Genomic DNA, 72,089 nt, shown 5'->3' with positions numbered 1-72,089 from the left:
GAGAGCCCTAATTTCTTCATCAAAATTGATACCCACAGAAGATAATTGACTAGTAATAGTATTAAACTCATTTAAATGATCTGCAACAGATCCAGCTTCTTCCATTTTCATATTAAATAAACGCTTCATGAGAAATACCTTATTTGAAGCGGAGGGCTTTTCATACAGTGTCGCTAGGGTTTTCATCAAATCTTCTATCGTCTTTGCTTTTGTAATATTAAATGCCATCGATGGTGCCAAGCATAACCGAACGCTTCCGAGTGCCTTTCTGTCCAAAAGATCCCATTCAGCCTCTGACATAGTTCCCTGATTCTTGGCTTTTCCTTCCAACGGCTTCCATAAATCCTTCTGATATAAATAGTCTTCCATTTGCATCTTCCATAACTGGAAGTTCTACCCATTAAACCTGTCAACCCTCAACTTACCCTCATCTGCCATCGCTCCCACTCAACTGTGAGACTCCCACTTAACCATGAGACTTTCCTGCAGAGGATAACTGAAAGACAACCTTGCTCTGATACCACTTGTTAGGATAAACCACAGACATAAATAAAAAATACATGCAAATATAACCAATAACAGAAAATAATAGAACACACAAAAATGAACACAAGGCACCAAGATTTAACTTGGTTCACCCAATCCCTGGGCTACGTCCACCAAACAGCAAGTCCGATCTTATTACAATCCAGTGATTACAACCTGATTACAATCCGTAATCCCTTACAGCTCAATACCGCCACAAGAACCAATTTCGTATCACAACATTATGAAAAATACCCAACCCTAAGCCCTTTTATACAAGTATTAGACCGCTTTAGGGTTATAACATGTTGGCCATATGTTGGCCATAATATGTCGGCTACCATGTCGGCTACCATGTACAGTACTTTCTTGATCAGTCATGACAATCTAATAAAAAGACATCTAGCTAATTCAAGGGGTTTAAAGATTTAGTGCAAAACTTTCATCAAAATAGTCCTACCATGAAATTTAGGGTCAAAGAGGAACATGGAATGTAGTGAGTGGAGGCCTTTTTCCTAGGGCAATTAACAATATCCTCACCCATAGGCAACTATTGAACCATCATACAGAACATCGACAAAGAAAATTGTTTCATACTTATATAGGTCTCGCTTCAAAGATAGGAGGTGAATTCTGATATAATAACATTTCCTAGCTAGTATGTGGTACCCATGTATTCAGATAATGATTGACCTCCCATGAGAACTTGAATGTACATGAATTCAAATGAAGCCAAATATCATTCCACCATTTAACCTTATCACCTCACAACATAATGATCGAATTGGTACTTTTTAACTTGAGTTGTTGTCCTCACTCTCCATTGTTTGATAGAGTGTTCATCACAAGTATAGTTCTATAAACGTTAACCTTAATTTCCTTCCAAAAAAAAAAGTAGTTGTGTTTTGCCTAGGAAACTTGGGCATGTCACCCTGCTCAGGTTCATTGACCAATCCTTCAACTTCATTCACAATAGAAGATCTCCTATCACCAACCTTCTATGAACAATCAAAAGATCTATGACCTTCTTCATCACATCTATAGCAAGTACACTTAAATTCACCTTTTACCCTCCTCTTCCTCTTTCAATAGGTTTTGGTTCACCTTTTGCACTTGGTTTTTCCTTTGCCAAGTGATCTTGCTTCTCTTTCCCACACAACTACCTTGATTTCTTCTCTTCAACTTATCTTCTGCCCTCAAAGCATACTGATAAGAATCCTCAATAGAAGCAATATTCATTATACCAATCTCATCATGAATATTGAATATCAAAACATTAATGTACTAAGCCACCTTCTCCTTAGAAAGTTCTCTATGTATAAATCAAATAATCAACTTGTAAAATTCTTTAGTATAATCCTTCATATACATATCATTTGGTTTTAGATTTCACAACCTCTTAAACAACTCAAGTTCATAATTAGCAAGACCGAACTTAGGCTTCAACTTAGTTACCACCAATCTCCACCTATTGATCTTCATTTCACCTTCCTCTTCTCAATCTCTTTGCATTTTTTTCCACCATAAAGTAGCATGCCGTTTCAGCTTGGTCTATGCAAACCTCACTTTGAGTAGATCTCCAATATCCTCTAACTAAAAGTAGTCTTCTAATCTGCCAATCCAATCAATTAGGTCTTTAGGATTCAAAGTACCTGAGAAACTAGAAACATTCATCTTGTTCTTCTTCAACTAAATGTTAGATATATCTGACCGACAAATTCTATCTTCCGTACATCTCTCCACATGATCGGTTCTATCTTCACTACTTGATCCAACCACCTTGAAGTCTTCAACCACTTCCTCATAACCATCTTCAACAACCACATGCCAAGGTACACCAACAATAGTTCTCGTGATCTCATCCTTCTTCAACTCCATCTTAGATATGCAATCTATTTTAACCTTCTCTAAGATCCTTGCTTCCACAACATCATAGAGATCTTCAATTTCCCTAGGGTCCAATATTATCAGAGGTATCTTCCAAGATCTTCACAAATCCTATGCAATAAATCTCCACCCATATTAAACCTTTTCTTTGAGAATATTCACCCTAGCTCCTGGTGCAAACTACCTGAACTTTGACGATCTATCTACACACTAAGGGAAAATTTATTTGATACCACTTGATGTTGTACAAGGTAGGAGAATCCCAAAAGGGGATTTTCTATCCCCCAGAGATTAACCACAAAACAAAAAAACAATAACACAGAGATTGAGATCCAAAACAATGTTTTCATACAAGGTAGGAGAATCCCAAAAGGGGATTTTCTATCCCCCAGAGATTAACCACAAAACAAAAAAACAATAACACAGAGATTGAGATCCAAAACAATGTTTTCATTCAATATTCCCAATTGTAAGGCCTTTCAAGTTACGACCAAATACATAAGCAATTACAATAGTAATTCTGCAAGACATCACAAGATCCAATTTCTAGCTAGTTCATATCCATGATCTAATTAAAAAACCCCAAGAATAATCTAAACTTGTGCTCACGAGCCACCAAGAAACCTTCTTATTTTCCCAAGCCCACACTTAGCTACTAGCTCTGCTCAAACTTCGCTCCTCTTAGCTAGTCCATCTCCATGTTGAATGATGATGATACAAGACTCCCCAAGACCCTCTACTTATACCCAACTAAGCCGAAAGTTGGCCTAGCAAATAAAAAATTAAATAAACCCTTATATTAAATACATGTTGAACCACAGGTCGCCCTACAAAAAATCTTAAATACCAAATGCAAAAGGCTTACAGAACTCATTAAAAATACATAAGACAAATAACCAAGACCCAAATAGGTCCACACAAACTCCCATGATCGCTTCATGCCACAATCACAATCCTTATGCAATAAATGCACCAAGTTAGTTGAGAAAATCCACAAGAACTCCATCACACAAGCCAAACTGTTGAGCGTCAAAAAAAAAATCACAAGCATCACTGAGCTCTACAAGTGTTGAACAATGAACACACATCGAGCACTGCATTGACTGATGACCAATAGTGTATCTCGATCTCTTTCAATGATCGAGCTCATTAGCCAGCACTACACCTAGTAACAACTGAGCAGCACTCATTTGGTGATCAAGTCCACAACTCCAAAGCTAAAATCCCTCCAACATACAGGATTGCCAACTACCCTAGGATGCTCCTGCATCAAACCCTATCTAGATCTTCAATATCCTCATACTCAAAGTATTCTTCTAATTCATTGACCCAATCAATCAATTACTCCAGGTTAAGATTTCCCAAAAATATGGGAACCTTAAATTTTGGTCTTTTTCCAAGCTTAGAAATGGTCCTAAAAAGCTTTTCTTCTTCTAGGTTGAAAAATTTATCTTCACCCTAATCATTTTTTCCTTCTCCTTCTCTTTCATCCTCACTCTTATCTCTTATGATGAGATTCATCCCTCTACACATATGTTCTTGCAATTCTTGCATTTTCTTTTGGAGGACACAAACCTTAAGTGTAACACCTTTGATACCACACTCTTATTGTGGAGGCATTTTTTTTACTTCCATTAAACCCTAGTGTAAACTACCTCACACTTGACAATCTATCCACACACTCAACCCAAACCACGGTTCTAATGCAAATTGCCTCCCAATCAACAATCTATTCATGCACGTAGGAATCTCATTCTGATACTACTTAATGAAGGGTGCTCCCCTTAATACCACAACACACAATAGAAAAAGAGAAACAACACAAATAGAGAGAACAAAGTATGGGCATTTTATTATTGTTGCAAAATGTGGAATTACATTATTACAATATGCAAACCCACATGGGAACCTTCATTACAATAGTCTACAAGACAGATCTGCGACTATCACCTAGAACTACCCTAGATAACCTATGGGCCTTCCTTATATAGGGATTTTTCACCACTAGAGAAGGTTCTAGACAGGGTAAAAGCACAAAGCTATGTCACTTTGAGGATATTTGGCATGGTTATGGTCAAGATGGTTATGGTCAAAAGGGTTACGACCAAAAGTGTTACGACCAAACCCATGTGGCGCCAAAAGGTGTGAAGGTGGCAAAATAGTTATGGTCAAAACCATTAAGCCCATAACTCTTTCGGTCTAAAGTGCTATTTGAAAATTAATGAAGAAAAATGTTTCTCTTATACGAGGTCATGTAAGTGGGTATAAAAGTTGCTTTGGGTTCCAGCCAAAACTATCTATGTGGCATCCAATGTGGTAGCCACACATGCAAAAAACAACGTTTTTAAAAACTTCTCATTTTAAGGCTAATTTCTCCATAATAGAATGAAGTTTTTTCAAAAACTAAAAATACCTTTTTGTAGATCTTGGAGTTAAGATTATAGTCATATAAATTTTATATTGTTTTGAGTAGTTATGATATGTTATAATTTTAAAATATTACAAGTAGGTATTTTAAGATTCAAGAAGATGTCACTTCAAAAACCAAAAAAAATAGTAAATCATGTTAAAAAAATTAAATCTTTATATTTACCTCTAGAAGAGAGAGTCCTCTTCAAGAATATGTAACTTGTTTTCAAAAATATGTAGATTTGATAGGAAAAGTTTGGCAGGTAAAAATAGTTATCAATTTATGATAAGTTCAACTTTGAACATTTATAACTTAAAAACCATACATTGAAAATAAAATTTTCTTTTTTTTGTCCACTATATATACATGTCAACTATGACATATTACAAAATTAGAAAAAAATATGATCATTTGTGTATATTTGTTTGGTTGGAATGAAACTCTATATTTTAGGCTTTTTAAAAAAAATTAAAAAATGACTTTAAAATTTAACAAAATGCAAAAAGTATTTTTCAAATTAAAAAATAATAATTATAGACATAAACCTCATCCAATTTTAGACATTTCATCAATTTACATCATCTTCAAGTTCTAAACACAAATACCACTTTTATGTCATTGATGTTGAACAGTTAAAGTTTTGAGATACTTTTTCTTTATAAAAGGTCATACATGTTTGTGATAAAGGTGACAAAACAACATTGGATTTAAATAGGTATTCAAGAAAAAGATTGGTTCAAATAGAGACATTGAAGTTTTCTTGCAAACGACTACTCTCAAGTTTAGGATGTTGATTAAATGGCAAGATATTATCTCCTGTTGTAAAAATGACACCCATTAGATTTTTAAATTTTTTTTTTTGGTTGCTTATGATTTAGAGGCTGAGTAATGGCTATGGAGATGAGTTTTCTTTATGTTGATGTGGTAAAGAGTATTTACATTCAATAGAAATTGAATATCCTAAAAGGTACAAGTAATTTGGTTTGCAAATTGAATAAATCTCTATTTGGCCTCAAGTATATTCCTAGGATGTTGTACTAGAAATTTGGTACATATGTTTTGAGTTTTGGACATGAACATTCTAAACCAAATCACTATATATTTTATTAAATTTATGGTGTCATTTCCTATATATTGCATTATATAATGATGAGACATTTTTAATTGGTAAAGATAAAGGTGTGGTTGTAGTAACAAATTCTCAACTTTCTACTAAATTTGAAATAAGATATCTGGGTCTAGCTAAAGACATCCTTGGGACATAAATTGAATAGAAAGTCATAGATTAGTAAGTATGGGAACTAACTTTATAAAGGTTAAACATGTGAAATTGTAGACTAGTGCAATTTTCTTTTATATATGGAATACATTTAGGTACTCCTATATCACAATTAGAGATGAAAAAAATGAGGAGAGTACCTATAATGTACCCTTTCTAGTGTTTACAATACAATGTTGTTATTAGCTTATTTCCCTATGGTCCCATAGGGTAACCAAAACACAAAATGGACTTGGACAATATTTGGCCTACAAAATTTTGGTTCTAATTGCACAATAACTACATGCCTTCCAATTCAGGCTAATCTATTTACAACATTAATAGAGGTTGGGATTTGCATGGGTCCAAGTCATTTGGGTTTGAAAGCTTTCTCATTGGAAGTCATATAGGTTGGAGTGTTGTTAGAAGGAGTTTTCAATAATAAAGTAAAGTCATTTCAATGCAAAAAATGTGAAGGCAAGGGTTTATTAGTTCTATCATAAATTCAAAATATTCTCTTATTCTGGGCATTATTTTGGTATGTTTAGTATTGATCATTAGTTGTAATCATTTGAATATAGATTGACATTGCTATATATAAAGTAGTATTGATAGCAGAATGTACTCACATTATAATTCTTGAACTATGAGTTCAGATGTTTGTTGAAGCCTCCTGTACTTACACATTGAATAGAAGTTCAAAATATATGCCATATTGTTGAAGTTATCACTTAGTTTCTATTGTTTATTTTATGTCTTTTCCTTGGAATTGGATAATACTACATGCACTTGCAAACCGAACATAAATTTAAAAAATAAAAATCAATCTACAAATTGCAAGCTAATAGTTTGATAAAATTCTTGTGAGATGAAAGCGTAAAACACTCTAGAACAATATTTGTCTTTACATTGATATCAAAGCAATGCGTCTTACCATCCTAGTGGGTACAATACAAAATGATTACACATTGACATGGGTGATTGGAGTGTACAACCATTATCACATCATTTATTACACAGAGAAACATGACATTATATAATACATGGAAAGTACTAAGAAAACTAAAAGAACACTTAAGCATCTAGTTGATGAAGTTACATATGCTATGGGTGAATAAGATCAAAATCAACAAATGCACTTACTGATTCAAATGATGGCTAGACGAATGTGTATTGATGTCAATAATTTTTTATTAGTCTCCTAAACGTTATATGTATCTTGGCCAATGTTAATCTTTAGAGACTTTGCTCTTGGTGAGGATAAATGAAGTTAGCACTTTTTTAATGGGATTGTCTCTAAAGGCAGTAATGTTCTATTTCTAGAATCTCTTGATTTTTATAGAAAAGACTTAGAAACACCTCATTTAGAATTGAGTCTTAGTAACAAAAACATGATTAAATCTCTTCATTTATTTGTTTCTCGTTCCACTCGTAAGGACAAATCAAGTCTCTATTTAGCCATTAGAAAAGATTCTATTATGAATTATTTCACATGGGTAGAACTAGAAATAGTATAAGAACACTTTGGTTTGAAGTCACCACATTCTAGATGACATATTGTTGGATTCTATTGCTTATAGCTATTTTTCATTATTATCATAACATTTTGTAGGTGATGTTTGTTTTTGAATTAAAAAGCAGCCAAAACAAAAGGACTGACCCATAAGACAAACTGGTCATGTTTGTTATTTGTTACTAGACCTTTTTAAATAGAGATACATACACTTCAAATCTCAAATCAAAATGATAAAAAGACAAACATTCTCTGGAAGATCAAGATGTTCTATCCGTGATGCAAAATCATCCAATTCTCTGAAACATGGAAGAAAAAAACTGTGTTTTTTTTTTCGAATAATTTTTCCTATCAAAACGGAATGTTGTTGAGAAAAGAACTATTGCTTGATTATGACAATTCAGAGAGAAAGTACAGTTGAACAATAAGCCAGAGCTAAAGCATCACATAACAAGGACAATATTAAAACCAAGCAAAACAACATGAAAAAGAAGAGAGTGATCATTGTTACGAAACTGATGAGTCAAATCAGTGCCAGGTTGATGTGCCAAGTGACATGACAAATTCCCTTGTGAATAGCAAGAAGCCTCTAGTTCATGGAAGTTTTTATTATTTAAGTAGGCAAGCTCCAAGCTATTCCATAGTCTTGGAGGATTCATTTCAACATGATGTGAAGTTGAGTTTGCACGAGGAAAAATGCAGAGTCCCAGATAATCTAGAAATCAATGCCAAAAATGGCTGTTTCCGTGCAAATGATATACATAATGAATTTTCATCTACCACCTCGGAGACAACGATCGCAATGAAGATAGAATGTCAAAGCTATCATGACTTGAATCAGAAGTACAGTGGTGCTTTAGATGGGACAGATTGAAAAACAATGTCATAAATAAACTTGTTGTTCATAATCATTTAGCTCCCTGTTGTTTGGCAAACAAACATCATTGTGCTGCAATTAAGAACAACGTAAGACCATTGTAATTACGTAAGATGATTGGGAATGAGGATATATGACATAAGCATTCATAATGTCCAAAGAAAGTAAGCAAAGCGCACCAAAACTATCTTTTGGGATCCAATAGATATATGTGTTCCAATACTTGTTATAATGTCTCGCTTGTTTTGGATTCTTATCTAATATTGTGAAGCAATGTCTCTCTTGTTCTTGACTTTCAGTTTTAATTTTTTTTTAAGACAAGTTGGTGTCGGTTAAACTTACTACAAAATGATCCCTAAAAAAAATTCAAATATGTAAAATATATTGCTTTTTGTCTAGGTTTTTGTGGTTTAACAATAATGGAGATATAATGCTAAGTTTCTGGAGATGGAGATTATACAAATCAATTGTTGTTTAAAAAACAAATTTTGCACAATCTCAAAACAAATTGTCAAATTATTTTGTGGCGAGCTTAGGGCATTCTATACAATTGTTATATTTGTATTTTAATTAAAAAAAAAGTATTATTTCTATAAATTATGTTAAAGAATAATCAATTAAATAAAGGAAAGGACTTAGTCGTTGAGCGTATTGTGATAGTGCATGTTGATAAAATGTCTAATAATTTATACAATTTTAATAAGAGCTAGCAATTATTTTTCATGCATATCATTTGTTATAAATTTTAAATTTTAATTCTTCAATAGATTTTAGTTAAACAACTATTTTGTTAATATGATTTCTATATTTGTATTGTTTTAATAAAAACAAAGAAAATTTTATTTCTACAAATCATGTTTAAACATAATCAATTGAATAGAGGAAAGGACTTACTCATCGAGTGTATTATGATAGTCGGAGTAGTACTTGTTGATAAAATGTCTAATAATTTAACCAATATTAAAAAGAGCTAGCGAGCATTTTTCTTGTATATGATTTGTGATATATATATATATATATATATATATATATATATATATATATATATATATATATATATATATTTGATTGGTAAATGGCCAAGGCCTTGATAGTTTTTATTAATAAAAATGATAATTACAACAAAGTATCTCTGTTCAAACAGGCACTGGTAGGAAAGAATAGAGAAGAAAATCTCCAATCTAGCTCGGGACAGACGTTCTTTATTATTACAATATAAAAGGGGCATACACCAGTAAAATTAACTCATAAATGTTATTACAAAGAAAAGATTGTAATACAAATTAATACAATAGTAAAAAATTCTTCAATGCCATTGAGACCAATTGTTGTTGGACCATTCCAACCATTGCATTTTACATCCTTCTATTATTAAACAATGTGTTCAACCCTGTCTAACTACTTAACCATCAAAATTGTTAGTGATATGGCTACATAATCTTTTTAAATGTGATAGATGCCTTTGAGAAAATAATTATTCCTTTCTTTCAATTCATTTGTGATATCTCCTATAAGACTCGAAATAAGGCATTCATAAAAAATTCTTGTTATTCCTTTTATAAGCAAAATCCTTAAATTATCTAAATAATTAATATTCGATGCCTTCTTGACAGTACCTTTGGCCCTGTATTTGAAATAATATGCCTTGTCTATTTTATGCTTTTCTAAGTAAAACAGATCAATGAACTTATTAAAATACCTATAATCTTCTAATGCCAAAAGTACATCTACATATCCTTAAAAGATTCTTGTCAATTAGTCTCAAGCAACCAACATCTTAATTAGTCTTATAGACCTAATAGTAGAGCTTAAATATTATAAATTGAAGATTTCTGCTTAATATTAGTCAACACTTCTGGGTTTTCACCTCCAACCCAAATCAGTCTCTGTCATCTGATAGTTAGGCTAACAAGGGCTTTGACTCTTAATCCATAATACCCAGCGATGAGGGTGTTATGAAAACAAAGTACCTTTCTTATTGCAAATACAACCATAAAGATATTAATTTTAATATTAAATTTAGGAGACTAATCATCAGAAGTTAAACTACCCACTCAAAATTTCCAGACCAATTCTCAATAAGTATAATGCTACATTACTCACATAACTAAATGGAAATCTAAATAAGCTTCACAGAAAGAGAGAAACCCTACATAGTAGAATTAAAACATATTTTTCTATTATTCTATATTCATTTGAGTTCAGAAAACTACCATAGAGCACTGACATGTATTTGCGATAAATTCTAAATTATAATTCTTCATTATATTTTAGTTAAACAAACTATTATGTTTTTGAATTAAAAGCAGCCAAAACTAGGGGGCTAGCCCATTAACAATCAAACTGGTCAACAACCAACAGATAACCATTAACCAAAACTACCCCCTACCACTTAAGAAAACAAAAACAAGGTTCATAACCATAATTAAAAAAGTATCAGTAGGCCTAACATACATACTGCTTGTATTAAAACTAGTAAAGCTACAATAATATATAAACAAAGGCATGACAACCTTAAACCCCTTCAAGTTCAATAACCAACAGATTAACAACATAAAAACAAAAAAAAAGAGAGAACCATTAAGGCTTCTTAGCCTCTTTCCTCCCCAAGAGGATGTTAACCTAGTCTTCCACAAAGAAGTCAAACAACATTTTTGTATCCTCCTTTGGCAGGTCCCCCTCCGAGTCCTTAAGCAGGTTTGTGTGGTGGTAGCTGCATGTGTCACTTTGACAGTGAACTTTGTCAGTAGGCACATTCTCTCCTCCAGCGCATGAATTCTTTCCCACACCTCATTGTTAGCCTTCTTCGTGATCTCCACATTGATCTCCTGCATGTTGCCAAGAAAACCATCTGCCTGCATCATAGTAACTTCTTGCACAATTGGGGGGTTAACATTGCCCTTGGAAAAGACCTTAACATGAGAGGAAATCATTATGGGGGAGGGAACTCTATCCACCATATTAGGGAATTGGTCCCTCATTAAGCTCACACACCCCAACCCGATGGTTACCAAAACATGTGACACCTCCTTTCTCTCCTTTAACCCCTCATCCGAGCCAGACAAAGAAGAGTCTGAGATCTCCTCTTCCTCCTCCTCTATTCTCCCTTCTCCAAAAGTCGATGCCTTCTCTTTCATCCTTTGTTTGGGGCTGGCCGTGTCTTTAGAATCTGTCTTCTCCTCTTGCGAGGCCCCCTCTTTCAGTTTCCTTTTAGCATTAGACTTAGCTAACCTCCTTGACCTCCTCCTCCCCCCTCCTTTGACTCCACCAGTCCCTTCTCTTTCTCTTTTTCCTATCTCCATTTTTTCCCAAGAGGAGTGGGCTTTAAATCCATAGGGGACCCGCTAGGTGAAGGTTGTGGGGTAGGGGCTTTGGGACCCACAATCCTAAGGGGAACCAGTTGGAGTTAGGGGTTGGGATGAGCCAGAATATTAACCTCCACAATTCTGGGAGGACCAGGGCAAGGTGGAACTAATACAGTCGAAAAATTAACCCTTGATGTAAAATGGTAAAATTAACCCCTTTTCTCATTTTTTCTTTTACATCAATAATTGTGTCCTCTAAATCATGCAACAAAAAGAACAAAATGGAAATTAAATCATGGTGGCAAAAATGATTTAGGAGGGAAAAGTGGTAAAAATAACAGACACCGTACCTCCCTTCCAGCGTTAGGTACTTCATCAACATCAAACATACCTCATTCCATGGCTCAGGGAGCTTCTCCCACATAAAACCACCTCTATGCCGAATAGGTTCCTCCCCATCCAAGAAGAAGTGTTGCAGACTCACTTCATTGGCCACCCTTATCACCTTCTACCACTTCCCACCCTTCATGGCAAAACCTGTCGCTAGAGCAATGGCTTCCTCAAAGATATGGAACGATATGCCATTTATTGTAACTCTGCAATCCTCCTAGGAAATAAAAAATTGCATGGAACAATTTTCATCATGCCCATTAAGCACCTCCATAAATGGCACAAAACCACCTTCCTTCAGCATATACCACACTAGCGGCTTCCTCGTAGTCTCCTCAATCATGGATGACTCAATGCGCATAAGGTCGCCACCCATCTGAACAAATTTCCCAAATCCTTTTTTCTTCAAGACCCAGAAACACTTGCTAGGAATGACTCCACAATTAAGTTGAAAATTCGTTAGGTGATAATAATGGCCATTATTATTAGTAATTATATTAGTGTCCTTAGTAGAAATTAATGTCACGTGGCAAATGCCTCTATCTTCCTCCCAATCTCTTCCATCATTCCCAATACACACTGACCATTTAAAATTTGAACTTTTTTTCTGCCCTGCATACAAGTACACACATAGGAAAATCATTAAAAAAGCTTTCCTCTCAAACTTAAAAAAACTTTCTTTTTTGGGATGCGAATTTATTATTACCAGTACCATCTCCTTCACTCCTAGCCATCTGTCCTTCCTGGCTTTGTCTTTTCTACCAACTTAGCAGCATGATACAAAATTTAAAATATCTCTCCAGTGAGGATTCATCATTCTTTATTTCTTGACTCACTAAATCTCTTACCAAATTTGGCAAGACATTAAATTCCCTCCAACATCTTAGTCCTTTCGCCTTTAGGCCTAACGCTGCCATACCATCTGCCACACTATTTCCCTCTCGAAATATATGATTCAAATCAAACCTATTAAAATTGCCAAATAGGCATCTGATATCTTCTATCACACGTTTTATGGGCCATCCTTCTCTCATATTACTTTTAACAGTTTCTATGATGATTTTGGAATCATCTTCAATTTCCACATTTCTCCATCCCATGCTCATCACCAATTTTAAAACCCAATACAGAGCCATCACCTTTGCAGTATTGTTAGAAACTTTCCCTATCTATTTGAAATACGCCAATAGAATTCTTCCCTTGCTTTCGCTGACCATTCCTCCTCCTGTTGAGCCTTCCTTCTTGGTAGTACCATCAAAATTAAGCTTTACCCAATTCGTAGGTGGAGGTTTCCATCCAGTCCTTTTCCTAGCCAACAGGTCGGAGTTATCAATCTCTAATATTCCCTCCTCCAGTTTCTAGCCCTTGGCCACTTTGACCTCCAGCACTCCCAGGGGGAATGCCAGTTTTATCCCCTTGCTACAACTCATATTCTCTACCTTAAGTTTGTATATCTTTTCAACCACAACTTCCTCCTCTCTCTCTCTTCATTCCTGAACACCTTATTATTTCTCTCCTTTCAGATACCCCAACATACATGGGGGTGATAACCTTCCATAACTTGACAAGAAGGGGATGAGTAAAGGGGCCTTGCCAATTCTCCACAAATTGCTTCAGATCCTTATTAAACACTCAATCCACTGCTAGCTTCTGTAAAAGCCTCCCCCAAACATTGGTAGCATACCTACAATGCAAGAACAAGTGGGAAATATTCTCTTCCTCCATCTTACACAAGTAGCATCTATTTGGTAATTGGAACCCCCGTTTCATAAGGTTGTCTATAGTAAGTATTTTCCCATGGATAGTAGTCCACAAAAATATATTAATCTTAGGTATTAGATAATTAAACCATATATTCCCCCAATGATTGTGTTCCAAAATTTTATCAAACATTAATATATAGGTAGACTTAACAGAGAACTCCCCTGTTAGAGTGGCCTTCCAAATGAATTCATCATTTTGATCCCTTCCCAGGATCATGTACCCTTCTAGTAGAATATTTAGCTCTTCTATCAAGTCCCCTCCAACTATAGCATTTTTTTGCAGCTCGACCTTCTTCCACTTCCTCCCTGGGCAAATAAAATCAGCTACCATTCCTCCCCCCTAGTCTTGAAGGTGGTTTTGGAGAGGTTCAATTTTTTTTTTGTTAATGGTTTATCTATAAGCCATGGATCCTCCCAGAAGTTAATCTAATTTCCATTTCCTACCAGCCACCTTACACCTTCTTTCAAAAAGGTTTTTTTCTTCACAATATTTCCCCAGATCTTAGATCCCTTAGGTAGATCATTTCTCCAGGTGCAGTGAGAGAACATCATATTCTCAAGATACTTAGCCTTTATAATAATGCACCAATTGGATTCCTCCTTCATTAGGTTCCACCCCATCTTGGTGAGAAGCACATTATTCAAATTAGTTATCTTTCTCACTCCCAAACCTCCTCTGCTTCTTGGTTTACAAATCGTATCCCAATTAACCAAAGTTACCCTTACCTTCTCACTTCCTCTCGACTAGAGGAAATTATGTTGTATTTCCTCCAATTTATTGGCCATACTCTAAGTAATTTTGAATGACAAGAAGTACTTAGGTAACCCTTGGAGGGAGGAAATAAAAAGTTGAAGCTTTCCTGCACTGCTCAGAGTTTTACCTTTCCATCCAATCAACTTTTTTCCATCCTTTCTAGAATGCAATTCCAAAAGTTGTTACTTACATCCTTTAGAGTCAAGGGGAGGCCTAGATATGTGTCAGGTAAATTTGCAGTATTACACCCTAAAATATTTACAATCCTATGCTATATATTGGAGGGGTGTTAAAAAAGAACATTTTACTTTTATCCAAGTTAATTTTCTATCCTGCATTAGCCGCATATATCTCCAGCATTGATTTCCAATCTCTAGCTTCTCCCATTGAGGACTCCCCACTTAGGAAGGAGTCGTTTACAAACTGTTGTATTACCTTGGGTGGAAGCGTGGATGCAGGTCTAATGCCTTTAATCACCCCCCCTTCCATCTTTCTCAAGAACGCCCTACCCAGAACTTCAACAACCATGATAAAAAAATAGGGAGAGATAGGGTCACCCTATCTTAGTCCCGTTTCCCTGCCAAAATCCCCCCAAGATGAACCATTCACCATCACCAAGTAGTTGACAATTTCCACCAACGATTTCACCATCCTTATAATTCTTTGACTAAAACCAATTTTATCCATAACTTCATATAGGAAAAACCAATTAATCCTATCATATGCTTTAGAGATGTCAAGTTTCAGAGCTATACCTGGATTACCACTTTTCTCCATTGAGTGCAAAACTTCATGAGTAGTTATGGTGGCATCAAGGATTTGACAACTTGGGAAAAACCCATTCTGGGTTTTCCCAATGAATTTATGTAGCATCAGTTTTAATCTGTTCACCAAGATTTTTGTGAAAATATTATAAGTAGTGTTGTAGAGACTGATCGGCCTAGAATCATACAAGACTTCTGGGTCTTTAACCTTTGGGATCGAGGTAATGAATGTTTTATTAAGCTGTTTGAGAAGTTTCCTAGTTCTAAATAAGTCACAAGTCACTTGAAGGAGATCCAATTTAATAACATCCCAAAAGTGCTAGAAGGATGCCAGGGGAAAACCAATAGGTCCTGAGGACTTATAGGCTTTCATAGAGAAGACAACTCTACGAACTTCCTCCTCAGTGACCATTCATGCAAGTTTCCCATTTTCTTTAGCCAAGATCACCGTGGGCATGGAATTAATCAACCATCGCCTATCCTCTTCCCTAATATTTCTTTGCTCTTCCAAATAAGAGTTCTTGAAATAAACAGTTGCTCAATTTCCTATTTCTTCAATTTTTGTAAGTTTCACATTATTTTCATCCTTGATATTATCAACAGTATTCCTCCTTTTATGAATTGAGGCCGATCTATGAAAAAATATAGTATTCCTATCTCCCACCTTGAGCCATAATACCCTGAATCTCTACTTCCAGAATGTCTCCTCTCTGATCATCGTATCTTTCCAAAATTTTCTGCATTTGTCCTCTTCCTAAATCATATTTTTCGTGGCAAGACCCTCTCCCATTGCTTTCTGAAGAACTTTTAACTTTTCTTCCACCTCCACCTCAGTCTTAAAGATATCACCAAAATATCTCTTCTTTCAGGGCCGCACATTCCTTCTAACATTCTCTAGCTTAGCATAAAGTCTATACATAACAATCCCTTCCACACAAATCCCCCACCACTCTGCCACCCTAGCACTAAAATTAGGATGGGATTGCCACATAATTTCATATCTAAAAGGTCTTGGTCCCCCTCGGGACTCTTCTTTCTAATTAAAAAAAAGGAGCATGATTCGAGACAGTCTTGGGTAATCCTGTGAGAGAAGAGGAAGTTAGGCCCTCCCAACTAGCTGGAACCAAAAGTCTATCAAGTTTGACATGGATAAGGTCAGCTCCCTTCCTATTGTTCGACTATGTAAACTTCATTGCACACACCTCCATTTCCATTAAATCATTTTTATAATGAATTCGGCCAAATCCTTCATGCTGTCATTAAAATCTACCATTCCTCCAACCTTCTTCCAAGGGTACAAATTTAGGTTGAAATCTCCCATACAAAAAGTATTTTTATTTCGAGAGAGAAACACAGACAACTCCTCCCAAAGATAAACTCTTCCTTTCCTAGTATTACGAGGATACACATTGAAGATATTCCATATCTTATCACCCTTCTTATGTTTAGTAATAAGATAATATCTAGAATGGTGAAATAAATTTCCTTTATCAACACTTGAGTTCCAGAATGTGGCCACACCTCCTGAAACCCCCTCCACTTCACTAAAATAGAAACTAACCCTTGGCCAAAGATAACTAGCAATACTTTTCAAATTAGACATTGTCATTTTAACTTCCTAGATCAAAAAGATATCAATATTCAGATTAGACAACTGTTGCTTGAGAGAAAACTACTTTTGAGGGCTATTCAACCCCCTCATATTCCATGATAGAATAATCATTTTCTACCCTTTGTTAGGGAATCCAAGGTGGGATGCTTGCCACTTGCCACCTCCCTTTCCATTTTCTTTGTTCTTCTACTTCGTTTCCCAAACTTTTCTACATCTATCTTTAACTCCACTACCACCTTGGATTTCTTTGAGACTCTAGTCTGCCTTCTCTAAGTTTTCCACTTCCCTTCCACATCCTCCAACGAGGCCAAACAATGCACCCTTTTGGCACATGGAAGATCCTCTTCACTCCAACAAAGAACTCTAGCCACCTCCCCCCCTTCCGCCAAGTCTTTTGCCTTTCCTTTATCTCTCTCCTCCCCAAACACCTCCTCCAACACCAAGTTTCTCAAAGGAGTACTTAGGAGCTCTTCAATACCTTATAGAAAGGGTAGGGTCTCTTCTTTTAAGGAAATTTTCCCTTCCTCTAACCCACCCAACTGTCTTCTAGTACACAAGGCTTCTCAAAGACCTTTATCCTATAAGACTCCCCCTTACTCTAGTGGGACTCCAAAGCTTCTATCCTAACCTTCACCATCTTTGCTTCAAGGTTAATGTTCTTATCTTCTAGAACCTTCCTAGGTACAAAAGTCTCTCCCTTCTCTTCTAGCTCTCTATCTCCTTTAACTAGAAGCACATGTCTCTCTTCCTCTATGTCCAAAGGAGCCACCTCCACTTCCTTTTCCCTTGCTATCACTTCCTCTACCAACTTATTGATCTTTTTGTAGTCCACAATCAAATGCCCACATAACGAGCATTTTTGGTAGAATAGTGCTACATTTTCGTAAATGATTGGTTGTACATTTTCCCTCACTTGGAGCTTAGAGTAATAGAATCAGGTAAGTAAGTACCTATAGCTACATTCATAGTGAATCTTGCATATACCAACCTAGACCTTTGTATAGTGACTATATCTGTAGCAACAAGATGTCTGAAGGAGTTTCCAATTGATTTCAAGATCCTCTCATCCTAGAAATCGAGTGGGAGTTGTTGAAGCCTGACCCAGACCAGTGCTATCCTGCTTAGCTCTTTTTCTAGGTCCAATGCTGGGCACCACTTAGTTACCACCAGGCTATGTTTTCTATATGACCAAGACCTAACCATTACCATTGTCATATCTTTAACATCTTTGAATTTAAAGTAGAACATACCCCCTACCATGGATGAAACCATCACACTCTCCTTCAACTTCCATCTCTAACTAACCCACTTCCTGACCATCTCAATGAATGGTTGAAAGGAAAAAAACTTGCCAATTAGGTAGAACTTTAGGTTGGCTAACACACTATCAACCAAGCTGTCCAGATGAACAATTTCCATCCCCTCATCACCGTTGATCACCTTGGGTGCTTCCAATGGGTAATGAGTCACCTTCTCTCCAAGGACTGCTTCCTTCCATCCTAGAGCCACTTATGACTCATTGAATCCTTTTAGCCCACCACTGGTACCACCATTGACTCCACTGACATCCCATCATTAGGGTGAATGACTTCTACATTATCTTGGGTCACCCCAAATGCAGTAGGGACAAGTTGCAGGTTTGAGAAGGAAACTGAGACCAGGCCTGGCCCCTAGGGGCCAACCTCACACATCAAAATTCAAATTACCAATCAAGTAATAATGCATAAAGAAGTTACAGAGCGCAAGCACAATCAAGTGTTGTTCAAGGTAAATGGTAATTATGTTAATTGGGAGTGAAAGTACAATAGCCTATCACATTTTAAGCTAAATACAAAATTTCAGTCAAGTAGTACTCGATCCAAGACATGGATGCACCATGTAGTGCCTACATAGCATCGGTCACACACATATGTATATATATGCATATGTATATGTATATATGTATATATAGACATGTATATAGATAGAGATATGTAAATGTATAAGTATATATATTTCTATGTATATATAAATATGTGTGTGTATGTATATATGTGTGCACGTGTGTGTCACCAACTCTATTTAAGCCTTTCATTTGCACAATGAGAGGCTAGTGGAATACAAAGAGGGGCTAAAGGGGTACTTGATTAAGTCTTAGATAGGGATCCCACTTTTTTTTTAGTAATGAAGTGTATAAAACATTTTTTTAATGTTGTATTACTAAAAAACTATTTTTTGTAATTAAATGTATACATTTTTTAAATATTTGGTTATGGAAAAAAAACTTTTAAATGATTTTTTGGTAAATTTGATACCATTAAACTAGATTAAACCTCTAATATGTAACTCAAACTATTAAGAAAACTTGTATTGATCATGTATAATTCCTAAAGGGCTAACTCAACCCTTATAATCCCTATTTTTCTGGCTATTCTTAAGGCCTCATGTGTGATTTCAATGATGAATAAACTATTGACAACTATCACACCTAGACCTAAAATAATTATAGTTAGACAACTAGAGCTCTAACCCATATAATAGCCACACCCATATCCGAATTGGGTTCCCACAAACACTACTCCTTATGAGTCTATGTGGAAATATATTTATCTCCAAGGACATCTCATGTATATGCTCCCAAAATGGCTCAACATTATTCCTAATAGATATATAGATCTATCATATAGGTCATATAACCAATAGTTAAAATGTTGAGCTTAAAATACGTATAATAGACCCCCATCATTATCCTCCCAAACCTTATAGTCAAGGAACACTTTAAACATATGATTATTTTTGGAAACTATAAACAACTTTCTATTAGTATTGTAGCTTGCACAATTTCAGTTGGATCATATTATCATTCATTATAAGTATCTATAACACCTATAAACTTTATGCACATTAACTTGTGATTATTACATTTTCTCATGCACATATGTGTAATAGAGTTACCCTTGTAGTACCGACCTTTCCCCATTATGAAATTTGAATTAAGTTGATGAAGGGTGATCCCCTTAATACCACAAACACATAATATAAATAGTGAAACAACAAAAAAAATTAGGAATAAAATATTAGCTTCTTATTATCTCCACAAGTGTGGAATTACATAATTCATAAATACAATATAAAAATTCACATGGGTGCCTTCCTTACAATATTCAACAAGGCAAAGATGTGAACCACCACTCAGAACTATCATAGGCGACCTGTGGGCCCTCCTTATATAGATATTTTTTGCCACCTGCAAACTTTCATAGGCAAACTATCAGATGACCCAACTTACAAACCATTGACCTAATTGACTATCATAACCCTTCTTTCAAAAATTTCAACTCATGCTCTACGATAGTTCATCATGTAAAAATCCATTAGTTGAGGTTTGACATCATTTTAAAACCATTTAGGCCTTCATCTGTAATAACTTCACCAATATATATATATGCTATGACAATGTTCAACTCATTTGGCAAGTTGATATAACTAAGATGAACCTCCACCTATGGAATTGGAACATTATGAGCTCACATGACCAACTCACTAAAAATAACAAGCTTCCACAAATAACAACTCTGCACTGAAATAATCCTTATTGAAAACATAGAAATAGAAATATAAATATTTTTGGGTGATGCAAGATTGTCCTTACACCCAAGATCCTCTTGCATCATAAGTTCTATTCATTATCCTAAACTCACCCCTAGCTAGCATATAGTCCATGTAACATTTAATATTGATTACACACCTCATGTACATTTCTCTTAAGCTATTCATACTCTTTAAGCCATTTCTTCATCTTTATTCTATTTACATAAATTTTAAATTTTCTAGTTTTTAATATTTACATAATATTTTTAATGTTTAAACATAATGGTTTTGCATTGTTTATATATAGATAATATTTATGTAACATATTTTTAATATTGATAATTTATGTTCTTAAAGGTTAGTTTTTAATTTGTCTATCTCTAACGTTTAATGTTTATGTAATATTTTTAATATAAATAATTTATTTATGCAATATATTTAAAAATGTTTAAATATAGACAATGTTTATATGTAATATTTGTAATGTTGATCTAGATAATTCTTAACACATTTTTAATGTCAATATTTTTGAACAATGTAACTTCCTATTTTTATATAACATAAAACTCATCTTGTTTACATGTACACATATGGACTTGTTTTTAATTTCTATTTAATGTATGTACACATACATATTCATATATGTCTCCTCATGGAATCCAGTAGATCTTAGCAGAGTATTTGTCCTAAGGGTGAGGATGCCTCACATGGATATTTTCTCACAATACTCTTGAGGAAAGATAAATGATTCATTAGTGTACTATCTAGAGATAACATGTTGCTCTACCTATACTAGAGAAGACATTGCAAAATACTATTATTCTTTATAATAGGGACAACTTGACTTCCAATTGGCATGAGATAATGAGTATGATTGACCTGAATCAATTATACATTATAAATGATGACTCTCATAGTGATACATTTTATGCATTTTTATCCTGCATTTTCATTGAGTCTATTAGGGGGAGACAAGTTGACAAGGATGTTTAGTAGCTAATGCTAAATCTATGTTACCTTGGAACATGGATAAAATAATGGTTATAGTAGTGTGCGAATAACTTCAAGGATGACAATGTTGCACCATTCATATACCCAAGATGGTTGGCCACCCATCATATGTAGTCACGAAAGAACGAGCTTCCACTACATTTCTATAAATAATTATTCATAAAATTCTATTTGGGTTATAATATTAATTATACATACATTCAATGATATTGTGATTAGGGGAGGGGGGGATTTGTAGATAAGTTTAGATGTTTGAATCTCCCAAGTAAGAGGGCATAGGTGGCTCTAAACCTTTTTGTTTTTCCAAAAAGGTTTGGAAACTACCATTGGAGCACAAGATCCTACAGTTGTGGAGGAATAACTTAGATTATACTCTAGCATTGCCACTATAATGACTTAGGTTGATTATATGCCATCTGATTATGTGAGAAGTATATGTTATGACCCCCTCCAAGCCTACTATTGATCCTTCGAATCCATTTTATGATCCATACATTAGTTATGACCTATCAACCCCTAATGACATTACTTGACTACTTGAGGATCATTTATGTGCATGAGCTTCTAGTTAGTAAGTAATCTCCAAGATTTTTATCAGATTATTTCTATATTGCATGAGGTCACTCTATAGAACATGCATGATTTCATTAGACATGTCATTTTGAGACCCTCCACTAGAACCAATAGTGGATTTGGAGATGCAGATCTTGGTAAATAGAGGCTAGAGGATATTTTGATACATCATAAAACTCTACAATAAATTGTTCTTGATCCCACATTTAGTGCTTGTCGTGTTTGTAGTCTGTACCTTGTCTACTTCCATTTGAGGGATACTTGATACTCTTATTGTTATTTCTTCTTTGAGATGACCTAAGGGTCAAATGTTATACTTTGATTTAGTACCATAGACGCTTACTGCTATACTATTCATTTTATCATATTTGCATGTTGATGGTATTTTGAGATGATGGTAGATCTATGATGATATCTAGTTATATGATTTATTGGACATATTTGTTGATTATGTTATGAGCTAGATTTTATGCTATGGTTATTTACTTCATTCTTGTTCTTTTTGCTTTATGTGAACATGAGTGATGTAAATGGATTAATTAGTTATCTAATGCATTTTGCTTCAACTATGATATTATTATGCAATTGCATTTGATCATTTGTTTTAGTGTGCAAGAATTATATCCCTAGTAGTGGTACATGGAGTTAGTGATTCAACCATTCATATTTTACCAATGTTGTTCCTGTATGGTCGATGTATTCTTATTTAATTGTTTTAAATTAAAACCTTTCGGTGATTAGTACATCTGAACTCATTTGCCTTATGTGATTAGACTAGTGAGCATGTCTGTGCATTTAGAGGTTCACATTGTCACGAAAATTGTTTAGTGATTTTCTATGATTTTGGGTTTTCAGGCTTTGAATCTTCTCAGATTTAATTTCTAGTAGCTTTGCCTTAGGTTAATTCTCATTATGAGTAATAACTTATTTCATTTGGGTCGATTTAGAGTCTAGCTAGTCTAATTGGCTATGTGCCCTAATTGACTATTCACTCAAAAAGTGAATATGTATTGAAAAAGTGATTTTATTATTCACTTCTCACCTTTTGAAAAAGAAAATTTCGAGCTTTTGGAGAATCCTCTTTTGTAGGATTCAAATTTTGTTTGTTCTGGGGGCTGTGAGCATGGGTTTTTTGTGAGATCAATCTTGTTGGATCCGGCTTAGGGAGTTCTTGCTTTGCCATCACTTTCAGCGGGTTATTTATTTTATTCTATGGGTTTTGGTTTTTGCCCATTTTGTGGTTAGGTAGGGCCTTCCCATTTTTTTTTTTTTTTCTTTGTTTCAGCTTCTGTCTCTTGTAGTAGTATGTTAGGAGGCTGAGAACTAGTTTTCCCCTCCATTTCTATTTGTTGGTTCTGCCTGGTTGGTCAGGTATGAACATTTTCCCTATTTTTGGGATGGGGGTTTGGGGTTTTGAGCTATTATGCTGGTCATTTTTGCATACGATATCTGAATTCTTTTATTATTGGATTTTTTGGGGTTTTATACCCAAAAGTAAAATGGGTTTTAATTTCAAAATTTTCCAATTTTTAGGGTTTTTACCTCATTTTGTGTGCCACCCTATTTTCTCAGGTTTTCTAGGCACAATGTGGCTCGTGGACCTGGATGATCCATTTGGATATTAATCAGACAACTATTTGACTTTTATGATGCATTGGGATGCATGTTACATCCATCCTCCCAAGTCTCTTTTGGTTGAGTGACCTTCTGCATTATTTTTTCATCCAGTCCTTGTGTTGTGATCTTCATGATGGTGGTGCACCACACATGAGTACGTGCACATACACTTGTCAGGTGACTTGTGAGTCCCGAGCTTCTATGGTACTGCTAACAGTTATGATCATTGGGGTTGGGTTGGGAATTTGCATGTCTACGAGAACTCATTGTTGGATGAGCATGGGTAGGGCAGGGTAGCATATGGAGGCGCTTCTATCTCACAACTTGGTGTCCGTTTCTCGATTGGAAAAGGAATTTTTATATAAGTGATAACTAAATTAAAACACTAGGTGGTAATAAAATATAAGATAATTAAAATTGGGATTGTGCACCTTTCGTTGGGAAGTTGATGCTGCTTGGATTGTGTGCCTTCTATTTGGAAGTTGATGCTGTCAATACTAGCTTGGGCTTGTCGATGTCAAGTGACTCTCCATGATGTCAGCCCCTACTTAGTAGCCCATTGAGTGTCTGACTAGGACCTATAGTATATGCATTGTCTATGTCATGGATTGAGTTATCATACTGCCTAGCGTGTGTGTTAGCCATGGATGTTGTTTTGTGTTTGTTTGTGGTTGGATCATTATCTCCATTAGCATGGTGGGAGTGGACCTATGGGTGCCACATGGTTGGGAGGCATAGCTACCCATACCACTACTAGGGACTAGTGTACAAAGAAGGTCTTTTTTCCTAGTGCAATTGTTGCTGGATGTTTTCACTTGGTGCTTTAGGTTCCAGAGTATGCTTTCTTGTGATTTATGTTTTCATTGGGATGCTTGCATATAATGCTTAGATGATTTATTTATTGATGCATTTCCTTACTATAATGAGTAGCATATGATAGATGATGTTATCTAGTTTGTTGGATTATCTTATGATTTACTTCTACCATGATAGATTTCCTTATGCTCATGTTTGTAGCATGTTTTAGTAGTGATGTCCCTATATGATAGTACTGATGATCCGATCGATAGCTTGGGATGTTACGTGCAGGGGATGGCTAGGGTCCACAATGGCCTTATGATGCTATTATGGTTGGGAGGAACAACATACTTAGTTTTTTTGTACTTCTCATTGCAGTGTTTCTCTCAGTACTATGCAATGTTTCCCTTCTATTCTTTTTCTTTACCATATGATTAGATGGTTAGATGTTATTTCTAGCTTTCTGTCTTTCAGATATGGTTTGAGTGTTCTTGCTTCAAGAAGTGGATCTAGTACTCTTTGGTGTGGAGGAATTCTTTTTCTAGTTTTCTTCCTTTATTGTTTTCTAGCTTGTTGTTCTAGATTCTCACATGAAATTACAGTTTCTAGCACGAGAATGCAAGTCCTCGCGTAGCGTGTTGGGTTTCTTCGTGCATATTTGCACTTCTTCGTGTGAAACCCAACACCAGTTTATGTTATTGGGAAGGTACTTTCTCATGCGGCATGGTGCACATCCTTGAGCAAAAGACACTTCTTTTTGGGGCATGCTTTAGGTTTTACACCTTCCTAGTTCAAAATAGATTTCCTAAGGGGTTTAAATTATATCATTTAAGTATTTAATTCCTTATACTTAATATATATTTTAATACATGCGACGAGTCTTTTGAGATAGGTTCCAGACCTCTATGAGCTAAGATAAAGATTCTATGAAATTTCAAGGCTTCAGAAATTTAGACTTAGCCAAATTTCAGGGCTTTAGGATTTTAGAATTAGCCAATTTTTAGGAGTCATTTTTTGTCTTTCGGCTTGGTTGATCTCTTATGTTTTCTTGTTTGTGTTTTAGTTAATGGTGATGCTTGGAGATCTTTGGTGGTTGGTTGTTGGTTAGTCTTCCGTTGCAATCTTTATGATCCATGTATGATGGTTGGCTTTTGCTTTCATGCTTTTAAATTTAAAAAAAAAAAAATATTTCTTTTATTTCATCCTTGTTCCAAGGATCTTTGGGCAAGGCATTACACCACACATCCTAAAAAATAAACACCTGAGATGCCAATAATTTAGATGGGAGTTGTTTTTCCATCTTTTCTTATAGATGATGGCACTGATCAAGATGCAACAACATTACACTCTCGTAAGATATTAGGTATTATGTGTGCATTCAAGGCAAGAAATCAAGAAATAAACCAAATTTGATTTTGATATTTTTTTTAATTTATACATTATGGGATTTTATGATGGTTGCGACCTATGGAGATTGCTAGGAACCTAGTGATCCTATTCATTTAGATACACGTAATATAATTTATAAATTAGATACGTGTTTTAATTTTTTCTTTTAGATATTTGAAAATGGAAAATTAAATAATTGTACTATAATATTCTAACATGGATTTTGTGTATGTAATGTAGCCCCTCGAGTAGGTGGTGGATCATCTCAAGAATCAAGTCAAGGCATGAGATGGATCGATATTGTTAGATTCTCCCTTCTTTATTTCATATATATTTAGCTAGACATTTTATTTCACACATTTCTATATACTTGTTCAAGTCATGTTATTTCACACATTTGTACATGGACTTTATTTTACAAATTATATCTATATTTCATGTATTAAATGCATGTTTATTTTCACACATTTAGATATAAATATATACAAAATTTAACACACATTTGTAGAAATTTACATGGACTCATTTTATACATTATAGGCATTTCATGTTCTCCATACATGTTTATTTTCAGCCATTTCATGTGTTACATGTATATTTATATTTCAAGTCCATTTCATGTGATTAAATTCCATATGTTAGATAATATATTTCATGATTTTTTTTCATGTGTTAAAATAATTGCATATAATCAATGTATCCAGCAAGTAATTGCAAACAAACGAGGTATCAACTAATGACATATTAGAAATGTCTCTCAACTATTTTCATACAAGCAATGTATCAACTAATGACATAAATTAAATGACATATAAGTAATGTAGATCAATCAATTACATATAAGAAATGCATCTCAACTAATTGCATATAAAAATTGTATCTCAACTAATTGCATATAAGAAGTGTATAAAGTAATGACATATAAGAAATGTACCAAAACTAATTGAATATAAGAAATGTAACAATTAATGACATATACATAGTGTATTAGGTAGGTCTTCATTTAACTAATACCATATATCTAATGTATTAAAAAAGTCTTAATTTTAAGTAATGACATATAAGAAATGTATCTAAAATAATGACATATAATAAATGAAATATAAGCAATGTATCAAGTAATGACATATAACCAATGTATTTAAACTAATAAATAGGTCTTAATTTTATGGAGGAGCATCTTGGGTTCTTAACAATCTTGCATCAACCAAAAACATTTATTTTCATTTTGTTTATGTTTTCTAGTTTGAGAGATTGTTGTATTGGTCATTCATCTTTGAGAGCTTTTGGTTTCTTTCTTGGAATCTTGTTAATAACTCTCTATAGTTCATATAATTCTAATAACTCTTCATATTGGTTTAGTTGTGCTCATCGGTCTAGTTGGTTGTTATGTCACCAGTCAACACATTCACTAATTTTCTTGGTTATCACTGATTGCTCTTTTTGTCATTGGTTTAATTGTGTTCATTAATTGTTATTCATGTCACCAATTTTTCTAGTTACATTCATTGGTTATTTAATTATCATGGATTGTGTTGGAAGTTTTAGATTGATGAAGTTGATTGGTGAGGTGGATTTAAGTGTGGTTAGCTTGGTAGTTGGATCACTTCTAGAAATTTCTTTAATTGTGGTAATAATTTATAATTTTGGCCATCCCGAGTTAGCAGTATCATGAGGGGTAATAACTTAAAGGTGAAGGACCAAATTGAGATCTGATTTTTTTTCATTATTTTTGGCCATAACTAACAAGGCCTTACAAATTGACATGTTAGAAGTACCTATTTGAATAAAAGATTGTTCCTAAATTTTCTCTCTCTCAATTTGTGTTATTGTTTTCGTAAGTGTTTTGTTGCAAGGTTGGACATCTCATTTTAGGATTTCTCCACCTTGGTGCTATATCAGGTGGTATCCAAGCCTAGTTCTTTACAAACCATAGTTGATTTGATCATAGGGTAGTAGTCTTAGAAAGTAAAGCCCACCAAGATAACTGAGAGGGGGGGGGGGGGTGAACCAGTTACACAAATAAAAAAATCTCAATATCCTTATTAATTATTAAACATGTAAATAATAGATGCAACAACCATTGAAAGATAACCATACATTATAAAACCAGATTTGTTAATTGGGGAAACCCTTGAGCAGAGAGAAAACTATTGACACAAAAGTTTGCACCCTTTCTTAAGGTATGAGTCTATGACCCTCAAGTGACCCTGTGTAACATGGAAGAAACCTCCAAGTGTGGGACTTGCACTCTGAGGCCGAATCTCTAGAGAAGGCAAACTTCCTTATAATCAAGATGCACCTACACTAAAATTTTTGAGGAAAAGAGAGAGAATGCATTAAATTAAAATGTTGAAGGGAAAGGGGGGTGATGCACCAGATTGAAAAATGGTTACAACTCTACCTATGAATGCACTAAACATCAATAAAACACTCAAAATGCACTATATTGACTTTATTCTATTTCCCAAGGAACCACATGTAGGTTTGGAATCGATTTAAGTGCATAAAGGAAAATATATTTCACTATGTAACAACTTCCAATAGACTTAACACAACATATGGATTACAAAAATAGAAAAATAAACATTCACTACAAGGAAAATACATGGACTAGACAAAAAAGTGGAAAGAATAGGTAAGAAAATGAGAAGTTTCATTCATTCAAGGTAATAGTTGTAGAGCATAATGCTGATGCAAAATACAAGCAAAGAAGAACCCATAAAAGTATTTACAAAATTTCCTTTATAGATTAGGCATAACTTAGATGAAGCATTGAAGTTCAAACCCCAATAAGACTAGAGTTAGAGTTGCAGAGAAGAAATAAGTGAATATCAGAAAGAAATATGATCTTGTGAATACAACTTGCCAATAGAAGTGACAAGAAGAAACCAATAATAAATGCACCTAGCCATAAGAAAGATCCAATCAAAATATTTGATCATGTTACAAGTCATAAAGAGGCATGGAAATGCATTGTCATTGTGGAACAAAGCCTAAGAATTCATCCAACATTAAAGAGCTTGGAAGAGTGTGGTGACCCGAAGAGATCAAACCACTTCACTATCAAAATGTGGAATGGGATAACACACTGAGTCAACCCACCTGCATAAAATGTAGAGTTGATCTACATGGAAAAAGATCTGACCTGCCTCCAAAAATAGATTATCATCGATGTAGATCTTTCAATTTAAAATGGATAACCCAAATGTTGCAAAATATCGTAATGAATGATTAAAACAAAATTGTTGATGAAGGAACTTTTGAAATCTGATAGTTGGCACATTTCCCAATGCATGGTGGAAGAAACAACATACAATTTCACTATTTCATAGGCCTCCAAAAATGACCCTTGCAAAATAGTGGAATGGGATAACATGGAATGTTTACCAACTACCACATGGCACAAACCCATTGGTCCAACAAAAAGGGAACACGCAGAGCATTCAAAATGAACTGATGTCACTATTTTGAAAAGGTAAGAAAGGATGATTTGTGAAATAGTGAACTTCATTAGAAAGGGCATGAAAGTGGCATTGCGAAACAATGAATATAGAAAAAATGAAATGTTAACTATAATTTTGTTATGTTTTAACCTGCTATTGAAGAATTTAACCCATTGAAGATCTCTTAGATCAATTATATGTGATGGGGTGAATGAGGACAAAAATAACCAACAGAAACCTCAATGGGGATGGTACCCAAAGATCGATGTACTAATATAAAAATTCCTTGTGAAAGGATGGACCCTATTAGGAGTCAATGAAATATAATTAGTATATATGAGTACTTGTTAGGAGACTTTGACTCCCTATTAGGAGATTCCAACCTTGTTAGGAGTTGTAGGGAAGACATGAAGGACCCACTATCCAAACAACTTTAATACTATCCTCACTGAATAATACAAGTGTAGATCAACAATTGTCCAACAAAAAGTTCTTTTCAAAATACAATCCTTGCAATCTCACCATGCCTCAACTACACCAAACCCTTCTCTGATCCAAAAGAAGTTCGCATGTAAGTTCACACAATACACAATCTTATTCTTAAGTTCAAATATCATGAAAGGGATCTCACTGATGATTAAAACCAAGGAAAACATCTTTCCTTTATACCAAGTCCTAAACAAGTTATTAATTTTACCTTGAGGCTTTCCTAATTTTCAATAATAATATAGGACTAGCTTAAGAAGTTACATTTACACATTATATTACAATATTGCATCTTTTCACAATTACAAGTAATATGTTGGATCAAAATCTTCATAACTCTTCCCAAAGTTATCTTTTGAATGTGTGTGATTAAAAAAACATCTTCAACATGTTTTGAACCTTTGTCTATGTTTGATCAACCAAATTCCATCTTTGTTAGGAGATACAATCCAAACAACAATACATGCTTTCTAAAATATGTCTAAAAGCTTCTTTTAGTAAATCCATCACAACTCTGTCCAGTCTTCATATTTTTGTATGCGTTCTTAAATATTGCATCTATCCATACTCTAGATCATAATACCAAGTGTGCATAAGTTGATCTTCAATCCTTGAACTATGTAAAGCTAAACTCTATTTGTTTCTCTTCTAGTCTAAATGAATAAATAATGCTATACTAACACTAGACTAATGCTATCTCTGCATCAACTACTCAAAAGTAGGCTGGCGCATGGCACTAAGCCTACCTCTCAAGTATGCAAATGTATCCTTCACTAAAGGTTTTATAAACATGTATACTATGTATTCCTTTGTGCTAACATACTCCAATCTAATTTCTTTCAATGCAATTATCTCTCTTAAAAAGTGATACTTAATAGATATATGATTTGTTGATGTAGGCGCATCCTATAGAAGTCAATAATTATGTATGCAGAGACTTCAAGCTCAAATTTGTGCAGTTATAATTTACATGGTTGGGGATTTGTTCAAGGCATATTTAGGAACCTTTCCTTAAGTGTGCATAATGTTTAGAGTCACCGTCTTGGAGTTAGATCCATTTTAGTGGTTGCTGGTAATGTGTTTCTATTTAGTGGCAGAGATTTGGAGATTGTGTTCATGAGCTTTGATCCAAGGGTTTTGGTGTGTGCACTCTTGGATTTGGATAGTTGGTTGGTATGTGGACCTATGTCTAATTTTGTGTATTCTTATATGGTCTTATGAGTTATTTATGCAAATTAAACTTGGGGCCTGTCCTAAGTATTTAATGTCTATTGCAAGTTGACTTGTGGATTGATGGGTATAATTAATGTGGGTGTATTTAATTAATGTAATTTCCTAGGTTGACCTGTGGCTTGGTTTAGTATAAGTAGAGGGTCTTATGGAGTCTAGAGTTAATTTTCATTCAACACGGAGAAGGGGTAGTCGAGGAGTGAAGTGTAGCAGAGCTAGTAGCTAAGTGTGGCTTGGGAAACATGAAGGTTTCTTGGTAGCTTGTGAGAACAAGTTTACATTCTTCTTGGAGATCTCTACTAGGTTGCGGATCTAGGCTAGCTAGTGGTTTGGATCTTGTGGAATTTCATTGTAATTATTGATGTATTTGGCTATAACCCAAAAGGCCTTATATCTGGGCATGTTTGATGGAAATCTTAATATGAAAATTAACATTGTGTGGATCTAAATCTCTGTATTATTATTTATATTTTTTTGTGTAGTTGTTTTCTGGGGGCTAGGACATCTCCTTTGGGGACTCTCTTTCCTTACACTACATCATTTTTCTTTGAATATAAAATTGGGTTCTTTGACATACTCATTGTACTTGTGTTATCACAATGTATGATAACATGCTCTATAAACTCAATCCCAATGTATTTCAACATTTTTTTAATCCAAACAATTTGATTAAAACTATTTATTTCTACCACATACTCTTCTTCTACCATACTTTGTGATATATAGTCATGTTTCTTTCTTAGCCAAGAAACCAATCTTCCTCCCAAGAAAAATTTTTCCACCACAAGTGCTTTTTTCTATCATCTACACTTCCTACCCAAATCACATTAGTGTATGCACATAAACATCATTTGATCAACTATCATACCATAGTCCACAATTAGGTGTACCCTTTAAATATTTAAAAAATCTTTTTTACTGTTGCATAATGTGATTCTTTAGGATCTTCTTGAAATCTTGCCACAATTCCAACTACATTAGCTATATAGGTCTAGTGTGTGTCAAATATTGCAATCCAAAAATTATAGAATATAGTTTTTCTATTCAATAGTAGGGGATTCATCTTTGCTAAATAATTTACATCTAGTTATTATAGGTGTTCCAATAGGTTTACAACTTTCCAAACCAAATCTCTTCAATAAGTCCTTAAGATACTAAGCTTGTGATGTGAAAATATCATTATTTTTCTTTACAATTTACAATCCCAAGAAACACTTCATCACACCAATCATACTCATCTCAAATTCTTTCTTAATTTCTTCTACAAATACATTACTTGCTTCATCATTTCCTCCAAAAATTATGTCATCCACAAATACCTCAACAATTAGTAAGTCACTATCAATCTTTCTCAAATATACGTTACAATCAACATTACCTTTTACAAATCTCAAACTTGAAAAATACTTATCCAATCTTGCATACCATGATCTAGGTGCTTGTTTCAATTCGTACAATTCATTCATCAATTTGCAATCCATATCCTCTTTATTTGTCAAAGGAAAACTATTAGGATGCTCAATGTATACCTCTTCTTCTAGTTCTCTATTTAGGAAGGCTGATTCAACATTTATTTAATAAACTATAAAATTCTTATTAGTGTTGGAATATTCAAATGGGAAGAGTACTTCTGAGAGGGGGGTTGAATCAGAAGTAACACACTTTAACCTTTTCAAACCCTTTAGAATAAATAACTGAAAGTAAAGTGCATGTATGTAAACATATCAAATAAACATAAAGTAAACACATGCATTAACACACATAACACCAGAATTTGGTAACCCAGAAACCCTCTAGGAATAAGAAGGTAAAATTGGGGTGGGGATGATACCCACAAAATTATTGCAGCAATAATTGTTTGACCACTTTTGATGGTCTGCCCTGTGAAAGGCCTGTCCTATTAAAGGCTTTACACTGTGTTAATAGTGACTTGGTTAAAAGATTTAAAACACTTTACATGAAGTGTTACCCTGTTAAAGGATTTAGTCACCTCTTCAAAGGATCTACAAAATAGCTTTTAAGCTAACCTATCAACATAGGATTTACCACTATCTAATACAATTTCTAGAAGGTATTAGAAATGTTTGACCTGATTGCTTACAATCATCAATTTCTGATTTTAGGCACTTGATCTTCTCATTCTGATATGCTCCTTACTTGATTTGATATATGATCATGGCCCTTGTTCTATTCTGATCAACTGGATGTGTAATTGCTGCTCAATTCACTAAGTCTGTGATACCCCTGCTGCTTGCCCTGCTCTACAATAAGCTATCTGCTTAGCAACTTCCTTAACAACTTCCTCAGCAACTCCTTCGCAACTCAAAATTATGGGGTCTAAGCCTCCTTATAAAGATTTCATAGACTTAGGGTTAGGTATGGATCTATGGTCCATATTAAATATTTAATTCCTTCTCATTCCTTGCACTTTTCTTATTGGTTGCATGCCTTTTCTATTTTTCTTATTGGCTGCATGCTGATTACATAGGAAAATGCAAAGATTCGATCTTATCTTCTAATCCCTTCATGAATCTTCTTATTGTCGGCTCAAAAAATGGTTTACATATGAGTTTGTGAAGGCATAAACTCATATGTTGATTCTGTGTTACTTGGCACATATTGGATTACTGGTGCTCAACACATATACTATCCTACTTTGCTCGACACCTATTGCACTCTATCTTGCTCGACACATGTTGCATTCTGACTTGCTTGACATTAATTGTGACTCAAAACCTATATAGCACTCAACATCTATTGTTCACTCGGAACCTGAAGATCACTCAACACCTATTGAAATTCTAGCTTAGCACATACGGTAGCTCGACATATGTAGTGTACTCGACTTCTATGTGAAATGTGGTTAAGTGTGTTGACACTCAAATGTCAAAACCATTCTAGGACCAACAATTTCCCCCTTTGACATGAGTGTCAAAAACACTTAACTAAAAATTATTGATCTGACCTTATGAGTACATTAATCATTCTGCTTTGCAAATGTACAAAATTTCAAATTTTTTTCAAGATTCCTTATAAATCCCCCTGAGCTGATTATGACTTGTCTATTCTTGTAACCAAAATTTTGTGTTGAATATACCTGATAGCTTTTGCCCTATTTCTATAATCTGTACCTATGCTTTGTATTCTTGTATTTTGTATTAGAGCTATCTTCCATACAATTCCCAAAATTTTGTATCTCCCCCACTCTATATCTTATCTCTTATCTCCCTTGTTTGGCCAAAAATGCTTAGTATTCTCCCCCTTAGTTATATCTTCCTTATTATTTCTCTCCCAAAATATTATATCTCCCTTATTGTTATTTCTCCCCCTTTTTGACACTTATGTCAAAGGGTCCTAAGGAGTAATACCATATTTAGCCAAAAATGTACTGTTTACCTCCATGATCATCTTGAGAGCTGCATCCCAATTCTCCAAAGCTATGTCTAGTGACTTGCGCTAGATGGCAGTCTTTGTAGCAAGATGTACAAGCCCATCAAGTGTAGAAAGATTAGGATCTTCCTTGAGAACATTCTCTGCATAGGCTTTCTCTTTATGGAGTACCTCCAAATGTGGGGTTATGGAGGATTGAATCTACATTAATTTGGCCTTTATATTGGCCTCTTCACTTGCTAATGCAGCTAAGTCCTTTTGAGTGTGAAGTGATTGAGAAAAATGCTTCTCACTTTGAGCTAGATCTCTTGGTAATTACATGCTAGAAATCTTAAGATTTCTTTCCAAGATCAATATCCTCTAGCCTATCTCTTGTGTGAAATTGGAAAAATCACACAACTTTTTGTACAAGGAGAAAATATTCTCAAGTATAGTTTTGACCTTTTCAATTTTTTTTGGCCAATTCTACCTGTGCAAGTGCTATACCACTTGATATTTTCTCATTTTCCTTTCCCTAAAATTTCCTTTCAGACCACTCCATAAGTTTGACATTTGTGTCTTGGTCTTCACCTGTCACTTGGTCAACCATATCTGTTAATTGTTCCATTATAGGCTTCGACTCATCTGGTGACTGCAAGCTGAAAGCATCCATAAAGATTTCCTTTATCTCAAGTAGTGCTTGCTTGTGCTTATACTTTTTTCTCAGTATTTCTTGCCTTCTCCTTCTATTTAATGCATCCTGCATTTCTATAATCTGCTCAATGGTGATAGTATTTGAGTCACAAGCAGGGATGACTATTTCTTCATCTAACTCAGGGTCTCTATAGTGAAGTACCCTCGCAACCTTTGTAGAGCTTGAGCCTGGTGTAGAGAGTTTCAATGATATCATCTTAGTGCTTGGTTTTTGATGAGTTTGAGTAGGAGTGCTAGTTATAGGTAATTCTACCAGTGTTTTTATTACGGTTTGCTCCTCTTCTTTTGATTTATCCTCCTTTTCCTCATCAAACTTCCCTTGATTAATCACAACAATATGTGGAGTACCTATTAAATGACTATAGAATCAGATGTAGAAATATGTCCTATTGGCCCTATTGTTGTATCCTTCCCTTTTTCTATACTCTACTTCTAAATGATGTCACCTGCTCTTGATGTGTCAATTGTTGCAATTCTTGGAGATGGTGGTGGAAGCACTAAAATTTGAGTACTTGTAGCTATAGAGATAGAAGGTGGTTCTTGTGGATTCACATTGTCTCTTGAGGAATCAACTACTACCTTTTGTAGCTCATCTACACTCACCAATACAAGATTTGTACATAATTGTGCTTGTAGAGTTGATTGGTGAAGGATCTTCTTGAGATCTTTTGTAGTCAGTGGATTGATGTTCTAAGTAGAATTGTCAAGAACATCCTTCACAATTATAGTGTTTGTAGGTGTGATGGTTACATGAGGAGGGCTAAGAGGTGGTATTTGTGTGTCTTGGACACTCTCTTCCTCTTGCTGCTACTACTCATCTATTGCCATTACATCTCCCTTTTGTCTTTCCTCTTCTCCTTTTTCCTTATCCTCTTCCTCTTTGTTTTCTTCTTCTCCTTTCTCTTCCTCCTTCTTCTCTTCTTCTTGATTCTCTTCCACTTTCTTTTCCTCTATCTTCTCCTTAGCATTGGCCTCTGCCTTATTTGCTTCTTTATCCTTGTCATTAGTCAACTTGTAGATTGTCTTCCACAATTGTGTGGATTTATTCACTAAATCTTCAAATTTATTTTGCAGAATACTAAAGGCTCTATATTTTGGTGCAAATTTGCCACCATTTTTCTTAGTAGCATTCATAATTTGACCTCTTGTCAGATCAAGCATTACTTGTGCTAGTATTGATTCTTTGATCTCCTTCTCAATTTTGAGACAATAATGCCATTTGTTTTCAACTATCTCATATAACTCCCTAGGCATGGAATTGTCTAGCTCTAGAGGTGTGTTATTAAATTCAACCATCATGGCATATGCAGATTCCTCTATCTTATTCTATTCTTCTCTACTTAGTTTATTGAATTCAAGGCTTTTCAAATTAGTCAAATCTACATTTTTAATATTTTCACAAATTTTATCTATGGGAGATTTGGGAGGATGGCTTACCACTCTGAATTGGCTATTATCCTCTGACTCTATTCTCTCCTCTTCAGAATATGGCTATGCTACATATTTCCTTCTTTTCTTTTGCACTTCACCAGTCTGTTCAGTGGCCTTCTTCTTCTCTTTTGTTTGCTCCTTGGCCTTTTGAGTAGAGGTCCTTGTGGTAGCTCTTGTTATTGGTGTTGGCTTGTCTTGGGCTGTTTCTATAGCCTTCTTTTTCTCTTTTGGCTGGGATGCAAGCTGCACTTTGGCCTTTTTTTCTTATATTCGGCTTGTGTAGGTGCTTCCTCAGCTTCTTCTTCCTCGAAACCTTCTTCCTTGTCTTCTCCTAAGCCCTGTGTCAATTCAATTGGGCCTTGCTCTTGTTCTTCTTCTTAACTCTCACCTTCTTTTTCTTCTTCCTCAGTTGCACCCTCAATTTTTGCACCAAATTTCTTCTTCAAGGTGGAGGTTGTTTTTAGTTCCATATCTACCTTGGAATGCACAACATCATATGTTCCAAAGTGAGGTGCCTCATTATCAATCTCTTCTGTAAGCAATGTTGTGATTGTTGCCGAGGCTTCATCAATGTTTATCTCATATCCTAATGGCCTTAGCCATCTCACTCTTGGAACTATTGCTTGGATGCAGGTGAAATCAATATCCACTAAGAAACAGATATCACTGACATATTGTTCCACTAGGGAAACTGGTATCCTTAACCTTTGCTTCATGGATTTCTTGAAATCCTCAAAATAGCTTGTCATTAGGGCTTCAAAATTATCACTTATCTGATCAATGTACTCATTGATTTGAGTGATTGCAGATTTGTTTGAGTTCCAATTTACCTTTCCAATTGATGGAAACTCTTCCAAGACATAAAAGAATATGCACACAAGAACTGAACCAAACTTGCATTGAGCACCTTTTGACCATCTTATTGCTCCTAGGTTCTCATTTATTTGCTAAAGCATCAGTTCTACTAGATCATATGTATGATCTTTCTTTATAAGCTTATAGGCTACATCAATAGCAATACATGGTACACTATTTAATCTACTAGATTGGTATAATTTGTGAGATATCACTCTCACTGCAAAATCTAGAAGAGGATCTATTATAGTATCAATTGTCATACCCCTCTTATTCCACTTAGCCCCTGTGCTCTTTTCAATGACCTCTTTTGAATCACTTCTCAGAGTCTTAGGCCAATCTAGGGTTGGGAAATCTGTAACCCTATGTACTATGCTCTTTGTTATCTTCACGGATCCCCCTTCTAACCATAAACAACCATTATGTATCCTGATTAAAATGATTCTTATTCATTTAAAAAAACCTATAGGGTAAACTAGGGCATTTGTTAAACCCTTCTTCTCCACAATTTGGAACTCGTCCTTTAGGATTCTATTCTCACACATTTTTTCATAAGCTTGGAATATCTCAAGATCACCAATAGACCCTACCTTACAATTGTAACACTTTCTCATGTCCTGCACCATGACAACCTTAGGTGGAATAATGGACAACACGTTGGTAGGGTCATTCTTGTAGGCTACCTCAAAAATGGGTCTAAACTTAGGTTGTTTTACTTCATTACTAACTAGCTGGACCTCACAAATTTCCTTTCCCTTAGGGTTCTTAGAATTATAATGCATTACACTGATCTAGGGTTTCAATATATTAAAACTTTAATACTGCATAGCTCGACACTTGATAAATACCTTAGATTGATGAAATTGTGCTAAATCGCTGTTGAAATTGGTGCAAAAGGCTTCAAGGTTTCTATTTGATCACTTCTGCACTCTTTTCCTCTTTGCTCTACTTTTGAATGGCATAAAAATGATCAAAATTTGACCTTTATACCCTCTAAAACCTAACATTAAATGCTTTGTGCATACAACAATAAACTCGGCACTTGAAGATTTCCACATGACTCAGCTTCCACTGGATTTTATTCATTCAACTTCCACTAGATTTCCACTTCACTAAGCTTCCATTGACATTTCTCAACTCAACACTGACTATTAACTTGGTTGCTACTAGCAACTCGACATGCATTGGAGCTTTACTCGACATCTAAGGACAATTCAACAGTATTTGCAAAAACTTCAAAACTTGACTTGGCATCTTTGCTCATGCTGATTTCTTCTTTTCAGTACTTCTTTGTCTTGGGACTGGTGTATGATATAACTTTGTATATCAATCCCATACACTTGTTCATGCTTAGTTGGATGAGGTGTGATCACTTGACCTCTTGGGTGAAGTGATCCCTCCATTTGATGTGCCGCACTCATCTTTCTTCTTCCAAGTCTTGTTCATTTTTCCTCTGATTTTTTCAACATCTACCTTCTCTTTTCCTTTGTTGACTTCTAACTTGGGTGCCTTTGACTTTTTTGGGAAATTCTTGCTGATATGACCATTCTTCAAGCAATTGAAACATGTGGTTTGACTTAACCATCTACTATAGTTCCCTCTAAAATGTGTCCTTATGTAGTTTTTAGGAATGTGTCCATATTCCTGATAGTAGTGATAGCTATACCTGGTGTTATAGTCCCAATTATAGTGATAACCATGGTTACCTTGATTTGATGTCCACATAGGCTTTGATCTACACTCAAAAGCTCTATGACCACATTTCTTGTAGTTATAGCAGCAACCATCAAATCTTGGCATTCTGATAGTCCTAGTCCTACATTCATGTGCTTGATGTCCTTTCTTTTTGCACTTATGATAGTAGCTTGGGTTCTTAGGCTTATCACGTTGATGGGTATTCTTGCTCTTGCATACATTAGAAGTGTGCCCCTTTTTACCACAGAAATGACAAGTGGGTTTAGTGCTCTTACCTTTGTTACTCCTTTCTTCTATAGTCTTGGATGATTCTCCTTGTTCAGTGCTGGTGTAACCAAGTCCTAATGTGTCATTGCTAGCCCTTGGTGATTTCAGTAGTTTCTCAAAGTGCTTGATGGCTTCACTTGATTTGTTGAAGCTTTCTGCTATCTCCTTTTCTGTCTTTAATTCATTTTGCAATTGTTCATTTTGCATTTTCAAGGTGGAGATCTCAATGTCCTTCATGTTTAGCTCATGATGAGCATTCATCATTTGGATAAGGGTATCTAACTGCATGTTGGAGACTTTTGCAAGCTCTATGGACTTCTCCTCTAGTTTGTTTGCAAGGTTTCTTTTGTCATCCACAAGCATGGCCCTATCCTCAATTGCTCTTTTCTTTTGTTCATTTACCTCACACAACATCATGACTTGTGACTCTTGCTCAATTTTGAGAGACCTTATCTCTTCAACTTGAGCTCTTTTCTTTTCTATCATTTCTACTATTGCTACATCAAACTCTTTGGAATCTCCATTGGCAAAACTTGTGTGGTATCAATCTCCTTGTAGTGTATGTCATTTTCAACTATGGCTATATCCTTCCTTCTTTTCAAGGACTTTCTCAATTCTTATTTGGCTTCCTCCAACTTGTGTAGAGTGATCATATGATTGTCTATAATATTCTCAAGTTTAAAGACTTCCATCTTCAAATCTTTTCTCTAAGTTGTTGGGCTTTTCCTTGTGAGTACTTGGCTCTGATACCAATTGTTGGAATATTCAAATGGGAAGAGTACTTTTGAGGGGGAGTGAATCAGAAGTAACACTATTTAACCTAATCAAATCCTTTAAAACAAATAACTAAAAATAAACTGCATGTATGTAAACATATCAAGTAAATAGAAAGTAAACACATGCATCAACACACATAACACCAGAATTTGGTAATCTAGAAAACCTCCAGGAATAAGAAGGTAAAACTGGGGTGGGGATGATACCCACAAAATTACTGTAGCAATAATTGTTTGACCACTTCTGATGGTCTGCCCTATGAAAGACCTACCTTGTTAAAGGGTTTAAAACACTTTACATGAAGTGTCACCTTGTTAAAGGATTTAGTTACCCCTTCAAAGGATCTACAAAATAGTTGTTAAGCTAACCTATCAACATAGGATTTACCACTATCTAATATAATTACTAGAAGGTATTAGAAATCTTTGACCTAATTGCTTACAATCATCAATTGCTGATTTTAGGCACTTGATCTGCTCATTCTGATGTGATCCTTACTTGATCTGATATCTAATCATGGCCCTTGTTCTATTTTGATCAACTGGATGTGTAATTGCTGCTCAATTCACTAAGTCTGTGATACCCCTGCTGCTTGCCCTATTCTGCAATAAGCTATCTAATTAGCAACTTCCTTAACAACTTCCTCAACAACTCCTTCGCAACTCAAAATTATGGGGTCTAAGCATCCTTATAAAGACTTCATAGACTTAGGGATAGGTATGGATCTATGATCCATATTGAATCTTTGATTCTTGCTCATTTCTTGCACTTTTCTTATTGGTTGCATGGCTTTTCTATTTTTCTTATTGGCTGAATGCTGATTGCATAAGAAAATGCAAAGATTTGATCTTATCTTCTAATCCCTTCGTGAATCTTCTTATGTCGGCTCAAAAAATGGTTTACATCTAAGTTTTTGAAGGCACAAACTCATATGCTAATTCTGTGTTACTCAAGACATATACTATCCTGCTTTGCTTGACACCTATTGCACTCTGTCTTACTTGGCACATGTATGTTTCTGGTTCACTCGACACATGTTGCATTCTGACTTGCTCAACATCAACTTTGACTCGACACCTATATATCACTCAACATCTATTATTCACTTGGCACCTGAAGATCACTCAACACCTATTGAAATTCTGGCTCGGCACATACTGTAGCTCGGCATATGTAGTGTACTTGGCTTCTATGTGGAAAGTGGTTAAGTGTGTTGACACTCAAATGTCAAAACCATTATGAGACCAACAATTAGCTCCACATGCCAAAAACATTTTCAGCACTTCTAATCTAGCAAAAGGTGCAAAAGTTTCTTTGAAGTTAATTCCTTCTTGTTGTGAGTAACCTTTACATACCAATCTTGGTTTTTTTCTTACAACTTCACCTTGTTCATTCATCTTGTTTTTGAATACCCATTTAGTTCCAATAAAAAATACATTGAATTGAGTTGAATATGATCATAAACCCTAAGATCTATGGTGGATGTAGAAAATGTTAAAGCATGAATTTCCTATTTAAAGAGATATAAAATTGATCATTTGGTGCCATGTCTAGCCATGTCTAGTCAATCCAAACCAAGCCCAACTAGTGTGTGTATGAGTGAGTTTGTATGTAGAGAGAAACATACAAAGAAAGATTGATAAGAAATACACAAGAGAAGAGTGTATTGATTTCTTGAAGGGTGTCCAAGAAGATCAAGATCAGAGATGAAAGTGAAAGGCTTATCAATGAACCAACATAAGGACCGAACAAAGATTTGAACCTGTAAAAGTGAGTTGTAACCTCACAAATCAAATCTTCTTTTTTCTTTCTTATCATTGTAAACAATTTTTATTGAAATCCTTTTAATAGAGGTTGACCTAATAGTCATTTGAAGACTTAACCGTCTCTACAAATCCTTTAACTAGATGACTTTCTAAATAGAATGATCAAAGTCCTCTTACAAGGTCACTCCTAATAGGGCACTTCAATCCTCTAACCAGGTCACATTTAATAGTGTATATTGTAACCTTTTATAGGGTTGGCTCCTAATAGAGCTCACTTTGAAAGAGTAAAAAAGAGTGAAATATTGCTGTTGGTTTTTCTCAAATTGGGTTTCCATGTAAAATCCTAGTGTCAAACTATGATGAATGTTTACATTTGATAATGTTTTCTTTATGCAATGCAAGTTATGTTGATGATAGTTTTACAGTAGAGACCGAGCAACAAAAAGATAAGAAGAACAATTAATTGATTAATGTTTAATTGTTAAAGTAGTACATATAGTGTTAGAAATAGATAATACTAAGGAAGGGGGGGGGGGGGGGGGGGGGGGGGGGTGTGAATCAGTATTCTACAAACTTTTCCCACAATTGAATATTGTTAATTACTTTATAACTTGCATATGAAAGCAAACCAATAATGTAGAATAGTAAATATAACCATACACAAAGAGAACTCATAACACATCATTTGTTAACTAGGGAAACCCTGGCTAAGGGAAAACCATGGTGGGGATGATACCCACTAGATGATCCACTAAACAATATGAGATCTCCTATTAAGGATATTGACCCTGTTAGGGAGTCTATGAAGTACATATAGTGTCTCAAGTCATTAGTAGAGGACTAGGCCTTATTAGAAGCCTCAACCCTATTAGGAGTTGGTGGATAAAATACAATGTATGGAGGAAGAGCCCAATGCCCTAACATGCAATTATACAATTCAGTTCTTCATAGGAATAGATATACATATAATACTTTTTGTTTATTGTATTTTGCACTTGCTCTGATCATACATTAGATGTAGTTCACATATCATCGACTTCACATCAATAACAAATATTGCATAGATCATACATATGTCACATAGATCATCATATCTCACACACTTATCTTTGTAAGGTAAGATCTTTATTTATACCTCTCATAATCATAATTCACTACTTAGTTGGGCTTCATACTTTCACATGCTTGACATAATATAAAATAACTTATGGAATAATATCCTCATTGTTGGATCATCATGACTTACTAATTATTTTATTACCAAAATAATTCCTCAAGTTGTACAATTCAATTCTCTACTATGCTTTTTTATACTATGTTAAATACATGTATTGGTATTTCAATCATAACTCAATTTTTACTATCTGTTCATACCTGCACAATGGTATACGTCATCATGAAATTTTCATAGAACTTTCCTCAACTATGCATAAAATAACTTTCAATAATTTATCTATACACATTACATCTATTCTTTGTGTTGCCGCAAACTATCTAACACTTCGACAATTTTATATCTGTAATTGAATAAATAAAAATGTTCAATACATGTTGCCATAAATGACAACAATCAAAACATCTATCTGACCATATTTCCAACAATCTCACCCTTTGAAATTTATGGCAACATTTTGGAAAATTGGCTAAGTCCCAAAATGATGCCATACATAATAAAAAAAAATAAAAGTAACTATACAAGATCGCCTTCAAAACATAATAATTTATTCATGTTTTGATAGATCATTACATTCCTTATATCTCCTTTTACATTGATACATAAGTACATAAGTGTACTCCCCCTTCCATATACAATACATACAATTTTTCTTCTACATATTACTCCCCTTTGACATCAATGGAAAAGGTGTTAAAAAAAATTGTATTCTCAAAACTAGGTGACCTACTACTAATGATCTTGTCAATCTGGAAAAACAATCTACATAAACAAGTTTTAGCCTATCTAGTTCCTTCTTCTAGTTGCCTTTTATAGAATAAGAAATACTTATTAGTGTGCATAGTGCATAGGATGCCACTACAACTACTCTCAAGTCAGTATATGCAAACTTGTCATAAGAAGCCTTTGCTACAAGACATTCCTCCAGCTGCCTCTACAAAGTACTTATCTTAGGTGAAAATTTTTCTCTAAGAATAGAGAATCTCTTTGCTAGCTTCTCCTTGTTAGATTCCAAGCCTATGATCACATTTTGGATCTTCTCCACTTCTATTCCACATTCTTCAATGCTTGTATCTAGTAGTAGTAACTTCACAGCGAGGGAATCAATTTCACTCATCTTACCTGTGATTTAACTCTCAAAGTTAGTTAGGTATTTGTATAATATCATACACCATCCATATAATTTTTTCCCTTCATCAGTGTGTTTTGTGAGTTCCTTGATGATTCCATCAAGTGCTTCAAGTCATTTCTCACATTGGTACATACTGTATCAAATAGTGATGCATCATGCTTTGCCCGTGCTTGTGCTAAAGGTATTGTTGGAGTTTGAAAATGTTACGCATTTCCAATTACCCTGATGAGAACAAAGCACATCTAGGGGCAACTAACTCCCATTTTCAACATGCCCATTCAGACACCAGGCCAACTATAAGGCTATACTCCTTTTGCACTTCAGGCTCTGCTAAACCTAGGCAGGTGAACCTATAGATTCCTTATATGGTACCAGTTATCAAAGCATACACTGAATCTAATACAAAGCAAATAGAAACCCTTATTTCTCCTAATAACTTATGAAATAACATATATCTGCAGTAGCTAGATGCAAAACAATGAAATTCATAGGCTGAGTGAGGGCGTTCTATTTATAGCTCTTCAACATGAAAGGGAAATTCATTTGATTAAAGATGTTGATTCAACAAAACCTCAAAAATGCAACAGTATAACCAGTGATCTTATAACTAATCAGTGCCTAATCCATTGGGTAATTCCATGAATTCAAAACATACATCTGTGACATTAGGACGTATCTCATATACCCAGATATCAGATCTATCTAACCACCTTGTGATTCAGACATCAGTGTTCATTCAGGTCTCATTCTCACAAAATATCCTTCTCAAACAACCAGTAACCTTGTTTAAAAATATTGAGCATTTACTTGGCCCTTTGGTCCAACAGCAAAATACATCAAACATACAACCTGAGAGGGATGCAAATGGGTCTCAAATCTTTGTTCCAAAACCACATAAGATTTATAGAATGCTGAGACAGGAGACAAGAACCAAAACAAAACTAGTGAAATTGTTGATCATATGTATTCATTTCCTTGAAACTATATATTTAGATGCATAAGATTAAAACATGAAACAACCTAATATCTCAGAACTATCTATATTATCTCTACAATGCTGTTCACATGAGATTTCTGTTGAAGAAAATGGTGTCACAGTCATGGAAACATGTCAAAATACTGGAACCAATGGTCTCACAGTGCAAAAACTGGAATCCCTAATGGTATCACAGCAATGAACTTTTTCTTCCCAAAAACTGGAACCCTTACAAAGCACCGGAGAAAGAAAGATATAGACAAGAAAGAAATCCCGGATCTATTCTGAAAATGACAAGTGTCCACTTGAAAATCAATCTTCTGGTCAATTGAAAAACTTCTTTCTTCCATCCCATCTTGATCTGATTTTGTTTCATCATTATCTGCAACTGATTTGCACAATATCTCTTGACAAAAAATCAAATATGAACTTCCTGATCTGAAAATGGTTGCAATCTAGGAACCTGGAAGAAAACCTCCTATAGCTTGAACCAGCTACTACCTGTGCAAAAATTGACTTTGGAATCGGAAAGCTCATCTTTTCCCGATTCCGGTGGTATATGATAAGGCATACTTTTCTTTCCAAAAATGCCCAGAATCTTGATTTGAAAAACACTCCTCTGGTAAGAATGTTCAGGTCTGCACATCTTTTTAATTTTAAAATCCAAATTTTAAAAAAAAAATCTAATGTCTTAACATTAGAATTAAAGCCTTATTTCATGTTAAAAATTGACGTGAAAACCCATTGGGAAACAACTTTAAAATTTACTTTAAAACCATTTTAAATATTTCCTTTATGCCTCCATTCGGGTCAAACCTCTGTTGACCAAGTAACATGTGTCACTCACTGATTGGCTCAAGCTCTATCCTTTCCTACCACATGTTGCCACCATAACCACCCTCGCCATGTCGCTATGGTAGTCTCTGTGCATATTTCCTATAGCGCCATAGCAACGATCATCAGATCATCCACGTGTCAACATCTGGTGAATTCTGAGATTTTCGCACCAAATCGTCATCTTCACTACATGCCCGTTTAAAATTTTTTCTCTGTCGCACTGACGTCATCCACATTCGACTGTAACATCCAGCGCGTAAGGGGCCCACCTCTTTCTTTGCAGCCTTTAAAAGGCGTGTCTCTTAAGACACAACAATTACGAGGTGCACTAGTATTTAAATGACAAAAACATCTGCCACAGAAGCAATGTGGGATATTGACTTTAGACTGCATCCAATATAAAGTGTCTCCCTTGTTTTGCATCAAAATCCTATTTTTTGCAATAGTCATGGGCTCCCTTTTATGTAACCTCTGCATTTAGCGTGAGGCTTTATCTTGCAGGCTTCTTTGATCAGCGGCGGGGTCCTTTTGTTTAGCGTGGTCTATTTTTTTACGCCTCCCTGTCAAAACGTGCAAACTTCTATAGTTCTCATGTAGACCGCCTTTGTCTTCTACTGTTCCACTATGATTATGGCATGGCTCTGGACTTTGATGCGTGAGTGTATGGTGTTACCTTTTAACTGCCCGCGTGCAGATTTTCTTACCATATCTACACGCTCTTCACTTGACACCGCAGCTTCATCCCCTTTGAAACAAAATGTAAATTTCTTTGAAGCAATAGCTGGGCATGGGTATGGGTGCCTTCTTTCATGCATATATTGTTGCAGGTGTCTCTCCTTCTACTGGCATGGGAACTCTTTTAAATTGGCAACTTTCATGTTTCAGCAGCTTCACATGCATTCTTCTGCTGCTCACGTGTTTTATCCTTCCTTTGTGTGAGGATGCTCTCTTTAATGCTTGGGTTTCCTCTTGTTTTCGCAGGGTCTTTTTTTATACATGAGACAACTTCTTTTGTTTGCCCCTGCATGGAAACTCCTTTTCTAATCCTCTGGAAAACCGCTTCGTTTCCAACTTGGCGAGTTCTGTCCATGCGCTTTCTATTTTGAATTTGTTGTAGGGGAAGCTTTCTTTTAAATTCCTATCTTTCTTGCAAGCTATGGGATTTCTTCCTGAATGGTATTGCACTTCATCAAGCTTTTGCGTGAATCCCCACTTCGATGGGCGACTTGGTCTTGGAAGTCAACTTTCTCCTTATTTGGTGCTAGTCTTCCAAACTGCGGCTTATTGCAAATGGTGTGGATTACTTATTTTCAAAATGCAGCTCTTCTAGCGTGGCTTGACTCCTCATCCTTACATGGTCCTCTGTCATTAGATTCAAGGTATCTTATCCCCATCTCGGCAACAAGCATTCTATCACATGGATTTCCACTGAATGTGGTTGGACATCCATATGAATCTCTACATACAGGAAAACCGTTATCACCAATGGGGCCAATGTTCTCAATTGTCATGCCCACCATTCTTGTCAATTTCTATGGAAAACCTTTGTAGCCTGACACCTCCATGTATAGAGCCAAATGAATCAATAGCAATGCCATGGACAAAAGTTGCTAGATTAAGTGTATAATAAAAGGTAATGGATTGTTGTTGTCTGTCTCCATCAACTCGGTGATTTAAAATTCACTCGATAGCATGACTCATCGAAAGCCTTCTCCAATAAAATGTCTAATCTTTCATCTCCTCGAAAAATATTATTCTGCCTTACAAAAATTTGCTGCAAGAGCTTGCTTCCAATGAGGATTAAAAAAAAAACTGCTTGAAGCCTCATTACCCAAGCAATCTGTTGAAGATATTCCTCGACCTAAAGGGTGCAACCAATCTAACTTAAAATCAATTTTGTAGAAGAGATCAAAGAACAACAGATATAAGGTCCTCCTTTAATTTTCCAAATACTTGTTGTTACTGTTAATTCGAGCATTACTATACGATCCAAGATCTTATGATGTGATGAAGTTGCAACAATTCTACCTTCATATGTCACTTTTAAGCAACAATCACACATTTCAACATTTCATTAATCTGGATGCCATAACAGCCTAGTGAAATTAGTCGGGCCCCAAGTGGGTCCAGCTAAAAATTTTTTGTTTTTGAACACTTGAGCTAGAAAACACTGTGAAATCTCTATCAGGAGGCCTATTGCCTGGCTTTTAAAAACTGACCCAAACAACTGACAATGCTCTGAAAATTGGCATACTGAATCTCTGCTCCACATTCTTGTATCCTATCAATTTTTGTCTCATGACGAGATCACAGTCAAAAGATATTTGCTGAAAAAGTTGACCACTTAAAACACCTGCAGAAAAAATGTCAGAAAGCAACAAACTGGGCTTAGATTCAGCTCAGAAAATTTGACAAATGAACACTTGCGAAGATGAAAACTAGGGCACTCATTCTCTATCATGAGGACATTATGGATCTATGATTTAGGCTTATGACGAATAACTGGGCGCAAATGGTGGACGTTCAAAGTGGGCTACTCAGAATTTTGTAAACTAGGCATGCTGATAGAAAGCATTTTTTGCGAATGGAATCGACCTGAAAAAGTGTGCAAATGGATTCGTCACAACTTGCAAACTGGCACACTTAAAGTACTTTTAGTATAGAACACAGGAAAACTAACCATTCGATCACACCTATCACAGATCAGGGGATATGACGTCTCGAACAGAGGTTACAATCGATCTGCAATTACTGACACCAATTAAAACTTATAAATTGCATTCGGAATCACACTTGAAAAATGACCAAATGGATTCTTCATAAGCTGAAACTTGGAACACAACAAGTCTCTGACATCTACAATACAATGCAAATGGAACTTTCTCATTTGGGTCAACTAGTCAAAAGTTATTGCACGTCAAACAGGGCTTCCCAGAATTAGGTGCAAAGTGCAAAAGCCTGAAAACAGTAACTGACCAACTTTGAGGGATTCAAAACCTATTCAAATGGACTCAAAACGACTCAAAATCTGAAACATAGGTTCTTAGGTATGGACACTAGACACTCCCAAAGTGGTGGATCATAGAACATTTTTGGGTGTGAGATATTCCTTTACAAACAAAGCCTCCTGTCGCTATTTGACACTTTGGTGAAAATGCAAAATTGATACTAGCTCAAAACAAAATTTTGCCAAATGACTCAGAAACTCAATTTAACTTCACAAAACGTTTAGGCACGCTGAATGGAAGGTGCCAGAAGCGTTAAACACCTTAGGGGTCTCAACTGGACAATCGGGTACAACCAAGCACATGCATTTTAAAAGTGTTTAAGGGCTTGATTTTTTCAAACGTGGTCAAATTTGACCACACAATTTTTAGTGCCAACAGGTACTTCTACTAGAGTTGTGAGATCTTCATCAAATATCTTCACCAACTCCTTGGCCTTTACCTACAAGTTTGGATTGGCTACTATTGTAGTAACTATCCTCTGCATTCTATCCAAGACTTGAGTAAGTGTCTTCTCTAAAGACTTTACAAATTTCTTTTCTTTTCAAACAACTTGCTCAGCAAGCTCATTACACCTTCCGATGATCATCATCATCTAATGGAATTGATAATGCTACTTCCATTGCCACTATGATTGGAGTTGTTGTAGAAATAGGTGTAACTACTTTCAGTTATACCTTCTTCTTCTCTCCCTCATTTTTCTTCTTCTCTTCTTCCAATTTTTCTACTTATTTCCTAGCATCTTCTTTAGTTTTCTTCCTTTCTTCTTCTTGTCTTCTTTTGCTTTCTTTTTCTTCTCCTCCTCTTTCTTTTTCTTATCTTCTTCTTCTAGCCTCTTTACCTCTACTAACCTCTTTGTTTCTTTCTTCTTCTCATCTTCATCTTCATCAAAGCTAGAGTAAGTTGTTATATTGCTGATATTGCCAACAATATTTGCTCCATATCCTGCAAAGGGATTCTCCTTTGTATGTATAGTTATGTGTATACTATACACTTGCATGGATTCAAATACCCATAACAATATGTGATGGTGAGGGTTCCTATTGTTGTTCTTCTACTTCTCCCTCATCACTTGATTGTGTGTCTATTTCACATACACTAGTCTATTAGGCTTTGATTATGTACTCACCTTAGGCATTGTAGCCATGAATTCAACAATTTCCTCTTCTTTCTCCTTCCTAACATCCTCATAATTACCTCCCATTAGAAAAAAATATCTTCTTTTTTTCCTTAGTAAGAGCTCAATACCCTTAATTTTGTTTGAGTCCTTCTTAGAGTCAATTTAAAAAAGTTTATTTATGATAGTGATCCTTAAATTCAAATATTCTTTTAATACTCTCTTCTTATAGTGGATATAACTTCTAAAATCCTCAACAAGAAGCACATTCTTTAGAACTTGTAAAAATGCACCCAACAAGTCATCCAAAAATGATACAAATGGGTGCTTCTTGAATACATACCATGGTCTATCACTCACATCATAGATGGTTTCATTGGCCATTGCAATTCTACTGTATCCACTAAAAAACTTAGCTTTATCTCCGTAAAATACCTTAAATTGTGTTTTAGGGCTTTTGCAACTTTGTGCTTCACAAACTTCTCTTTGCACTTCAATTCATTGTTTAATCACTCTTTAATTTTCTCAAGACATTTTGCATGAATAAATGTTACACATTATCTTGGTTGATATCCTTAAATCATTTCAAATCATATTGCACATTAAATGTGTATCTACCTCAAATTCAAATACTACCTTTGTTTACCGGTATGCTTGTTTTTTGAATTTCTACTCATCGAGATCATATCTAGACTTGCACACTTGAGCATAGCTTTCTCTCCATGTCCTTAACCTTATGTTAATTGCACAACTTTGAACTCTCTCTATAATATCTATTCTAGCCAACTAATGCATTGCCTCTTCTGAAATTGCTTAATTTAGGTAGGATGAGTCACAAACAATCTGTAACTTCAATGTCTTATTAGGTGCATCAAAATATTATTCCTCCAAAATTGTATAAGAGCTTTTGGAATCCTTAGCTATCACAAATGCTTCTTTCAATTCATCAACATGTTCCTTAATTGCTTTCTTCTAACTATTGTCACTGTCATTATCATTCCTTCTGTCATTTCTATTGTTGTTCCTTCTATTATTAGGGTTCCTATTAAAATTTCTTCTTCCCATTCTAAAACATCTCACTGTGTGTCTAAAGTTATGTAACTGACATACATGTACATTTATCCTTTGATTAGTTCCATTTTGATTCTCAGGTGCTCTTCAATTCCTTGCAATATGTCTAATATTGTTACACTTGTAACACACAAATTGGTTCTTCTCTCCATTATATTTCTCTCCATCATTGGATTTATTCTATGATCTCCCTATTTCATTACCTCCATTGTTTGTATTCCTAAACATTCTACTATTTGCATTATTACCATCAAACTTAGGTTTCTTACATTCTACTACTTTATGTCCATAATCATGACAATTATAATAATAGAAATTAGTAATGGGTTTAAAAGACTTACCTATGTAATCTCTTTTCATATGTCCAACTTCATTACATATGAAGTATCTACCTTTGAATTCATGTCTTACTTCCTTGGGTGGTTCATCTTGCTTAGGTTTATCAACTTGCTCTGTTTTCTTAGGTTGATCATGTTTTGCTGATAAATCAGTTAATTCAACTTCCTTTGATACTTCAATAGATGTGCTTGATTCTACCTTACCCAAATAAGATTCCTTAGGGGATTCAATAACTGAATTGGGTTCCCTTCTGATTTCAACTTTCTTGGCTAATTTCTCTCCAATCATATATCCAAGTCATGTCTTCTCATAAGAAGGTCTCTGGTGAAATATATGTTGATCTATCTTCTAACTACTAGAATAAAGTTTCTCTAACTATTGCTTAGCTTGTGTAAATTCTCCTTTCACAATGATATTGTACTTTTCTAATTCTACATTCTCAATCTTGATAATATCTAGTTCAGATGTAACTTGACTTAACTAGGATCTAAGGTTTGCATTCTCAATTTTTTATTTTAGGTTCATTTTTACCACTATTTTTCTTAAGACTTGACTTAAGTTCAACAATTTTTAGTTCATGTTTCAAATCTCATTTTCCTTTTGGAGATTTCCTACTTCATCATTGTCGCTAGTCTGCACAATTAATTCCTTACCAGATTTCATATCATCAATCTTGTCTTTTAGTTTCCCAAAGAAGACTTTTGCATCTTCATTTCCGTCTTTCAAATTATCTCTTTCTTCAGTAAGAAGGTCAATTTGCTCAAGAGCTTCTGCAAGGTTTTTCTTCAACTATTACATATCTATAGGGATCTTACTCAATTTGTTAAAATTCTTTTGAGTAACTATACTCTAATACCAATTATTATAAACAGATAATACTGCGCGGGGGGTGGGGGGTGAATCAGTATTCTACAATTTTATTCCCACAACTGAATATTGTTAATTACTTTATAACTTGCATATGAAAGTAAACCAACAATGTTGAATAGTTAATATAACTATACACAAAGAGAACTCATAACATCATTATTTGTTAACTAGGGAAACCTCAGTAGGGATGATACCCACTAGATGATTCACTAAACGATAGGATCTTGTTAAGGATATTGATCCTGTTAGGAGTCTATGAAGTACATATAGTGTCTCGAGTCCTTGTTAAAGGAATAGGCCTTATTAGAAGTCTCAAACCTATTAGGAGTTTCTTCAATCCTATTAGAAGTTGGTGGATCAAATAAAATGTATGCAAGAAGAGCCCACTGCCCTGCCACACAATTATACAATTCAGTTCTTCACAAGAATAGATATACATACAATACTTTTTGTCTACCATATTTTGCACTTACTCTGATCATACATTGAATGTAGTTCACATATCATCAAATTCACATCAATCAAAAATATTTCATAGATCATACATATGTCACATAGATCATCATCTCTTGCACACTTATTGGTCTGATTTTTCACATTTGTAGAAAATTTGAAAATTTTTGGTGAAAAATCATTTGAGTCTTTAAATGTTGTAGACTAGGATTTTATTTCAAATGATTCTAAAATTTTTTAGGTTGCCCTAGTTGTGCCCTATTTCATGTGCTGTTAGATTCTATTAAACTCTTAGGGTTTGTCCCTTAATGCAGCCCTAGAATTGTCCTAAGATTGAAAACCCTAGTTTTCCTTTCATTTTTTTGAAAAGGATTTGTAAAGTCCTTAAGTTTTGTCCTTTATGGTCTTACGATGTAGGGTTCCACTTATGAACAGAGTACCATATTCCTTTTATCTTTGTGATCACATTTCAAGGTGCAGCGTAGCAACGAAAGGGACTTCAGGTTTTGCAGGGTTACATTTTTGTTGTTCATAATAGTGGAATGGTGTGTCAAGATGCCTCCCGATCATACGTATGGTTTCATAAGTGGAAGAGTGTAAAGGTCTGTTGCGCTTTGGAAATTCTTGTTATGGGGTTACGAGTAAGCAGTTTAAGCGAAGGGACAGAGAAGTATTAAGATATGAGCTGCACATATACGTTCACTGGATAAGTGTAAAAGCATAATACCCTGGTGTAGCGTAAAGTTTTTTTTGAAAGGGTGCATGAAAGGTTTTTTGGTTCTACAGGTAAAATGATTTCGTAAGAGCGAAAGTAGGATTCAATTGTGTTTACGAGCATATGTTCTTAAGTTTGCGGACAATCGTAAAGCCTTGTTTTGGCAAGAAAAGGCATCGAGTGGGACCTATTGAATTGTCAGATGGGCCTTGGTGCCAGCGAATCAAATGAAAATATGACATCCACGTCAGATGGGCCTAGCCCTCATGGCATATGACTTAAAGTATGAATTTTGCATGTGCATGAAATCAACGACAATGTTATTCTTAATTTCTTGAGATCAAACCTAAGTCACTGATTTTTTTTGAAAAAGGGGCAGTTTTGCCATTATGCCTTTATGTTTGCAAGGCAAGTGCAGCAACGAAAGGCTATTTTATCCTTTCTTCATCGTTATGAGTTTGGTTACAACGTATAAGTGTAAAATGGTGAATAGAGGAAGATGAAGGGCTTTACACTTCTACAAGGAAGGGTAAACGTAAGAGCGAGATGTCAGTTGAGAAGGCTCTCCGAGAAGACGAGGTAAAAGTAACCCATGAAGGCGTAAAGGATTTATAAAGGAGAGCTAAAGGGTTCTTCGATGTTACGGGTGAAGATAAGACCGTATGAGCGAAAGATAAATTTTGAAGCCTTACGGTAACTTGGGTAATGGAATAAGCAGAGCAGCGTAGAAGATTTTTTAGAGTTTTTGCTCTTATGTGAAGTGATTAAATCATAAAGACGGGAATATCAAGTAAAACAATTTAAGATCATATGGGGTAAAGGGCATCGTAAGAGAGTAAAAAGGATTTTCAACATAGTGCTAAGATATTATTACGTTCTTACGATTAGGGTATGCTGAAGTGTCTTTGAGAGATCGTAGAGATGCATCAAGAGCATTTCTGGTGTTACGAAGATTGAAGGTTTGACTCAGTGTAAGAATGAGAGACTGTCTTTTGAAAGAAAGTTGCTGAGGTGTCATGCTAGGTAATCAAAAAGGACAAAAATGCCATAGCCAAGTAAAATAAAGCTTTGAAAAGTACATCAAAATCAAGTTTTGCAATTGATATACCTTGATGACAACTCGCATAAATGGCTTTAAAGCTCATGCATGCTAAATTTATTAAAAAGCTAGAAGATATATGATTAAAAAGTTAAGGATTTGATTGAATGTCAGCATCAAGAAGCTTTCTTTCTATTTCTGTTTTGAAATTTGAAAATTACAGAGCTCTGTGTATCTTGTGATATTGCAAATTATAGTTCAAAGAGACCATGGCTAACAAAGAAGTTGAAGAGATGCATGAAGAAGAAGTCAAAGTCGAAGACGAAGGTGATGATAACATAGAGGTCACACCAGAAGGGAAAAGGAAAAGGTCTGTTGCTAAGACAGAAAAGAAGACAAGGGTCAGAAAACCAAATAAGCATGCAGAAGACTGGTTGAAACTCCTTCTAGGGTCATCAAATGCTATTTCTACAAATGATCATATTTTGAGACACCCTTTTGTTTTTGTTTGAGATGTTGAATGCCCTAGAAAGATTGGTTATGATCTTTTCATGTACTTTTATCAGAATAGAATAGAGAATGTGCCAGTGTGTAATTTGTGGAATAGAAATATGGCAAAATTGATATTTCCAGAAGTGTTTATTGATGTTGATTTTTTGAAAGCCTTGATAAATTCCTATGATCTAGTAACCAGGACTTTCCATAGGCATAATGGAAGTGTGTTATGCACATTGGACATAACTTCTTTTGTTGAAGCTTTTGGATTGATGGGACAAATGGATGTACCTATTGACATTGCAGATTTACAAGGAAAATTTGACAGAAATAAAACCTATTTTGTAAACAATGTCATGTTGCCACATATTCCTTACAGAGTTAGGAAGGTAGGGTTAGTGCCAAAAAAGGTGGGAGATTTTTTACCTTTGAGTAGGTTCAAGAATTATTTCAAAAACACAGTGTATGGGTTGCACAAAGTGTTGGGGAGTGATGGTGCAGAGGATTGTGTAGATGGTTCTCTTTTTCTGATGGCATGTGATATATAGGATCCTTTCCATCATAAGGAGTATGATTATGTGGCTTTTATCATTGATAGCATGCACATGTAGATTTGTGATGCTAAGAAAGGAGAGATGAAAGACTTCAAGTTCCACCATTATTCATTACTAATGCACCTTATCCTATATAGCAACATTGGATACATTAGTGGAGACTTCATTGATCAAACTTCTGATGAATTTGGTGAGTTACCTATGAAACTCTGGACTCATATTTGGCATAAGAATTTATATTATTCAAATGCCCTTGTATTTTTCAATTTATTCAGTGATGTTATCATGAGGCAATTAGATCATACTTTCTTTAGGGCACCTAATGTTATGAAAACTTTGCTTAGGCCCTCTTTCTTAGATGAAAAAACCAAGTTAGATCATAATTGGGGAAGCATATTTGAAATGTCCCTTTACTGGTTTTGTATGATATTTCCGACCTCTAATCAGATTTTCAAGATCAAACAACTAATATCACAAAGATCCACCAAATTTCTCAAGAAACCCCAAATCGGGTATGCCAGAAATTGAGCCAAAAGCTTCACAACTTCACCTATTATTAATAAATCTGAAAGTGGAAATTTTTATAGTAATTTCAGCAGCATAACAGCCTAAAAAATGACATTTCCAGATCCATATAGCCTTTACACAACAGTTCTCAAATGTATGACAAAAACTATGCTCATCGAGCTCCCGAAATTAACACAAAAATACCCGAAAACACCACAAATACACTAATAATCTATCTCAGAAGTTTAATCACATCCAAATACATATATTCAGATCTATTTTAACACCTTAAAGTCTAAAATACAGCAGCAACCCAAACTGATATGAAATACTCAACTGAAAACACCAAACTCATACAAAAAACACACTCGAAAACCCATGAATCTGCACTATTCAACACAAAGGCAAACTTTGTATGAGCATGCACATGGAATGGCTTCAAACTCCCATCCTTAGCCTTCTTTGAAACCTGAAAACTCCCATTCTTGGGTCTCCCTGGAAACCTACAAACTCCCGTTCTTGGGTCTCCTTCTCCACAGGTTTGGCAACCTCTGAAGAATAACAAAGAATGAGCAAAAATCAAGTTCTGGAATCAGCCCAAAATGCCTCCAAACCCCTTAAAAGAGGGCATAACCGTAACTCACATCCAAGAGAGGTTAATGAAACATATTTTAATAATAATTTTCATTTATTAGTCTAACGATTTCCAAAGATTAACCCCCTTTTTCTGAAACTTCACTTTCTTGGGCCTGCTTGCCTTACCAAAGATTATTATTTTTTAATTATTTGAAAAGGGGACATGACAAGTCCTCCCCTCCCAAACATTGCTTTTCCTCAAGCAATGGCTAAACAATAAACCAATCAATCCACCTGGATCCCAAATGTAGTCATGAACTATACTACTACCAATTAACACAGGCTCCTGCAATATCCTCTGCAATATGACCAAGAGGAGTCCATAATCAAACTGACAATTATAGCTCAACCAAACTCCAAAATCACCACTACCATAGTCAAAAACCCATGAGACACAAACTCTTAAAACATCAGAACCCAAGTAAAGTGGACAAATCAAACTACCAACACAGTAAATACCATCAACACATCCCACTGGCCTATACAGAATGTACAATCGAACTCTGCAACAATGGTGAATGCTCTCAAATGAAATTGTACCACGTATGGAGAATCCACACATTGTACAACTCCTGCAGTCAATACAACTCTGCAAATCACCGGCCACTATCTCATAACCATAACTCCCATGCACTGCTGATGGTGAAAAGACATTACAAGATAAAGAGTAAGAAATGGAATCCAAACCAAATTTGCCTGCCATCAACTTCTCAAAACAAGGATCAAATGCTAACTGATGTACATACCCTGCAATATAATGTTGATTAAAAAAAACAACCTCAATCAACAGCTCACCATGAACAAGTGATACAACCCACTGTGACTGATCACTAGCTAAGTCAAGAGATGTCATAGCCAAAGGAGTAGAATCAATAACAACACCCACTAAAGCATCACTCCCAAACTCCTGCTCTAAGTCACATATTATCAAGCTATCAACTGCAGAACCTATCACCATGTCATGCCCATCACAACTCTCATCTTAAGGCATCAAACTATCCCATAATTGATGATAAGCACTAGGAACCAAAGTACATCTTTGTATCATCATCTCATCAACATGGTCATCAAAGGTAAATTGATGAGCGTACCTCATAGTGTAATGTCGATAGAATTCACCAATCTCAGTCAGTGGCTCAGACTGTAATCTAGATGAAACTAATTGCAATTGATCATTAACCATGTTGGAACTGACTACTACCTTTGAAGATATCACCAAGGGAGTAGTATTACTAGCAGGAACCATGCCAACTACCGACTCAGCAACATCACACATGATCTTTGATACATCTCTAGTCTTCGTGCCATCAGTATTAGAGGCCACCACCATGTCAGGCATACAACAATCTGCTACAACACCCAACACAACTGAACCTGACTCTAGTGGGAATGAACCTGATATGCCAATGTTAGTATCAAGAATGGATGCATCCCCATCTCCACTATCTCTGACAATCTCGGCCATGGACATCCTCGGATCACCAAAATCCACAACTTGTGACTGTATAGAATCAGGTAAAGACTGTAGTCACTCTAACTCCATGGGCACCTTAACCAAATGAAACTGTGACTCCTTGAAAGCCAACTGTGTACTCTCAAGAATCTCAGAAGTCACCTCAAGCTGCTCAGTAAGCTCACTCACCTCATCTTCCTTGGCCAACAATGCATCATATGCTGTACTGCCCCACTCCATAAGATAATCTCTATCGGCTACCAATTGCATATAATTCTGTCTCAAAATCTGAATAGCCTCCCATAAAGAGTGGATCTCTGTCAAGGAAAGATAACTGCCTCCCTGTTCATCACTAGTAGGAGATCCCCATCCATTAACTGCTAACAACTAATGAGCAGCATCGAAATGCTGGCAAGTGATAGCAATGTCTCGGTCACTAACTTTCAACTGATTAGACACATGATGACACTGGCTTGACTGTCTCCTACAAACCTCCTTTGATGCACTGTCTAAAGGAGTATCCTCAAAGTTACTAGTCTCTAGAGTATTACCATCCATATCGTGTGAATCAAATCTAAAGTTCATATCAACATACGGAGTATCAAAAACATTAGCACTGCTGTCCAACTCCTCTGTACTCAAGGAAACTAAGTCTTCAAAATTGCCCACTACATCCTCCTGGATGTCATCAATGCCAATATGATCCTGGGACTCATCTGTACACACTGCCAAATATGAAATATCATCAACACATTCCAACAAGTATGGTCAACTGGATATATGAACAAAGCCCAACACCGGTGTATAAAAACTAATACCAACATCAGATAAGCTCCTGGCACAGGAAAAGACAACACCGTGCAATCTGCTAATCAAATCCATGATAGCACCCAAACAGTCACTGCTACCAAAAAGTGTTAAAGATTTACAATCAACTGAACCCCAAATGCCAATATAACAATCTCGAGTCCATATCTGTAAACTAGAATCAACTGGTAACTCAAGCAAAATCCTCACTTGAGTAATATGACCAATACCAACCAACTCCACATACCTGTCATGATGAGATAATGTAGTCACAATACTGTCTTCACTCACCTTCAACTGGCAGGATAAATCATGTGAAGTACTGCTAGCCTCAACCTCATGTGACAAAGCATCTAACTGTGCCTGGTACTCTCTCTCAGAAAAGTCATGAATGCTCAATGTCTACTCATCTCCACCAGGTATCTCACCATCATGCACACCAACATCCTCATAATCATCATCCTTGAGGTCAAATCTATCTATCACTCTTTGACTAAAATCATCAAATGTAGTTACCTGATCATGACCTTGAGTAGTCATTCCATGATACCACCAATCAGAGGCTGCATCTTCCAAGTGTAGACTTGCAATTTGAACAACATCACTCTCCTTCATGGGGTTAAGTGTGAAGAAGGTTTGTAATTTTTGTAGCCATGCTCTAGCTGAAATTTTATTTGTTCCATCAAAAGTAGGTGCTATAAACTTGCTTATTTTATTTTTGAGCTCTCTTCCACTTATGTCATGCTCCCTTCTGTACTCTTTCTTGGGCATCAAAGTGTTCATCATATCCACATATTCTCTAAAAGGAACTGAACTACGAAAGTCATCATCTAAGCCATTATAAGTAGCTCTTAATGTAATCAAGTGACCTGTAACCTCTTCCACAGGATTAATGGCTGGATTTGGTACTGGTGGCTCATCTGCAGGCAAGAAAATAGTTTTGGTTGATTTAGATGGTGTGGATTTCAGATTTATTGGCTCCTCTGAAGTGCTCCCTTTCTCATTAATAGATGCAACTCCTTGTAGTTTTTCTGTCAATATTCGCAAAGCCTCTCTAGTTTCTGCCAAACTATCCACTGTTTGCTTCTGAGTATTTTGGATGTCTTGGAAGAATTTCTTTGCCATCTCATTTGGATCAGCCATACTTTTCCCTTCCTTGGATTTTGCACTTTTGCTTTCAACTGGAGGTTTGATCAAAATTTCTTTATTCTTTTCTCGCTGCAAATATCTTTTTTTTTCTTTCACTTAGTTGCATGCAACCATAAATTTTGACATGCAGCTGATTAGAAGCAACATGCAACCACCAAATTCACCAAGAACTAACATGCAAATGATTAGAAGTAGAATGCAACCATAAATTTTGACATGCAAGATTTGGGTAGTTATCAAAACTGACATGCAAGATCTGGGTAGTTGTCAAAACTGACATGCAAGATTTGGGTAGTTGTCAAAACTGACATGCAAACTTCTACAAACCCTCAGGCTAGCAAGATCATGGCTCTGATACCATTGAAATTTCCCTTTACTGGTTTTGTATGATATTTCCAACCTCTAATCAGATTTTCAAGATCAAACAACTAATACCACAAAGATCCACCAAATTTCTCAAGAAACCCCAAATCGGGTATGCCAGAAATTGAGCCAAAAGCTTCACAACTTCACCTATTATTAATAAATCTGAAAGTGGAAATTTTTATAGAAATTTCAGTAGCATAATATCCTAAAAAATGACATTTCTAGATCCTTATAGCCTTTACACAACATTTCTCAAATGTAGGACAAAAACTATGCTCATCGGGCTCCCGAAATTAACACAAAAATGCTCGAGAACATCACAAATACACTAATAATCTATCTCAGAAGTTTAATCACATACCAATACATATATTCAGCTCTATTTAAACACCTTAAAGTCTGAAATACAGTAGCAACCCAAACTGATATGAAATACTCAACTGAAAACATCAAACTCATACAAAAAACACACCCGAAAACCCACAAATCTGCATTGTTTAGCACAAAGGCAAACTCTGTATGAGCATGCACATGGAATGGCTTCAAACTCCCATCCTTATCCTTCTTGGAAACCTACAAAATCCCGTTCTTGGGTCTCCCTGGAAATCTACAAACTCTCGTTCTTGGGTCTCCTTCTCCACAGGTTTAGCAGCCTTTGAAGAATAACAAAGAATGAGCAAAAATCAAGTTCTGGAATCAGCCCAAAATGCCTCCAAACCCCTTAAAAGAGGGCATAACCATAACTCACATCCAAGAGAGGTTAATGAAACATATTTTAATAATAATTTTCATTTATTAGTCCAACGGTTTCCAAAGATTAACCCCCTTTTTCCGAAACTTCACTTTCTTGGGCCTGCCTGTTTTAGCAAAGATTATTATTTTTTAATTATTTGAAAAGGGGACATGACAATAGTTTTGTTCAAAGAGTGTACATTAATCAAAATATTTTCATGCCCACAACCTCCTCATCTACTGCCTAAATATCTACCCCCTAGATTGGCCATTATTGAATTCTTTTGGCAATTTTTATTGATAAATAAAGAAATGATACCTCCTTCTTTGCATAAGCCTACTTTTGTATGTAGAACCTTTAAAGTAGGAGATTTTGAAATAGGCAAGAAATCATTTGAGGAATTAAGTGAGTATCTAGGTCAGTACAAGTTTGCTACTGGGTCCTATAGGATGTATGACCCTGAAAATTACATTACCAATGAGGTCAAGACCATTAGGGGTTACATTCTACCTCCAAGAAAGCCAATCCCTGTAGAGGACTTAATTGTTAACATAGTAGCACCAGGAGAGGTTGATGAGTTATTGAGAAAATATCAAGAGACAAGGAGAGTGGAGGAGGCTTTGAAAAGGACCAACCCTGACTTTAAGGGTTTCTATACAGAGATTCCATACCCAAATAATTTGAGAAAGATGGTGGATAATTTTGACCACATTATGTCACAAATGCCTCAAGAGCTAGAGGGAGAGGAAGCCATTGTAAATAGAGAATCCCTTGAGCCAGATACACAATTAGAAATTGAGTTAGAAGAGGAGCAGCCATCAACTTCAGCCTGGGTACCACAAGGAAATAAGAGACAAAAGACAATGCACATCCCTGAGAAGGTGGTAAGCAGAGCCCTACAAGTAATGTCTGGAAGTAGTGAATATTTTGTTGATATTGGGAATATTTATTTTCACCAAAGGGCTACAGAAGCAGGGAAGGCCTCTACTGATCTACAAGTTGCAGCATCAAGATTGGATGACAAGCTTATTCAATCTGAAAAGTTCATGGAGGATGATGATTTCATCAAATCATCAGAGTTTAAAAGTTTTCTTTATAAAATTAAACAAATTGAGCTCACATTGAGTCTCATTCCAGGAGAGGATCCAGAGAAAAATAAAGAATTAGTTGAAAAATTACTGGCTTATGATCCTGAGTGTGAAATAATTAATGCTGCAGAAGCCAAGGAGTTGGTACATAGGAGCGGTATGATTCTAATACCACATTGGGACATTGAGAAGGCCTTTGTTCTGGATCAAATGAGAAGACAAGATAAGGCCATTAGTTATGAAGCCACTAGCAGTGAAGGTTTCAAGAGAGGGTCAGGTTTTAATGTAGATACAAAAACCCTAGCAGTATGGAGCATTGCCCCTAACACTAAAAAGCCCAAAATGATGGATATATAGGAGATTGCACAAGGCAATATGATTGTGTGGACATTAGAAAGTTCTATTGGGAAGGAGATCTCTAGCTTGGTCAAACATTTTGCTCTTATGAATGAGGAGAAGGTAGATGAAATAGAAGATAAGCTAGCTGCAATGTGTAATGAGTGCCTAGATATTAGGAAAGTATATGAAGAAGAGCTCAAAATGAGCCATGTGTAGAAGCAAAAAATAGAAGAGTTAGAGGAGAAAATTAAAATTTTGGAAAGAGAAATAATATCCCTCAAGGAACAGCTTAGGGTAGCAGCGGAGGCAGAACTTGCACCAAGGCAAGAGGAAGAAAGAAGGCACAGTGTAGAAGCAGAAGCCCAAAAAGAGGAAATACATATAGGGGTAATAGCGCCAGTGCCTATGATTAGTGTGGAAATAGAAGTTTCCCAATTTGACAATAACACCAAGAAAAATGCCTTGATAAATGTATTAAATCATAGAATAAGCATTCTGAAAAGAGTATCTCAAGATGCCTATAATACATTCATCAATCTACAATTTGCAGAACAAGTATGCAAGGATGCAGTTAGATGGATTGAGCCTATTTTTCAACAATGGGGACCATATATGCAATTTTTTGATAGGTTGATACCCTTGTTAGCTAAAAAGCCAGATCTCCCAAATAAAGTTATTATTATGAAGGAGGGTATGGATAAAGTGAAAGACTTGTTGCAAATCTTCACAGGGAAGTTGGCAGTAATCCAAAGTAAAATGAAAGTATTGGCAAATGGTTTTTATTCTTTAATTCTTTCTGTTATTGATTATGATGGAAAGCTAAAAGATTTTAGTGAGTGGTCTAGTTCTTTTGGTCGCATTATAGACTTGCTACAAGTGGTATCGATTTTCCAAGATGGTATTGATGAATGTCTTTTCAATGAACTAACTGATACCCTTTTTAAGCTTGAAACTGAAATGAATAGGTTTACCATAGAAGGAAGGGTGATTATTGATGCCTGGTGGTAGAAGATTGTTGATGAACTAACAGAAGTTAAGGAATGTGAATGGCCCACTAAAAGAGAAATATTTTTTTGGGAAGCAATCGTAGAAATCAAAGCTTTACCAACAGGGAGCAGTTGAAGAAAAGGACAAAATTGATGATTTTATGCTCCGGTTGTCATATGCGATTATTTTTTGTTTCTTTTTGAGTTGAGCTGTCTGGATATTTTTGTAAAGGGGTAGTCTACTCATTATTAGAGAAGTACACTTGTCAATCACATTTGCCCTTTGCTTGTTGTAACTCATGTCTATATAGATGAGTTTTCAAGGCAATGTGATGGTCCGAGACTAGTATAATTTTTGTTTTCTCTCAAGAAAAGTACATTTAGTTGATCCCATAGGATGCAAAGGTTTTGAGTTTACTTCCATTGTACTTTTTGATAAGCAAAATTGAATTGACAGAAATGGCAATCTATTCTGGGCATTCAATTGGTCTTCTATTGGTTATTGTATTAGTCACATGAAAAAGATAATATAAAGGGGTATTTGCATTTTATCTGTGTCATCAATTTCTATCTCCAATTCATGGGTTTGTATACTTTGAAGTCATTGAAATAAGATTTAATTGGCTGAATGCAATCTGGATGCGTTGTATACTAATTTCATTGTTTCTCTTAATTCAAGAAATTATATAAATGCTTTAGTAAATCAGTAGGGTTTGTGAATTCTTGAAGGGATATTTCATAAGAATGGAGATGGGTGATTACAATTAATCAATTCATTTACAAGTTATTTGAATTAGATCTTCCCGCCAATAGTCAATTTTTTGGTCCAATCGATAAGGCACTAGTCCCATGAGTTAGAAGTAAGAAGGATGAATTCTGCTGCTACATATCAAATCATTTTATAAAATCAAAATCATTTTCTATTCAATTGTGTCTAAGGTTTTAAATACTAGTCAATACTCATTTATATATATTCTCTAAGTCTTAGGTAGCTACTATTTCCAGGAATATTTGTAAATCCTAGGAGAATTAGGACCAGATCTGGGAATAAGGGATATATACAAGTTTTAAAATATTGAAAGAATCGAGGTAAACTGCGCATGTGTTAGTGGGGTAATAGATGAGAATCAGAATGAAACTAAAAGAATCTTTACGCAGTAGTGTACATTGAAAATATCTCTAGGTACACCCACCTTGGTTTAGCAGAGCCAAAAGAGTAGGAAACCATCCTTTGGTTTTGTTAAAGTTGGTTCCAAATGTTTTACTCATTTAGTTGATGATGGGAATTAGTTGATACTTAGGTTGTGTGAGTGTTATCATTCTGGTATTTAACATTTTGTTGTTCAGTAGTTTTAAAACACCAACACATATGTCACATAGATCATCATCTCTTGCACACTTATCTTCATAAGATAATATTTACTTATGCCTCTCATAATCATACTTTGTTGCTTAGTCGACTTTCATGCTTTCGTATGCTTGGCATAATATAAAATAACTTATAGAATAATATTCACATAGTCAGATCATCATGACTTAGTAATTATTTTGTTACCAAAATAATTCCTCAAGTCATACAATCCAATTATCTACAATGCTTTGTTATGCTTTTTAAAATACCCATACTGGTATTTTAGTAATAACTCATGTTGTACTGTCTATACACACTTGTACAATGGTATACATCATCATGACATTGTCATAGAGCTTTTCTCAACTATGCATAAGCTAACTCTCAATGAGTCATCTATACACATCACATTTTGTTCTCTGTGCTATTGCAAACTATCTAACACTTAGACAAATTTCTCTCTCTAAATGCATAAATGAAATGTTGAATACATGTTTCCATAAATGACAACAATCAAAACATCTATCTAACCATATTGCCAACATATAGACCTTGGGTAATCGAAGAATTGTTATGCTATCAAAGTGCTAGAAGAAATGGTCTTGGTGCATAATTGTAATTGATTTCTAGAGATTAATCAGATCAATCATACTCTATTGGAGCTAACTTGGAGACATAGTCATGTTTGTGGTGAACTCTAAAATCAAACTTTGTTTGCACTTTCTATCTTCATCTCTCTCTCAACTCTGTTTATTTCACCTCAAGTTTTTGAGTTTTTGATGCTTAATTTCATTTATGTATAAATGAATTAAGACTTTTGCTAATTTGATTTTATTTAAGCATTCAATACTGTAATTAGTCTAGATCCATTACAGATCAAGTAGTATCAGAGTCTAGTTGACTATTATTGCAGTTGTTTTCTTGAATGCTAACAAGATCCAGGATTTAGAAGGGCAAAGGAAAGCTTGAGGAATTTATTCCTGAGATCAGGAAGAAAAGAACTTTTCCAAAGATGTTTGTTTCTGAAATGGAGGTTTTTGATGAGATTAGTGAGTGGGAATTTTGAAGAGCATTCCTCGAGATGAAGGCTAAGGTGGACATTCTTTTTCAAGAGAGACAAGAGTGGAAAGAATGTGAAGACAAGAAAGGGAAACATCTTGGAGATGGTGACAAGAAACTAGATCCACCCTCTCCATCTTCTATTCATTCTACTTCTTTTAAACCTTTCAAGAGTGGGTATAAGCCTAAGATCAAATTAGATGTAAAATTTGACTTGCCAAAGTATTGTGGTGAACTTAATGTTGAAAAATTGGATGATTGGATTCAACAAGTAGAAGTCTACTGTAGAGTCTAGAACCTATTAGATGATGTTGATAGAATCCAATTAGCTACTATTTGGTTAGGAGGTACAAATTTAACTTGGTGGGAGAGTAAGACTAAGGCAAAAGTTTCACAACATGGTAGAGTTAGTTTAACTTGGGAAAAGTTTGTTAATGCTCTTAAAAAGCAGTTTTATCCCCTAGGACATATGCAACGGTTAATGATGGACTAGCAAATGTTTAGGCAAGGGAAAGGTCAAACTATCCAAGAGTACACCCATGAATTTAGGAAAAGGGCTATTGCTTTGAATGTTCCTTTATACACCTAGGATACTTTGTTGAAGTACATAGGAGGTCTTCATTCCTACCTTAGACATTCTATTCTGGTACTAAACCCTTGTAATTTGGATGAAGTGTCTGTTCAAGCTGCACACTTAGAGTTAGGGGTAAAGGATCTTTTATTGATAAGTTTGATAATGATGTAAAGAAATCTTCCAAGAATGTAGAGATAGAGAAAGGAAAGAAGGCAATTACAGTCAAGAAGGATGAGAAACTTTCTTGCACTCATTGTGACAGGAAGGGTCATGATGAAGAACATTGTTGGAAGTTGCATCTTGAATTGAAGCCTAAGTGGGCTCAGAAACACGATCAGAAATAGAAAGGTAAGGAGAAAACCGCAAATGTTGTTATGGATCTTGGTTCAAATTCAGATGATGAGACTAAGATAACAGCCATGGGTTTGAAAGATAAGGCTCCTATTTCTAATGTTTTTGTTCATAGTTGTGGTTCTTCATCTATAGTTAATGATTTCCCTAAAGATAAGAAAAGGAATGAGCTATTTCATTTAAGGGTTGTTTCTAAGAACACTAAAATTGATGCACTCATAGATAGTGGTTCCCAAGTGAACTTGATTTCATAAAATATTGTAAGAAACTTGGGATTGAAAATTACATTACATAAGAAACCTTATCCACTAGGCTGGATTTGTGAAACTAATAAGTTGCAAGTAACAAGACAATGCATAATGTACTCGCAATCCTTAACCCTTTGGGGCCTATTTAAGGACATTTATGGCATTGTAAAAGGCAATTCAGAGTGGAGTTTGAGAGAAGGTACTGGGAGAAGAATTTATCTCCAGATTTATGCTATGATAAGCCCATAGGGCATGTTTTGGAGACTGTTTCTCTGCACTAAGTGTACTAGCATATTTTCATAGTTAATAAAATTTTCCCTTTCCTATTGTGTCCATTATAGAAGGTTGTGGATAAGTCATGTATTGGGTGGTAAGTGCCTATTTAAGCAAGGCATATGAGCATTTCTGATCAAGCTCAAGAAGTAGAAGCTCGAGAAGAAGGTGAAAGCTCGAGAAGAAGAAACTTGAGAAGTGTAAGCTTTGGAAGGTGAAAGCTTTGGAAGGAAAAGCTTCTGATGTAGGAGCATCTTGCATGGGAAAATTAAATTATTAGAAAAAAAATTAAAAATTAAAAAAAAAAAATTGTGGAGGAGAGAGAAAGTGACGAAAATAGAAAGAAAATAATAAAAAATTGAAAAATAGGAAAAAAGGAGAAAAGAGGAATTTCTATTTTCAAGGTGCATAGGTGGCGTAAATAGAAAATAATAAAAATAGTTGTTATTCCATTAATCGAGGTGTGTAGGTGGCATCTTAAAAAGTTTGTGGAAAGTTCCTTAAATCATGCATTTAATATTTGTTGTGATCTACAAAAGAAATATAATTTTCTAATTGGGCCACATGGTGGTGCTTAGTTGTATTTAGGTGGAATTCTAGAAAGTTGTAGATATTGTAGGAGGTTGTAGGTGGAATTCTAGAAGGTTGTAGATGAGTCATGCATTGGGTGGTAAGTGCCTATTTAAGGAAGGCTTATGTTCATTTGTAATCAAGTTCTTCAGATGTAATTTCTTGTAGAAGCTCTTCAAGACAAGCTCTCTTTTGTTGGAAGCTCTTCAAGTGTAAGCTCTTGTAGTGAAGCTCTTCGAATATAATCTCTTGTAAGAAAGCTTGAGAAGTATAATTTTGGGAAGTAGAAGCTCTTTGAGTATAACCTCTTGAAGGATAGGCTCTTCTTGTAGAAGCTCTTAGTGAGCAAATATCTCTTATATTGTAAGAATTTGGAGTCCTTTCATTTGGAGAATATTATAATGAATTGCAAGTATTAATGGATGCTTTATGAAGCATTTTTGTCATCTCTTTGTCTCTTTCTTGTTGTGATATTGGTTGTGAGTTGGTACGGGTGGTTTGGCCCTACATTAGTGGTATTCAGAGCATACCTTTGTCAGTGGTAGTAAAGTGTACCTACATCGGTGGTATTAGAGCATACCTTTGTCAGTGGTAGCAGAGCGTACCTACATCAGCACCTTAAGATTTGCAATCATTAGTAAATTTGTAGATGAAGTATAGTTTGATGTGGTTTCACTAGATTTTTGTGGGATAGTGCTTGGTAGCCCTTATCTTTATGATAGAAATGCAATTTTCTATAGGGAGAAGAATCAATATCACTTGTTTAAAGATGGCATTCAGTATGTTGTACATTCTCATAGGATTAAGATTGATCATTCTTTTGCAAACACATGGCAATTAAAGAGGGTAATTAATGCAAGTAAAGATTTAATTCTTATGTTTGTCAGTATAGGTGGTTCTACACTTGAACTTGGAGTAGCTAACTAGGGTTAGATGTTGCAGGATGCACCTGTAGTACAACACGAGGGAATGATAATTGAAAGCATTGATGGTTCCTTGGGTAAAAATGTTCCTGTTGTGAAGGATCGATATGTTGTTGATTTGTTCTCTTTCATTTTTGCATTATTGTTCAGCTTAATGCTAGTCAATGTTTGTTGGTTAATGGCTATGACAGTTGATGTAGATGCTCATGGAAGTGATAGAATAATGTTTATGATCAACAATGTTGTTGTAGTCTTCATTGTGCTTGTGAGCTAGGTATTCAGATGTATAGATGATACAAGACAAGCAGGGAGGCTAAGTCCTCACTTAATGTTGGAGTAAATGTCACTTTTGGAGATCCAAAAGGTCTTCAATGGGGAGGCTTGATTTGGTGGATGTTTTTAGTGAAAATTGAAGTGTCTCATTTCTCTCCAAAATCTGCACCATCAGAAAGATCTCGATGTCCTGATTGCAACACAACTTGAATGGACCAAAATGAAGTTTGAATGCAAAAGTTACACTTGGTCAAAATTTGGTCAAATATGTGAACTAGAAGGCTAGATAACAGGTGAAATCAGACCATCTCAAAAGTGGTCAATAATGGATTTCAAAATGAAGAGCCCAATGAGAGCTTCCCAAAGGCATTCGTTTCATCATAAAATGGAGTTCATATGTGAAAGTTATGGGAATTTGAATTTTGGAGGTAAAAATGTCATTTGAATCTTGATGATGTCATCATGACATCATGGTGGCAATTTATTAAAAAGAAAAGAAAAGAGAGAGAGAGTTTTGGATGCATTTTGAACCCATAACCTCTACCAAAAAATCCAACCTACTTTGCCACTAGACCACATGTTCCATTTACTATTGTAGGGTGCACAGTTTAATTTAAATGTTATTCAGCCACCAATGGTAGAAAGGAGGGTCAATGGGAGTTGAACTCTCAACCATCGGTTGCCCAAAATGATATATAGCCATTGCGCTATTAATAACACTTAAAATGAATTCGGTCCATATTTTATTTAAACTTTAACTCCTAAACCACCCATATTTAAATTAGGCCTTTTGTTACATTGTATTAACTTTGTAATCCCACAAATTGATATAGCCAAATCTTGTAAAAAGGCTAAGGGTGTATTTTTTAAAAGCAATTTGTTAAAGGCCCTAAAATTTTCATTTTTTTTTTAGTCTAATTTTGGCTAATTTCATGTATAAAAAGAGGGTATTAGGCCCTTTGAAAATCATCTAAGTGATAAAGGTGGAGACAATATCCAGGTGGTGAAGTTTTGAAGGATCAGAGAGATTTTTCTAGGAGATTTTTGGGGCCATTTTCGTACTTTAGAGAGTTTTTATGCTATCAAACTGATAGAAGAAATGGTCTTGATGCATAATTGTAATTGATTTTTGGAGATTAATCAGATCAGTCATACTCTATTGGAGCCGACTGGGAGACGTAGTCACGTTTGTAGTGAACTCCGAAATCAAACTTTGTTTGCACTTTCTATCTTCTTCTCTCCCTCAATTCTGTTTATTTCACCTCAAGTTTTTAAGTTTTTGATGCTTAACTTCATTTATGTATAAATGTATTAAGACTTCCACTAATTTGATTTTATTTAAGCATTTAATACTGCAATTAGTCTAGATCCATTACAGATCACCAATCTTTATAGACTTACTACTATGTTGTCATCAATGACAAACAAAGTCATGATTGCAACATGTCAGTACTCTCCAATGCTTAGGATACTCCCCCAATATAGTGTCATCAACATTCATGCTAACACAATGAAGTGCCGCTATCTGATATATTTGTTGATGATATTATATTTGGGGGAAGGGAAGCATTATGTATATCATTTGTTGATAAAATGAAAAAGGAATTTGAAATGTCTATGTTTGGTGAAACCAAATTCTTTGTTGGGTTAAAAATATGTCAAATGAAATTTGGTATTTTCATTCCATAATCCAAATACATGATGTAGGAACATCCTGGGTGTAAGAGCAATCTTGCATCACCCAAAAATATATTCTTTTTAGTCTTTTCTATTTTAATAATGAATAGTAGATAGGGTGGTTACTGTTTCTGGGAACTTGGTATTCTTAGTAAATTTTTCATAGAAGCTTGGAATGTTCTCATTTTCTACATGAAGGTTCATTTTAGAGTTATAAGCCTACCATAAAAATCTCATTGTTCTAGCTTAAGTATCATAGAAGTTATTATGGATTTTCAGTGGAAAATTTAGGAGAAAAATTTTCAGGCTCACCATTGGAGGCCTTAGAGTGCCTGGATGAGGTTTGAAAACTTAATGGAAGGGTAGTTGCATAGTTTCAAGCCTATAGATCAGGGGCTGATGTTTCCAAAAAGTGGTTATAATAGCCAACTAGAGCAACAGTTTGAAAGTTATGGCCTTTCAAAGTTGGGCTACCCAAAATTTCTAAAATAATTGTCAAAGATGTATTTGGATGATTCTATATGTTTTTTTAGGGTATGTCGGCCCTAGGTATTAAGTTTGAATGTTTGGAACCTTCTCGAGCGAAATAAAATTGCCTATTTAAGAAAGGATCAAATATTGTTTAGAACAACTCTGGGTGGTAGTTCGGAGCTTAGTCTTGTAGATTACTATAACAAAGGTGCCCATGTGGGTTAGAATATTGTATTGATAAATTCTATAATTCGACAAGTGCAGCAATAATAAGAAGTCCATATTTTGTTCTCGCATTTGTTTTTATTTCTTTGATTTTGTTAAGGTTTATGGTATTAAGGGGAGCACCCTTCACCAAGTGGTATTAGAGCTAGAGTTCTTGAGGGTGTGGAAAGATTGTCGATTGTGAGGCAGTTCACACTAGGA

At 35.2% G+C, this 72,089-nt stretch overlaps 1 pseudogene; it reads right to left on the bottom strand.

The window, feature by feature from the left end:
* Nucleotides 1–47,481: 47,481 nt before the first annotated feature.
* LOC149551103 (protein SUPPRESSOR OF PPI1 LOCUS 2, chloroplastic-like) lies at nucleotides 47,482–54,759 on the bottom strand (annotated as a pseudogene).
* Between the last annotated feature and the right edge of the window lie 17,330 nt (nucleotides 54,760–72,089).

This window comes from Cupressus sempervirens, chromosome 6, assembly GCF_028749045.1.
Source record: "Cupressus sempervirens isolate cs-2001-9-10 chromosome 6, ASM2874904v1, whole genome shotgun sequence".
NCBI lineage: Eukaryota > Viridiplantae > Streptophyta > Pinopsida > Cupressales > Cupressaceae > Cupressus > Cupressus sempervirens.
The sequence above is the reverse complement of the archived record's forward strand: the minus strand, read 5'-3'. Positions and strand labels throughout refer to the sequence as shown.